Source organism: Passer domesticus, chromosome 12 (genome assembly GCF_036417665.1).
Source record: "Passer domesticus isolate bPasDom1 chromosome 12, bPasDom1.hap1, whole genome shotgun sequence".
Lineage (NCBI taxonomy): Eukaryota > Metazoa > Chordata > Aves > Passeriformes > Passeridae > Passer > Passer domesticus.
The window spans coordinates 20372179-20429088 of NC_087485.1; the positions used below are offsets into that span (position 1 = coordinate 20372179).

The 56910-nt window shown below is 42.5% G+C and overlaps 3 long non-coding RNA genes across 5 annotated transcripts; 2 read left to right on the forward strand and 1 right to left on the reverse strand.

Moving 5' to 3' along the window:
* Nucleotides 1-12684: 12684 nt before the first annotated feature.
* On the forward strand, nucleotides 12685-23770 carry LOC135279600 (uncharacterized). Of its 2 annotated transcripts, XR_010346819.1 has the most exons (4): nucleotides 12685-16208; nucleotides 20351-20598; nucleotides 21262-21676; nucleotides 23348-23770. It is a non-coding gene; the product is annotated as an uncharacterized LOC135279600 (long non-coding RNA). The 2 variants fall into 2 exon arrangements; XR_010346818.1 differs by having other exon boundaries at nucleotides 12691-16208; nucleotides 21262-23770.
* Nucleotides 22914-29767, reverse strand: LOC135279601 (uncharacterized). Its single transcript, XR_010346820.1, has 2 exons — nucleotides 28971-29767; nucleotides 22914-23591 (listed from the first exon to the last, which is right to left on the reverse strand). It is a non-coding gene; the product is annotated as an uncharacterized LOC135279601 (long non-coding RNA).
* Nucleotides 29768-36448: 6681 nt separating this feature from the next.
* LOC135279366 (uncharacterized) lies at nucleotides 36449-44243 on the forward strand. Of its 2 annotated transcripts, XR_010346630.1 has the most exons (4): nucleotides 36449-36639; nucleotides 38798-39822; nucleotides 40428-40589; nucleotides 44073-44243. It is a non-coding gene; the product is annotated as an uncharacterized LOC135279366 (long non-coding RNA). The 2 variants fall into 2 exon arrangements; XR_010346629.1 differs by lacking the exon at nucleotides 44073-44243 and having other exon boundaries at nucleotides 40428-43726.
* Nucleotides 44244-56910: the final 12667 nt, after the last annotated feature.

A 56910-nucleotide genomic window follows, 5' to 3' on the forward strand; every position in this document is an offset into this window, starting at 1 on the left:
TGATTCTTAGTGTCTTTGAAATAAAGAAATTTGCCATCCATTGGTAATTTGGCAACATAAAGGATTTATGTTTTATTTTCTTTCATTCTCTTTCCTGCTTCTCTATGTTTTGGAAGCTAAACAGAGCTGATGGCAGAGTGGCATTAAATGAACAGATATGGATTATTAAAAAATGTTCTTTGCATGAAAGGACCAAAGCACTGGGGGCTGCCTGGAGAAGCAGAACTCCCAGTGTCTCCACACACTGCTAAGTACAGGCATTACCTTCAGCACCCCTTTTATCTGTTGTCACTGCGGGGCTGTCACTGAGGTGGCAGCGCTGACATGCCGCAGTGGCAGCTGTCACATGGGCAGGACACGCCACCTGCTCTGAAATGCAGCCTCCACAGAGCCCACCGTGCACTGGGGAGCCTCCCACTTTGCTGCCTGGGATCACCAGCAAATCCACATCATCTGGTGGGACTGACATATTTTGAGGTTACACCTTGTGTGTAATCTAGTGTGTTCTGGGTATGTCATTGTGACTTTTCTGAAGAGTGACTTTTCACTAGGAAATCCTAAGCAAATGGCTGAAATCCTGACATTCTGGCAGGACAAAACCTCCGGCTAGGACAGACCACCTGCCTCAGCGGTGTGTTACACTAAAGCTGCCACGAGGCAGCATTCTTTTGTGCAGAGCTATATCATGGGGTGGAACTGATGGGAAACGACAGATATGGGATGGTGTGGTTATCAGACAGATTTCTCAGTGGTGCCCATGATGAAACAACAAGGAGCTGAGATTTCTCAGTGAGTGCTGCTCACACAGAACCTGCACAGCTGTCATTTATCCCTGCTGCTGCCCCGGGGCAGGGATGCTGCAGCAGGTACCAGGGAAGAGCTGCAGTGCATTAATTGCAGCCCTTATCAGGCCCCTTGGTGCTGGGAGCACATGGGGAGGCCCTGAGAGGCAGCTGTGTGCCTGCAGCTGTGTCCTGTAGCTCTGTCCTGCAGCTCTGTTCCTGCAGCTCTGCTCCTGCAGCACTGTCCTGTAGCTCTGTCCTGCAGCTCTGTCCTGCAGCTCGTGCAGAACAGCTCAGCAGCAGCTGATGCCCCTCTGAGCCCCCTGCAAGACCCACCCAGGCTTTGGAGACTGGCGAGGGACCTGGTAAAAGCAGCTTGGACCTCGAGAAGCTTTAATGAATTAACTCAGCACCAAGAAGTCCAGGGGAGCTCCCCTGAATACCTGCACTGATGGGTTTGCCAGGGGCCAGACCGGTTTTTCCAAAGTCAGGTTCTGGGCACTGGGAATGTCAGAAAACAGTAAAAATCACCAAGATAAGCTCAGTGAGACTTGAACTGAATTCAGTACCAATCCAAAGAAACACAGCTGCCATCATCTTCCTTTGCCACACTTCAAGAAGTTAATTTGTCAGGAGGAGACAGGATTTTTCTTAGCAAACATGAAATTATTATATAGCAGCATACACACTCCTGCTGCTTGGTTTTTAAATTTTAGGAGTTCAGCATCTTTGCTTGATTTTCTTTGAAGGGACAATTGGATACCATATCTGGGTTGAAGGTATTTTCTATCAATGGATTCATATTTCTGCATAATTTATTGCTTGGAAAAAAGTAATTTTTTGGTGCATACTTGCATATATCTGAAGTATTCATCCCAATACTGCAGAAGAATAATTTTTGAGCATTTCTGAGGGGTTTGTAGAAAATTTCTGATTTCTTAATTAGTTTCTCAGACTTAGGTGGCATTTGGTAGAACTGATGTCAGCTCCTGTTCCAACCACTGTGAGCACACTGCTCTCTCGAGATTTCCCTGATCTCTTATCCCGTGTCTGCTCTCAAAGCCCAGGGATGTTTTTTCAGTGGGTTGAAGTGGTGGTCTGTAATTTCAGAGTGATTAAATTAATTGTGATTTCTTGGAGAACAAGAGCTCTGGGGAATTGTGGCCATGAAAATGTGTAATGTGAATTACAAAACACAATACTAAAATAACTAATTAGAATTGTGATGGCTTTTTCTTTCACAGGTTCATGGAAAGAACAGAAAGTGTGACTGATTAAAAACAGTTTAAAAAGGATAGAAATAGTACAAAATCAATCCTTTCTCACTATATTCTTAATGCTGTGATCATTTCAAGAGCTTTTAAACCCTTCCTAATGTTCCAAACCTGTGCCGTAATACAGAGCTGGCAGTCAAAACACTGCAGCAGCCTTAGTTCTGTTGGTGGTTTTTTTTAATAGAAAAAGGTAAAAAAAAATTGTGTGAGAAATTTACTGAAAGCAAACTGGGTAAACAATGTGTAAGTTTTTATTATTTGTATTTTATTGTTTTATTTTACGTATTTTGGGAGCTGTGGATTGGTGATTTGTTGCCTGTACTCCCAAAAGCTCTGGATGTGTGAATTCCATACACACTCGGAGTCTAGAGAAACCCAGAATCGTTCAGGCTGGGAAAGAGCCCCAAGACTGACTCCAGCCCGTGACCAAGTACCACCAAGGCCACTAAACCTTGCAGTGAAAAGGTGAAACCATTCCATTATCTATCAATATAATCATTCCTTTGTAACAGTTAAATAATTTATCAAATGAGGGATTTGTCTTTAGTGTCTCTCTGTCATTTTGGGAGGAAGTGGAATCGTCTCACTCCCAGAGGGGTCCCCAGGAAAAGGGGTGCGGAAAGGGCACAATGAGCTGCTCCTAGCACCTGGAAAGGTCTGTGGTGGGAGCTCCAGCTCCACCCCAAAACCAGAGAAGACTCTGCTGCTTTAGATACAAATCCAGAAAGGAGGAATTTACACATTACTCTTATCTAACTTAAAATTGGTTTGATTTCCAAAGGCAGCCTTAGGACATGAGGCTGCTTCTGCACTCTGGGCTGCTTAATTTGCTTTTACTAGTTTTGTTTTTATTTTTTTTCTTTCTCCCCTTTATCAGACAATAATCCTCTGTGTCATCACATGCTGGGTTTTTTTTCTCTACCAACTTAATTTAGTGACAGGTTGTCAGCTAAACTTCTATTTGGTTGTAAGCAATAAAATCATGCATGAGATGTCCTTGGTATCTTCATCTAATTTAACTAATAACTGTGTCTGTCATTAGGATTCTCTCAAACAGGTAAGACGTTGTCAGGCTGTTCACAGTGGTTCTAACTCTTTATTTTCCATCTTAATCTATTTAGTAAAATTATTTAAGGCTGCAGAATATCCTCATTTCTTTTGTACAAACACATTCTGATCCCTGGCTGCTGGTCACATTTTCATCTCTTTGAAATCTTCAATGAAAAAGTTTGCTGGGAGAAACAATAAGCTAAATTTTAGCTAGGAATGTTTAATTTCTGTCTGTTTAATGATGCAGAATTGTGCCCACTGGCAAAAGAAAACTCGGTTATATTTCAGTGGGCTGTTTGATTCTTGAGAAATTTTGCTATGAAAAGATTTCCCCTTTTTCTGTTCTTCTAACTGCACTGACATATTTTTACCTGTTTGACCATACAGGAGGTATTTTATGAAATAAACTAGATCAGCTACAATCACCTGGAACATATCTGATCACACCTCGGAGGAGTTATCCCAAGCCCTCCCTTGGCTCAGGCCGGTGATGGCAGTGTTCCCTTGCAATGCTGAGGCAGACAGCAATTATTAAATTATCCATGATCCAACATTAATATTCAGGGTTGCAGAATATTGGTTGGTTCTTGTTGGCTCAAGGCCTGTGACCTGTGGGACAGCAGTGATAAGGCACAAAGGTAGATTTTCATTTTAATGGGATGTGGGAGTTGATAACACACCAGATTTCCAGGTTTGCTGTACAAAGTGTGGCTGTACTTGAGGAGAACACTCAGTAGTTTATTAAAACTCTGCTGTGTGGTCCCAGGTGAGACCTTGTGGTGCTTCTGGAGGTTAAACCCAGCCTGGTGCTGAAGGGGAATGGAAACCCCTTTAAAGCATTCTCAGAGCTGAGTGCTGCAAGGCAGCTCCTGTCTCAGCTGCTAGAGCCAGAAGACATTCCCTGCTTGCTCAGCCCAGATTTCCCACCCTGCAGAGGAAGGGCACAGGGGTCTGCAGCAGAGTGACCCTTGCTTCCTGCACCAGTGGCACTGGGTGTTCTGCAGCCTCCCAGGCTGCTCTAAGGCTGGGATGGACACAACAGTGGCAAGAGCATTAATTTAAAGAAAACTTTTGGAGCTACCCTCATCTCAAGGGGCTTTTGTGTGTGTTGTGGTTTGTTTATTTGGGTTTTTTTTGGTAAAAAGTTGCTTGAAGGAGCTGTAGACCCATCACTGTTGAGTCAGGAACAGGAGTGAAGTGACACATAGAGTCTAACTCTCTTCAGCAGGCTGAATCCAAGTTTATTAGAAACCCTTTCTTTTATACATCATTCCAATACAGGTAGACCTGATTGGTCATTTAATCAACACCCTATTACACAACTGGCTAATTAAGAAGACACCTTTTGGTAAACATCTTATGAGAAAACAACCGTTCAAAGCACCAGCTGCAAGATTGTTTTAATTCTTTCTTTCAGCCTTCTCAAAACTCCCCAGAACAATTCCTGGGAAAATTTATCTGGCTTTCGCTCTATGACCAGACTGTCACATCCACATAGATCTTTTCCAGTTTCCTGAGAAGGATGGGAAATGAAAATGGGTTGTCACTAGAAAAATAACTGCAGGAAAACCCCAACCTAACAACAAAACCAACAAAGTATCAGTGCTTTAGTCCATTGTAAAATGACATTTTTTCCTTACAAATGGAAGAACAAAAGGAAGAAACTTTGCTTCTTTTATTTCAATGTACTTTAGATTTTTCCATGTGCTTTCAACTGGCTCTTCTTTCTGGTGAGCATCCTTAAATTAATCTTTATTAACCATGATTAAACATTTTTAGGATGGCTGTAACAATTACCATTTAACTCCTCTTGGTAAAACCATCTTCAGTAGGGCTTTCCTGCCTAATGAGAGCTGGTTTCAGAGAGGTGCAGAAAGACCTTGTGAGATCTTCAGTGATTTGGCTTTGAGATATCACACAAAATTAAATGTAGATGAGACCATTATGGTTAGCAGCGGTGAAAACATGAAGTGAAAACATCATACATGAAGTGAAAATATTGCCCAATACCTCTCAGTAACAAGGTAAATCTATGGAAATTCTGGACAGTTTTATAAAAGAATTAATTTAGAGCAATAGATAAAAAGGATGTCAGATATTAGATATTAAGGAAGGCATAGGGAGTAGAGTAGAGGAGCCTCATGACACAGCTCTATAAATCTGGGACTCATCAGCATCTTGAATTCTGTGTGTGGCTCTGCCACATCAGAAATGATCCCACACAGCTGGAAAAGTGTCAGGAAAAGGAAACAGGGATGATCAAAAGCAGGAGATGGCTCATGGGCTGTGAACAATTAAGTTGACTGGGGCACTTCAGCCTAAGGAGAGATGAGTGGGACTGGGGAGGGAGATAGCAACATGTCCCAAGGATTGATCACTGTGGAGATTGACTGTTCAGTGCTTTTTATGAGCAGAAAAAAGGAACAAAGGGATTAAAAACACATCAGAGCAAACCAGCAACTTGTTCACACCATATGTGGGTGAGCTGTGCAGAGCTGCAGCACAGGATGTCCTGGGTGCTGAGAGCTTGGGCTCAAGAGAAGCTCATGGCTGGTACAAACACAGAGACTCACCAAATACAGAGGAAACAGCTGCTTGCTGGTGAAAATGTAAATGAAGTTGGGTACTGAGAAAATATCATTGGGAAAATAGAGAAAATGTCCCATCATGTGTCTGCTGTACACAGGTCTAGGTGCTTGTTTTTGCTGGTGCTACAGACAGGATGATAGAGCAGATGATCCTCTGGTTTGAGCCTCTGTCCTTATAGCCCATTCCCTTCCAAGTTCAGCTCTTGCAGTACTGAGTGACTTAGGAATTTGAGAATTAAAACCTTTTCTGCTGAGAATTTATATTCCAAAATCTTTCCCACATATTTTTTTCCCTGTGTATACCTGCCCCTAGTGTTTGTTTAGATCGGGTTAGTGTGCTGCTGCTGCTTTTTTCGTGGTGTGCAAGCATTTATTAAAAGTGTAAGTAAATATATATATAAAACAAGAATTTATTTTCCCTCCTTTTAACAACAGTGAAGGAACATGATGTCATCAGAGAGGTGCTTCTGACCATCCAGAATATCTTTTAAAAACTGGAGGCAGGACATCTCTTTATGGCATCATAAAAATAATAAATCCAGCTCTCTTGTTGATTGTGTGTTGTTTGGTCCGACTCCAGCACTGGGATGGAGCTGACATTCAAACAACTGATGCACCCATGTACCTCAAAATTAGTCCTGTCTTGGCACTGAGTTCTACACTGGGAAACTCTCCTATTCAGGAGTTTTTATGGCAACCAGAAAGTTTCTGTGCAAAGTTTGGGTTTTGATGAGTTGTTGCTTTCCTGCTATTTCCATGAGCAGCCCTATGAGGGAAGTCATCAACAGTAGTTGATAGCTCAGAATGGCTTGTCCTGCTTTCTGCTGGAGAAAGTGTGTTTAAGTCTGCACAGCACCAGCTGATTTGGGTTCTCATTAATCTCTTTAATAACTGGATCATAGCCAGGAAAATTTGCAATGACAGTGGCAAGATGCTGGCTAACACCTTCATCACTAAAATATTGGTTCTCAAGCATTTCCAGGCCTGTTCTCTCCGAATCCTGCATGATCTCTAACCCACTTCAGAATTCCTGAAACAATAAAGGTTTGGACAGGTAAGTGTTACATATCTTGAGGTAGCCAATTCTGTGGTTTTTTTTTAAAATAATACTCCTGAATATGAAACATTTGGATGTGTCCTTTATACATCAGGCCAGAGGCAGATTTATCATACAGTGACTGCAATTATTTTGATATTTTGATAGTCCTGGCTGATTTTCTTGCATGGTCTGTTTTTCTAATGCTGAATGTATCTGCTATCAAACAGCCAACAAAAAAGCATTACAGACTTTGTATTCGAATATTTTTCTGGGACAAAAAAAAATAGTAACTATTTACAAGAAAAATAAACCACACATTAATATCACAAACAAACTTTGTGGTTCCATTTGGAAACCTTCAAGGCCTGGGCTTTGTGAGCTGTTTAGAAACCAACACAAACATCTCTCAAATATTTGGTTCTGGGAAATGAAACTGCAAAACAAACAGAATTTTTATATATGTCTCTGTAGCAGGAATGTCTGCCCTATGCTCCTCTGCTGGGGGCTGATGTGATCTCACCCACCAGCAGCTGTCAACTCCTGGAGAGAAAAGTACCTGAGTTTGTTTTAACTTCCATTAAAAAAAAAAAAAAAAACTTGGTTGAAGTAAGTTTTCCTCAATTATTGAAAGAACAATATGAATAGTTAAAGCTATTTAAGTACTTTTAATAGTTAGTTAAGGAAAAAGGGCAAAATTCACTGGGTTTTGGCTTGTCTGTTCCTAGTTCCATAATGAATTTTGTTATTTTTTTTCATTTTAGACTGTACCTCATACTTTTCTAAGTTTAATTACTGAAAAAGCAATAATAAAAAATACCAGCTTTTGTAAGGTATTTTTTATGTTTTGCAGATTCTCAAAAGTCACCTGACTGTTTGGGTACTTTTGATTTTCAGAAAAACTTTCAGAATTCTTTCAGCTGCCTGACTTTCAATGCCTAGATGATGAATATTTTGAGAAAATCAGGCTTTGTGATAAGTCACAAATTCAGTTCCTTGAATAACAGTAAATTTTTAAGTTAGAAAGTTGGCCTTTTCTAGGGATCATCAATTTTACTTTGGCTATCCCAGCATGGATTTTGCAGAATATTGTCAGAAATTATTGTCCTGAGACCTCTAAAGGAAAAATTGTTATACTTGAATTTTTCTGTTTTGTTTTATGCTTTTCATGTACATCTTGCAGGAGTCTTATATAACCAATTCACCCATAATTTAAAGGGATTTTACACAATACACAATTGTTTTTATGCAGAAAGGGGGAGAAATATAGGAAAACACTTGAGGATGTAAAATGTCTTTAATATTCATCTTATTCTCTGCTTCTCAAAGTCTTCACTTCACCAGCCGGGGCCCACATTAGGGATGAAGGTGGTTGCACTCCTTGCTCAAGAATTTGAAAGGAACTATCTCGGATAGCACAACAATCCTTGTCATCTCTCTATCTTAGCTGCTGACATAAATTTGCATTCCTGCACTGAAGCTATTAAAGATTTGCATAAACTAACATTTTTGTAGGACTCAGAATAGCTGAGGCTTTGGCTATTGTCCAAATTGTCATTTTAATACCGATGTATTGCTCTCTGAAGAACAGTATTTGGAAAATTGACTTCTGAAACTTGATCCCTGACCCAGCCACTTTGATTTTCAGTCACTCACTGAGGGCCAGGGGCCTACTAATGAAGTTTGAAGTTAAATACACTTTCAAGCTTTAAATACCTAATTTGGACTTCAAATTCTACCTCTGCTGAATATTGCCAGTGTGAAAATAATGGCCATATGTTGTAGGTAGTGACTGAAGGGAAAATTAACACAAGCAATGTTATATTAATGCTGTAGTGCTCATAAAATCAGATTAAGAATCTCAGGATGCGACAGGAAGCTGGAATAATGGAACTCAGCACTTTGCAAGGGATGGGTGAGACCATGGTCAAGCAAAGAAGGGCCAAACCTTCAAATGACTGAATCATTTATATTGCTTTTCCTTCTTCAACGCTTCCCTAAGGACTTTCATAAGGAAATCCACAATCCTTTCATAAGGAAAGTCACAAGCATTAGGAATTCTGTTTAGTCCTGTTATTTAGGAAGCAATAATAAAAGAAAATTTATTTAAAAATAAATTTACTTTAAATTTATTTAAAAGAAAATAATTGAAGAAAACAAAGGACCTTTAAATGCTGTGGGTTTATTGCTGGTCTGACCCAGCCATGCAGGAGATGCAGCCCAAGGTGAAGCCAGCAAAGGGCTGCAAAGCTGGGGAAGTGTTTGGAGTGCCACAGAAACTCAGGATGTGACCATCTGCAACAAAACCTCTGGAAATGTCCACTCTGTCACTTCAGAATTTTGTACAGTGGTATGTTTCAAGTGATTTATTGAGGTGCGGTGGAATATGCTGGATGAGGGCAAAATGATTTATTTTACAGAATACTGTTTATCATAATTCTTAAAAGTCTGTAATGCTGCAATTAGATGTCTTCAATTCTCCAAAATTATTCTATCTGCCCATGACAGTCTTGTGTGTTTATTGCTGTCAGACAGGGCACCCCACATCCCTGATTTTCTCACATGGCCTCTGGCATGGGTCACACTGGCAATGCTGAGGGAATGGGGTTCCATCCCATGATGTGACAGGGGGGCACAGCAGGTGGCATTGCCTCATTGCCTGCCACGTGCCTTTCCTCCCAGTGGTTCTAATTCTAAAAGCAGCTCAAATGAACTACAGAATTCCCTAGAAGGGACACAGGACATGCAGTGTGAAACTGGACAGGACATGTGTGACCAGCATCTTTCTGGGGAGAGGATGGGGCTTTCCTCTGCCAGGCTCTCCTAAATCCTCTAGGCTCACTGAGGGACCTCAACATGAATAATTAAAAAATGTAAAATGAATGACATGGCTAATCCCAATATTTGCTTGACACACTTTTAAACCTTCACCTTAAAATCACTGATGAATTTAGAAGAATTTGGCCCCACTAAATTTGACGGCTTTTCAAATTCCAGATGTGCAGGGGGACTCTGGCAATGTCAGAACCAGGGGCAGGAATGGCTCCCAGCTGCTTCTTGGTGGGATTCTTACTGCTCACTGACCCCAGGAATTTAGCTGAAATGATTTTTTTCTATGTTTGTGAGAGCCATGTTAAATTGTGACATGACACCACAGAGCAAGGAGAAAAAGAAACACAAAACCCCTCAATGTTTTCAATGTGAGGTTCATATTTTTTCAGGAACAGAACAGACTCTCTGCCTCTGTTTATATACATCTGTGTGCCACCCTTTTAAAGTTTTTACAATGTGTGGAGTGAATGCCCCAGTGTCCTTGGCTGTCTTTAAAATAACAAAAACCATGTGTCATGAATTAAGAGAGGAAACTTGAAGGATCCTGTTGCAAATGACACACACCACTAAATTAGAAACAACTTGGTCCTGACAAAATATTTTTTAAAAAAGAAGAAAAAAAAAGTAGAATATTGAGTGGATTTGATACCAAATTATGGCAGAGGCAACTGACAAAGTATTTTCATGGGGTAAGTGTCACAACAAAGCAATTAATAAAAGGAATTTAAATATGCAGCCTGCTTTTGGCTCCAGACTGAGCGCTCCAGACTTTGCATCCTTTCTCATTCATATGTGGGAAAAGCCACTGCTGATTAATTGTTTAAGCAGGCAGAGAGATTTGTGTAAGCAGATTTAATGAGTAAATTCCTTAGTTTGCCTCAGTTTATTTTCCACAGAAATGTAACCATGTATCAGTATCTAAAGCCTATAAAAGAGATTCCTCTGATCACAGATGTCAAATTTCATAAAAATTAATTATTTCCATAGCACACAAATCCTCCCAAAATGCTAATGGAGAACACATTAAAATGCAGAAAGTTTGTAGGAAATGTGTCTGTCTGACCTCTTTGCACTAGAAACACAAGATTCTCCTGCTGAGGTGCTGCCTTTGTCCATGGGACATCTTGCCCATCTACAGGCATGCTCTTTGTGCCCTTCCTTGGGGAAACACTGGAATTCTGGATCCCAAATCAGTCTCTCGTGTTGCTCTGCTTTTTAAAAAATGTATTGGTGGTTTTTACTTTTATAAAAAACTGTTTCCTGCGGTAATGCCTGCTTGTATGCATATTTGAGCCACTGATTTTGGTTTTGTTTTAAAAGGGGAAAAAAGTTCCCCCTCTACACATTAAGGGGAGAAGGGCAAGTCTTTGTGGGAAGGTTCTCAAAGGAGCTACTCAGGGGTATTATCAGGGGCAGGTTTTTTGTTGTTCATCATATGCTGGTTAATTTTATCACCAGGATATTCACCTTCTGAAACATTTTGCAGGAACAGAGCTAATGTGCATTTTTGATGTTGCAAACATCTTTATTATCATCCAGCCCTATTTTTTTTTTAAATAAAAGGCTGCAGCTCACAGAATTAAGAGAATTAAGAGGCTCAGGAGGCTGTTTCATGTATATTTTTATAAAAGCTCTGACCTGGGAGCTCAGACCTCTCGTATTTTAGTGATTGATGTGTTTTTGGGAAGGGATCACTGCAACAGGCACTTAAAGTTCTTACGCTGGCAGCAATGTTGAGATCCTCAAGCAAAGCTGCTGCTGTCAGGGAAACAGGAGCATAATTTACAGATGTTAATAACTTCCCTGAGCTATTTTGGGAACATTGCTAGCCCCATCCCTTCCTGAGTGCCTCCCCACGGCAGGGCCGCTCGGATCCATCTGCATGGGGCCACGGCTTTTTCTGGCTGACACACAGACAGCAGAATGAGTTGGAAATCCTGCTCCTTCTGTGCCACACTTCATAATGGAAAACCAAATAAATTGGAGCAAGCTTATTTCAGTCCTTCACTCACGGATCACATTTCTCAGGAATGAGCCAGAAATAGTGAAATAAATTACACCAGGGCCTTCAAAGGAGAAGTTTTTTCCTTCCACTGGAATCCAGTCAGTGTCTTCCAGGGCTAAACAAATACCAGGTGTGAGCTGCAATGAGAAACACGCAGTCCAAGAGTTTGTCTCTGGTTCACACGCCAGGGCTGGGGTTGACAGGGAGCTTTGAGCTAGGGCTGCTCTGCTGACAGGGAGCTCTGGGCTGGGATAGACAGGGAGCTCTGGGCTGGGGCTGACAGGGAGCTCTGGGCTGGGATTGACAGGGAGCTCTGGGCTGGGATAGACAGGGAGCTCTGGGCTGGGATAGACAGGGAGCTCTGGGCTGGGGCTCACAGGGAGCTCTGGGCTGGGGCTCACAGGGAGCTCTGGGCTGGGGCTCACAGGGAGCTCTGGGCTGGGGCTCACAGGGAGCTCTGGGCTGGGGCTGACAGGGAGCTCTGGGCTGGGGCTGACAGGGAGCTCTGGGCTGGGATTGACAGGGAGCTCTGGGCTGGGGCTCACAGGGAGCTCTGGGCTGGGGCTCACAGGGAGCTCTGGGCTGGGATTGACAGGGAGCTCTGGGCTGGGATTGACAGGGAGCTCTGGGCTGGGGCTCACAGGGAGCTCTGGGCTGGGGCTCACAGGGAGCTCTGGGCTGGGGTTCACAGGGAGCTCTGGGCTGGGGCTCACAGGGAGCTTTGGGCTGGGGTTCACAGGGAGCTCTGGGCTGGGGCTGACAGGGAGCTCTGGGCTGATCAGAGCCATCTGAGGAGTTTCCTGGTCCCGGCCTCAGACGGAGGAGGCGGCTCTGCAGCCAGGAATGCGTCGGGATTAGAGCCCGCTGTAATGAGAACCACATTTCCCTCATGTGCTGGGGGATGGGGCTGGGCAAGAGCTGCAATATTCCCCTTCCTGAGCACTCCAGTGTCCAGCAGCGCTGCAGGAAGTGAGAAATCCCGAGCCTGAGGGGCTCTGGCAGTGCTGGTCCTGGAACAGGCCTGCAGGGAGCCCGGGGGAGGTCCAGCGAGCCCGGCATGGTTCAGAGCCCGGCCAGGTTCAGAAAACAGCCACCAAAGCAGCCACGCTCCATCACCCTGCCTGTCTCACCTCCCACTCCTTCCCTAAAAGCGACCAAAGATTCCCAGCACCTCTTTTTCCCGGGCTGGGAGACCAAAAGCCAAAGGGAGGACCAAGGAAAGGCCAAAATTCCGCATGGAGGCTCCCGCCTGGCCTCCCATCAGTGGGAGCTGCTGTGACAAGGGAGGCTCCTGGCACAGCCTGGCAGTGGCAACACCTCCGTGGGGCATTTGCCTGGAAAAATACATGGGTTTAGTGCTTGTTTACATGGACTTGCCGGGAAAAGCAGGTTTTGTTATGTTAACATCAGTATGTTGTTAGGAGACAGAATTTTTCACCCATCTTAAGGCTTTTTATTGCTCCCTATCTGGAGTTTCTGAATACATTCCCTACATGATGGATTGGCAGGAGATTTTTGTGGAGTTTCTGGCTCTATTATCCAGCAGTGAACTCTCACAGAAAGTAATTTGAAATTCATGATGCTGACTATCATATCAGGATGTGGCTCTGTGAGCTATGTTTCTTCAGATCACTTTTCTTCTGTTATGAATAAAAAAACTTACCAGCGGAAAGAAAATGTTTGTAGGAATAAATATTCTTGGAATGGACTAAATTAATGACTAAAAGTGATCAGTGCAGTTCAACTGTAAGCTGCTCACAAATAAGTTGCCACAAAGTGAAATAGTTATCGTTGTTTCTGTGAAATATATCTAATTGGGCTCTTGTTAGAATAGGAATGCCTAAATTGTATAGCTCATTGGAATGAAATCCAAATCCCATCTTCATCACATTCTGCATTATCTTGCATTTCATATGCTCTGTATTTTTACTACAAAACTATCTAAATATTCTAAATATCTAAAAAGACTTAATAATAAAGTAAAAATCTTTTCATTTGAAAACAGGCCACAGAAAATCCTCACCTCACAAATATTTGCTTCTGTTCTCGCTCATAAGCAATGCCATTTGTTTTAAATCTTTGTGGTAAGTGCTGAAAGCTGAGCAGGTCTATGCAATCCATTTGCAAACTTGAGCCCTAAAGAAAGAAGTACAGAAGCAGAAGTTTTTTTACTGATAAACTTTAGATTCCTCTAAACCAACTTCAGAACTCTTTTGTTAATGTAAATGAAAATTTCAGTTGTTTTATTACATTGTATAAGGGGCTTTATATGATATCTGGATAGGTTTTGGAGTCAAGAAACTACAAAATGGTACAGAAAAATACATCAAAAACATCTGAAGCCTGAGAAATTGTGGAACACCTTTGAAATACCCAAAAGATAAGGGCTGCTCCGACTTCTTTCTGGACTCTCATTACGTCACTGCTGGAAAGAGCTCAGTGAATAATCTGATCAGGTTTTCCATTGAATTCCACTTCCTTGCTTTGCTGGCTCAAAAGGATGGGCAGCAAGTGGGGATTCATGCCAAGGCAGGATGGGGCACAGGAATGCCGCTGAATGCATGTGGGATCATCCTTAGCCCACTCCAAATCCTTGGAACACATTCTTAAGGCACCGACCAACAAAATGCCAATGTGAAAATGTGGGAAGTGGCTGATGAAGAGCACCTGTGCAGAATGCCTGGATTTGGAGCTGAGGAGGCTGAAATGGGCTCCTGTGCACTGGGAAGCAGGACTGGAGCTGCTGCATCCATGGGATTGTTCTGGCAGCTCCTCTGGGTCGGGCTGGTCCACGCAGGGTGTCCTTTGTGCCCATCCCTGCCACAGTAAGTGATATTTAATCTGTGCACACTGGGGAGCAGGGCTGTGCCCAAGGGTACTGAAGCAGTTGCACAGCATTGCAAACATCCCCAAATGTTTTCCCTCTCTCTTTTGAGCCTGTGGGATCAGCCCATGAAGAACAGACAGCAGAAAGGAACACACCTCTCCCTTTACTCTCCATCTGGGTGCTCACTCTCAGTTTGTGTCCATCACAACACATCACCCTGACACATGCAAAGGAAAACATGACGTGCTTTTCCCACATTTATAAAGTTTTCTTTATGAACATGGAGCTATTTCTATCCATGGACATGCAGCAAGGTTTAGAGGCTCAGGTTATTTTCCTGGATTTACCTCAGTCCTGCACAAGGCCCTGACCAGAGTTACAACTCCATGGCTCCTCAATTACAGTGGGATGGAGAATGTGTCCTTATCAATCTTCTGAGATTTCAGCATTTATTTGTACTTGTTCACTCAGAATCTGCCTGTTCTGAAGTTCAGACTAACGAGTTCAGTTCTCTGAAAAGGAGCAGATTCCATCCTATTGATTTCAGTTCTTTGTGGCAACTAGCCCTGTAACATTGATTTCTGACAAAGCACTGAGCTGAATAATGGATGTTGGCACCCTCAGTTCTGGCTGAAGTCTTGGGCTTACTGATAGAAATCTCTCCAAGTCAGGAGACCTTTTTTTCCTTTCCAAATGGATGGATATGTGTAGGTAGGGACTTCAAATATTTAATCCAAATAGGCTGTTTAGAACTAGCCAGGAGGAGTCACTGAGCACCTGCCAGGCTCAGAACATGCAGAGCTGAACTGGCAACATTTAAGATGAATCTAAGGGAGATTCAGGCACCAGAAGGGATGATGAAAATAAATATCTGTATTTCTTTAGAAGAGCCATGTATTTTAAAAAATCCTCCAACAAGTGATGCCATGTTAGAAATGCTGCTGCAATGAGATTTTATGTCCTATCCTAGTGGTTACAATCTTCACTCTGTGGAATGGGACATTTGTATTTAATTCTCCTTACTGCAGCAATGAAAGTTTCTCCATGGGAAGAGCTCCTCAAGCTTTGTTGCTGTGCAGAATTAGGGCAAAATGTGTAAAGAGGAGGACAGTGCTGATGCAACCCAAGGGTGTCTTCCTGGGAGGCAGTTTCTATGGTTCTACCACACCTGATTGCCATACAGCCCTGGCTGTACCCTGCTGTAGAGCTTTTTATATTAGAGTTGAAAACTCAAGTTTCACATTTCACAGAACACAGTAACCACAAGGCTACAAAGCCACACTTCTTTTAATCTCTCAAGTGTGTGTAGCTTTCTTTTTCATTAAAATAAAGTAGATTTAAGAGATGGAGTGTCTGCCTCTTCCTTCCAATCCATCCAGGGATGGAGCATTGATTATGATGATAGTGAAAGACACAATTTCCATGTAGAGAAACCATATGTGGTTCTCTGCTGGTTTGTGAAATTTGAGTATTGCACAAGAACTCAGAAATTCCTTGCACAATCTGGGCTGGTAACAGCATTGCAGAGAACTTGTAGTTTAAATCTTCTGAATATTGGAAGGCTTTGAGATAGAAATGTCTTGTCACAAATCGTTTGCCTTGGGTTTTGAGTTTAGTCCAGGTGAGATCAGTAGAGATGCATAACCCTGTTGCCATCCCCTGCCCTTCACCATGGAAAGCAGAGTGGGAGCAGCTGGTGGCGTTTGGAGTGTCACCTGTGTGGGACAGGGCTGAGCTTTCCTTTTAGAAAGCTGAGGGAGCAAAGCATGTGGTCTCTTGTGGAGGTCTGTCCATGAAGAAAGGATCTCCCTCAGGTAAGTTGGTCAAAGAGTTTTTATCTCTTAAATAAAACAGTCTATCCTTGCTCTCTGACATAGCAAATGTGTATTATATGTATCTTTTATTTATGTATATATTCATTTATGTTTGCCTCTTTTAGAAAGGGTCCCAGGGATAGATAAGGGGTGCTAGGGAATGGAGAAAAACTCAAAGTGAATTTTCTTTGCTGTTGAGCTTGAGACACTTGCATTTATTGCTTTGAGGGTTGGATACTAAAATTTGAGCTTTTTATTCCCTAATATAGACCCAGTACATAGAAAAAAAGAGTGGAATGATATTTTCCTGAAGTTAAGATTGTTGTTTGTTCTGTTGGAGGCAATTAGGGTGGAAACATGCCTGCCCTGGTACCAAAAAATGTGCCTGTTATTGGCATCCTCAGAGCCATAAGACTATTAGTGCATTGTGTGCTTTCTTCCTCAAAATCCTAGCCTTAAAAACTGTGCTTGAAATTGGACCATTGGGGGTGATGTAAATGAGTCTTTTTATTTTTAAAGCAGAAAGGAAAGATTACTTAACACAGTTCCAGTAAACAAGCTTGCAGTGCTCTGTAATGAGCAAGTTTAATTGTTCCTCAGTCCCACTACTCATATACCTTTGTTCATAAAATAGCATTAATTGAAAGCATTAAATGGCAGCTAATTGTTGTGCTTTTAATCTTAAAATAATTGTGTGAGTTGGTGTGCAAAGGACATGGCAGTTAAAGATGGGAATGGTGTGATCTGGTGGGTCATTACTTGAAGGTCTAGTGCTGGTTTGTGATGGGGGTTTTAAGTCAGAATTCACTGATGAGGGGGGCTTGGAGTATCTGAGCTCTCTTTTCTCATTTGTTTGCATCTCATAGAGTGATGAGATGGCTGAAAGTGAGGAGTTCCACGAGGAAGGGTGGGGTGACTGTGGGTGCAGGGCCGGAGCTGAGGGCTCTGAACTCAGCTGTGGTGGCAGCTGGAAAGAGTGCCCGTATATTCTATATAAACACAGGAACTTAATGCGCTGTGAAACCAGATAAAATCCCCACTCCTGAAGGCCACTGAGGCACTGCCTGGGGTTTGACACCCAGCACTGGCAGCTGAGCTGTTCCCTGCAGCACAGCAACACCCTCAATGCTGGGGGAAACTGCTGTTTCAGGCTGAACTGTTGATGAATTCTCTGTTTATCCTATTTTCCATGCTCAAAGGATGCCTGTTCTTGTCTTGTACTCAGTTCCTGGGAACATACCCAAACCTAGCCAGACACTGGGAGCTGTGTGGGATGATCAGGGGTGTCCTGGCTGTAGCCAGCCTGGTGCTGCATTACCAGATAAACCAGAGAGTTATGGAACTGGAACCAGGTCCAAAACTGGGGTTTTCCACTGCCAGCAGCAAAGGGAGGTGCTGACTCCCAACCTGCCTGAGTCACCCGTCTGGAAAACAAGGTGAATAGGAGTGCTTGAAGAATGAATATTATTTTGAAGGTTAGAGGTCAGAAGATGATGATTTATCCCCAGGATGGCAGTCATCACCAGCCTGGTGTTAGCACGGCAGCTTTTTATGGAGTTACAGTTTACAGCTGGGACTTGATCTGGGGTTTTCTTTACCTTTGCTTTTAAGCAGCTGAAGTGTTTCTGAGATGCTGAGCTACGCTGCACCTCTGGCACAGGCAGATGTGGCAGGATCATTGACTTTTTTGCTGACTTCTGCATGATATAAATAGAAATCTGCTAGAGCAGACCCTGGAATGGAACCAGTACTGAAACCTAGAGCCAGTGTTACTGCTCCAGTTTGAACTTAGCTCATCCCTGTAGGTGAAGGCGTTCCTACAAAGAACATAAAATATGAATTATGTAGCACAGATATTTGTGTAAGAGAAAACTTGGTGTTTTCAGAAAGTTTATCTGGACTTTTGGAGTTCAAGGAAAGTTTTATATGTCTGGCTCATAGTCCATAAATTTCAAAGCTGGAAAAACCACACTTTCTCCTTTTTTTTCAGTGTAATGAAGATATTCTCCTCTCTTTGGTATAATTGTATTGTCAAATGGAGGACTGCTCAAGTAATCAGCAACATAATTAGGAAAGCTTTTTTACTCACTCTGTCTTCAGCTGAAATACAATCTTTATTTCCAATGCCCTTTGCAGTAGGGCAGTTTTCTTAGAGGAGAGGGAGGAAAAAAATCCCAACCTTTAATGAACAAGAGAGCCCAGGGATACTGATACATTATACTTTTATAACTGTCTCAGAGGCAGCTTCAGCTTTCCATTTTTAGCAAATAGAAACCAGGTTACGAGACTTTGAAGACATGTTGGATGAAACTGATCTTTTCTTTCCCTTCCACCTCCTGTTTTATTCCCCCTTTGGGAATTGCAGATTTCTGTGCTCTAGGACATCTTATTTATTAAGAGAAGTTAAACTGAGTAGCTGGAGAAAAGTCTGCCTTGGAATGAGGCTGGCACGAGTGGCAGGGTTGGGAATGAGCAGACACGCTCCAAAGACTGTTTGATTCCCCCCACCAGGGATTTCTGCTGCATTTTAGGAAGAATTTCTCAGCTTTAGCATGCCATGATTTATTTATTTATATGCACTGTTAGCTCTGTTTTCCTGCATCTAAGACACACTCAGAGCTGTTGGTGACTGCGTGGGAACAGGAGTCTAGAAGGGAAGAGGCAATTTTGGAGAGCAGGATGTTGCCAGCGAAATGGGTTTGCTGTTTTGCATCCTATGGCAGAAAAGTGGTGACGGAGACCAACCTATTTACCCCCAGCCAGTTGTGAAACACCCTGCCTGCCCTGGAGCCTGTGGCTTTCCAGAGGTGCCTTGAAGAACCGCACACCTTTAGATTTTTCTAATAAGGGCAGTAGATTTTTGTTTCTGCTTTCCTCATGATCACTTTGGTCTGCAATGTTTTTTTTATATTTCAACAGCTGATAAACTTTTGTCTTGCTTCCGCTCATCACCTCCTCTAATCTGTTTAAAATACATCAAATATATTCATGTGCAGAAAAATAGGTGCTGCTGCAAAAGTGAAAAGCAGTGACCCTCATTGTGCTTTTCATAATATCCTGCAGAACCTTTTATTTAATAGCCCACTCTAAATTTTCATTGTAGCCTTTCTTCATCAGATAAAACCAGATTCTTCTCTTCGTGGTTGCTTTTTTAATTTAAATTTCATTTCATCTTTCCATAATTTCTGTGGTAGACACACAGGGTGGGTGCAAATCCATAGCTGGTTTTGCCAACATTGCAACCTCATCCTGTGTAGAAATTCTATGGAATTTTATTTGGAAGAAGAATCATTTGACCAAAACATACACATTATTTTAATGAATTTCAAATTAGGACCTGTTGATTATAGCTGAGAAAGATACTGAAAATCCTTCTATGGAAGGATGAAGGGTGTTTTTATTTTGACTAGAACAAAAAAAAAGACATATTTCAGAATTGATGCAAATTTTTAAATAAAACTTTAAAATTGTATAAAGCCACAAAATATTGATAAAGTCTTAGTATAATTTTGGTACAGTTTTTTTATCATATGGTCATTTTGAAATGTGTACGTAGAGAAACTGGAAATCTTTCCTTGTGTTTATCCAGAAGAAATTAAAAATAACTTTTGGTCAAAGCCAATTTTTGAATTAAGTCTGGATTCAAACCAAGCCAGTTTTGTGGTTTAGATCTTCTGCCTTTATAGCTGTTGAGTTCAATGTTATGATGCTCAAGGTTTTTTGTCAGACTTGGTCTTGAGCCCCTATTATTGATATTCCAGATTTTTCTTCAAATCAAGCTAATTTTACCTTGACAATTTCTGAAAAAATTAGCACAATACATTTTAAACCTATTATAATATTTGGCATTAGTTTTTACCAAATATTTTGATGAAATAATATGTAAATATGTAAAATGAAGTTTAATAAATGCTGAGTATTTTCTATTATAAGATTATTTTTCTACAGTATAAGTAGTAAAATTGGGGTTTTTTCCCTGTTTTTTGTGGGTTTGGGTTTTTTTCTGTTTTGTGGTGGGTTTTTTTTTTTTTTTTTTTTTTTGTTTTTTTGTGGTTTTGTTTTGTTTGGTTATGTTTGGTTTTTTGGGGTTTTGTTTTGTTTTTGTTTTTGTTTTTTTTTTTAACTGGATTTTTCCACTATAGGGAAATAAATAACAAAGCAAGGAGTTAAAGTCCCTTAACAAGGGAAAGCAGTCTCTTGTGCAATCTTTATGAAGACCAGATACAACCTGAGGAAGGTCAGATTTTACCCACACTTCAGCACAATTTGGCAAATCAGATACTGGAGTCATCCCCCAGAATAAACTGAAATACCTGAAGAGATCCAAGATTTTCTACAAGTGTGAAGTATAATGATTCCAAAAGCATTGATTCTCTGCACATCAGTACAGGTAATTTACAGTATTTTATCTGAAAAACATCTCATTTTCTCCTCCAAGGTCTGAAAACCCAACTTATTCCTGGTGCCACATTAATAACAGGGCAAGGAGGAATGGCTCCCACTGCCAGAGGGCAGGGCTGGATGGGATATTGGGAATGAGGAATTGCTCCCTGGCAGGGTGGGCAGGCCCTGGCACAGGGTGCCCAGAGCAGCTGTGGCTGCCCCTGGATCCCTGGCAGTGCCCAAGGCCAGGCTGGACACTGGGGCTGGGAGCAGCCTGGGACAGTGCAAGGTGTCCCTGCCATGGCAGGGATGGGATGGGATGATCTCTGTCTTCCAAACCCAGACTTCCTGGGATTGAAGGTGTGTATCTCCAGGATGTGCCAGAGCCACTCTCCTGTGTCCCTGGAAGCTCCTGTGATCCCCAGGGAGGATGGACACAGCTCCACCTGCACGTCCCTGCCCCTCTCTGAACACTGCTCCTGAGTTCTTGTGCTAAACTCTTCTAGGCCATTTATTGGAATGAATTTCCTTCTTGGGGCATTGGAAATGGAAGAGGGAACTCTGAATATAGGCAGGAACACACTTGGGTGAGAATTTGAACTGCAGGTTGTGTTGGTATTGGATGCTCAAACATCTTTCAGCCTGTATTGGAAATTTTTTCTCTTTCCAGGTTAAATACCGATGTGACCCCAGGACATCCTATTTTCACTAGTTCTATCCATTTTAATTTCATGTATCTGCTCCCAGATTATGCCTTTGACAGGTAAAGGAGCTGTGGAACACAGATTAACTTGGCATGTGTGATGTTTCTGGAAGCTGCAGCACCACCAGGAGAGAGGGAAGGGGCTGTGCCCAGGCTGCAGCTCCATCCGGAACATGGTTGGGATGGATCCCTGTGGCATGGTGTCCTAGGTTGGGGCAAACCAGAGCACACCAAGTTTAGGTCATAATGTCCTGAGGAAGAGCTCTTGGTACAACAAGGGAATGTTAAAATGTGTGAATCCTCCTGTGAGAGAGCCCAGTGTGGCAACAGGAATGCTGGCTCAGGACATTTGGGATCTTTAACAACTCTTCCCTTGAGTGCTGTGAGTTTTAAAAAATAATTAAAAGCCAGCTTTGATCTGTGCATCCTTAATGACTAAAGGATAGAAAAGATATCAAACAATGTTACTTGACTCACAGAGCAGGGAAGATTTTCCTGTAGCTGGAGCTGGGTAACTTGGAAAGATCTTTGTTTTTAATGGTAACAGCAGCAATTCATTTAAGCTGCTTATTGTGCTCTGGTGTTATTCCTGTAAATATAGCAGGGAGAATGTGTTAAATGTTGAAAAGTCTCATCAGGAAAGGAATCCTGTGGGATCTGAAGCCTTCCTTGCCTGTTGCACACTCGAAGCACACATTGAAATGGGGTTTCCAGCCTGAACACGCGTTCCAGACACTCAGAGTTCTGGAAATGCCGCAGCGCACTTCCTGCTCCCAAACATACCTCACTAAAGTTGGCTCAAGATGTTTTGGCAGGATTGCTTTAACCTCAGAGAAGTCTGAATTTGGCTTTGAAGGATGAAAGAGATGGAAATGGAAAGGTTTCAGAAAATGGTGAGGGCTTCTTATGTTCTTAATCAGCTGAATGCTGCATGTGGTGGTTAATGCTTTTGATTTTTTGGCTTTCCCCTTTTGTCCCTGTTCCTTACAGAATGACAGACAACTCATTCTGACAGGGAAAAGAATGTTTCTAAAAATCACTGTTCTATGTAATTTTAGCCACTGTTTGAAAATTGCATTCTGAAAATTTTTAAAGTTCTTTTACAAACTTTTATTTCCTAAACTGTGCTTTTTAACCATTAAGAAGTGTTGAAGCAAAGAATTCCTTGGAATGCAATAGTTTTGGAGTAGGCAGGAGATGGAAACATGTGAAGCATTTTCAGATTAAATTCTCTGTTGACAGCTCCAAATATTTTCTTAATTTGTGTGTTTTTGTGTGTTTAAACCGGAATATTTTATATATTATTTGGTTGTGATTGTGTTGCTTTTGTTTGTGGCACCTAATAGTGATTAAAAAAAAACAAAAAACAAACCCTAAACCCTATTTTTCTCAGTTTCTGTGAAGATAAAGGTGATTTAAATATAATCTACCTTCTAAGTCATGGTTAAGTGATGAATGTGTCTCAAGAGTGTGAGTAGCTCATTATTAGTAATGGTTTGAAATCTTTGTTCCAACTCATAGATCATAACCCATCCTGTTCCCCACCTTATCTGACACCCCACTCCTGCCACAGGTTAGAAACTCTATATTAACAAAGATAGGTCCTTCCGGCTCAGAAATTCCTTTTACTTGTTGTATTTCTGAATTGGTTTCATTTAGTTTTATGTTATTTTTCAATTTATGACCTTCTGTTCTGTTTCCTTCTATGGCTGTGTCCCTGTAAGGCTTTGTCAGAACTTGCGTAGTGCTGGGTACACAGTGAGCACATGTGGGCAGCACAGGAAGGAAAGGAAAATATAAAGATAGTTGTAATTTGAGGCATAGTCTCTCATAAAGAACTCTTGCAGCAAAGTTGAGAGGGGGACTGTAAATATCCCATAGTTCTTTATCCTGGTCTTGTCTTGCTTCTCATACTCCTTTGCCTTGCCCCCACTCATGTCTCAGCCTCACTAAAACTTCTTGTAAATCAAACCCACAACAAAAGTTAATTCCTCTGTCCATGTTTCCTGCCTGAGGGCAGTGGCACCAAACATGATCTGTGAAATATCGTCAGCTTTTAGCTCCATGGTAGGTCCATGAGATCATCCTGGGGAGAAGCCAGGGAATATCTGTGAAGAGTCAGGGAGGTACTGACGAGTGAAAGAACACCCAGACGTGACAGAACTGCAATATGTGAGCCTGGATTCCTCCTCCTTGGCTCGTGGATGACTCCAAGCTGACAGAAGTTTCATGGCAAAAGCTTTCAAGGAGAAACCAGCACAAGAGACAGCTCAGCTGCTGAGAAGCTGCAAGGGCACCTGGTGCAAAGGACAGAGAATGGTCCAAATGTAAGGATCTGGTAAATTTTCAAAATATTTTTATTGTCTCCAGGCTCATTAACTGTCAGCTATTGTAAACAAGAGCTGTTGATTGCTGAGTATTTTCAAAATCTGTCCAACATGGTTTAGGTGCTCCAATAAAGCCCTTTGAAAATCCACACTTGCCTGTGGGATCTAAAGAACCACCCATGGTTTTCAGATGGGAAAAAGTATCCCACTCACAGGAGTAAGAACTGGCATGGCTCTGGTTATCAATGTGCCACTGGGTCTGCATGTGAGGAAGTTAAGGGAGAATGTTTCTTCTTTGTTTAAAAAAGTAAATTGAAAATGATGAAAAATATAGTCAAGTGCATCTGTGAGCTCTCTGAAAAACAAATGCTATCTTCTGTCACGTTTCAGGAGAGCAATGGAAATGTGCTCCAATGTTTGCATTTTAAATTGCTACCTTTCACAATGATTAGTGTGAGATAAAAATGGCTCTTGTTTCTAGGAATTAAAAAAGGTTTTTTTCCTTTTTAAAGTAAAGAAATTCTAGGAATTCAAGCATTTCCAGCTGAGCTCAGAAATCCTTGTTTTGCACAGTGTCTCATGTGTGTTCCAGGTGGGACACACCTGCTGTGTGGAGGTTCAGGTCAGATTTGCATTTGTGCAATTTGCGTTTGTGGAATCGAGGGCCTCAGCTGCAGCTGAATTCTCAGAAATGTCATGAATCACTGCAGAAAATTACATGAGTCATTGCACTGCTGTTCTACCTCTGCCCGATGCTCCATTGCTATTTCCAGAAAGAAACAATTTATAATACTTTTAAGAGTATAGGAATAATACTTATTTTGTGAATAGCTCTTTCTCATATTTGACTTGGAGGCCTTCCAATGAGGTCCATTGGATATTTACTTTCCCTTTCTGCTTTGAAATAGAAATGTTTTAATTGTTTCATTGTTCAAATTCTGAGATGCTGGGCTGTGCAAATGGAACTTCAAAAGCTCGAAAATTATTTGGTTTATTTTCCCTTTTCAAACCACACACCCAAACCCCAAAGTGAGTCTGAAATGTAAGAGTTAAGTCTCTCTGGAGAGGCAGCAATAGCCTCCAGTAACTCTGTGGTTTTTTTTATGTAAGCCATCCCAAATTCCCTGCCTGTTGCATGAAGGAGCCCAAACCTCCTGCCATGCTGGGATAACACTAAACAGAACATAAAATATAATATGGTTGATTTAAGAGTTAAAAATACACCAGAAAGGGTGAGTAGCTCAAAGAGGCAGAGCATGGATAACTTTGGAGCAGTGATGGGAGGCCTGAAAGGAGCCTGGAGTGGCTGAGAGCCATCAGGGAGGTGACAGTCGTGTCCACAGCTTGGAGGGTGGTGCCAAAAAGCTGTGCTGCCTGCAAGTCTGCGAGCTCCCCTGAGGCTACCAGTTGTCTATCACTTCTGCTAGGACTCTGAAATAATATTGTCACTTGTGCTGTAAACAAGTGGCAGAATCATTTTATCTGGCTCAGTGTGTGTCAAAACACACTCGAGGTTTCCCCGGAACATTTCCCAACGTCTAAGGAGCCTGTTGCTAAAACAGAGCAGTCTTATGGTGCTTTAAGGATGCTTAAATGTTAAGAAGATAATAAGGAAAAGAGAGATTGGAGCAGAATGTTAAGGGAAATAATTAGAATTGTTTTTTCCCATACACCCCATGCTTCTGTTTGGTGTGGGGGTGTTTGGTTTGTTTTAAATACCTCTTTTAGGAATACATCCCTCAGATAGGGGAACAGTTATCAAATAAATTATGCCTTGAATGCATTTGTTAGAGGTGGAGAAGTATTTAAATCGATTGCTCTCTCTATGGAACTAATAGAAGCTGAAGTTCAACCCAACTGGGATTGGATTGCTGTTCAGTGTCTGAATATACTACAGATCATCATTTTCTCTTTCATTTCCAGGAGTTTTAAAGAACTAGAGGACAAGAAAGAAAAATTTGGGTCTTTTTTGGCTTTGGGATTTCTTAGTTTCCATTGGTGTGAAACTATGGTTGAAGATGGGTCTGTTTTACTTCATTTTGCAAGTAAAGATGAGATGATTGGTGGATTTTATCTCAGTGTAGCATGATAACTGCAGTCCTTGACTGTTTCCATTTAGTTGCAGCCCATATCATTGCCCAGCCCACAGATGAGTGCCTGTGCTGCCTTCCCTGGAGGAGAGCAGCCTTTTGCTGCTGTTCCCCAGCAGGTCCCTGTGCTTGCCCAGCCTTGCTCCTGTTCCTGCAGCCCGCTCTGCAACATGCTGGATACGAGAGCAGTTGCAAAGGACACAGCTACAAATGGTCACTAATGAGGCAATTAAATGTGTACCCCAAAGGAAATCAAGAGGCAGAGCTGGCAGAATGCATCTTGCTTACATGGCACAAAGGGGTTATACCTGGGCATTCCTGAGAAACAGAAATATCCATCTTGTGGGCAATCTGTAGAGTGAGGGGTATGAGCCTTCCAGCCTCAGTCCTGGGCACTCTCAATTAATTCTTGGCTAACCATCTGTAGTTTGTTTTTTGCTTTGTTTTCATCTCAGAAGGTTTTTATCTCAGAAAACATTTAATTTGTGCCATCCACCACCCTTTGCAGCTGGGGCAGCCATTATAAATAATGACAGTGGCTTTTCAGGACACCACTTAAACTTTCCAGCAGCGTGCTTGGATTTTAACCTTTAGATGTAGCACTGTAATGATATGTGATCCCTAAAGAATAAAAAGCTGTTTCCTGAAAGTAACATAAACTTATTTTCAGCCTGAAAATTGTAATTAGTCCTCAGAGTAGCTGAACTTTCTCTGCAGATGTGGTTCAGCCTAATGTTCTGGTGGTGAGCGGGACAGCAGTGGTGGGAGGAACAGTGTCCTTATAATCAAACTGAAACAACAAACAAACCAAACAAACAAAACCAAAAAACCCTGAACCTGCCTCATTAAGGATTTCTTAATTGAAAACAAGACTTGGTTATAGACACTTGAAAAGTTTGTTGTTGCTAATTGTTAGCTTCCAAACATGCTGTGGCTCCCTAGTGGCTTTTATTTTCAGGCAGAAAATGCAGAGTAAAGATGTTTTAATTGAACAATGAGTCAATAATAAAATAATTCTAAAATCTACATCAGTAGTAGCAACTTCTGGGTGTTTCAAGTACCTGCATGTAATCAATCCACCTTCTAAAAATTGTCAGCACATTTTAAGCTGTTTTCAAGTTCCTCTAAGGGATTTTCTTTAGGGAAAATAGGTTTTAAACCCCAGCTTCTTCCCACTATGAGCTTCATCTTGAAGTAAGTTAAACAAAAGATACTGGAATAATTACATCCTCACTTAATTTTACTGTAGAATCTGTCCCTTTTTCTAGGAACCACTTTTGTGTCACTTGCTGTTGCTTGGGGCAGATTAAATATTGTGGATTCCTATGTTTACATGTGGGAAGTGATTTTGCAATTAATATGTGAGGTGGAACCCTTGTATACCTTTTCCTACAGTGAAACAACTTTCTTGTGCCCTCAGACCAATCTGGACACTGCAATCTCAAATACATAGTTGTAAATGTAAAATTTAATCTTTAGAGCACAGAAAAGCTTTATTAAAATCTTTAGATTTATAGGAGAAAATGAATTTACAGTACACTTAGGCTATGTTTTTAGACCTGAACAACAGCTGCATCTTGCTATTCTGAGAAATTTTTTCATTTTCAAGTCTCTCTAATACTTGTCTTACTCTTGGTGGATCCAATAATCAGATGATGGACTAACAGGATGTGTGTTTAGGTTCCACTGGGGCTGTGCAGCACTGGCAGGATCATTAGCACACTCAGAGTCCTCATGATTTTATTTACATGTGAAGTCGGTGCTTCACATGTAAATAAAGTCTGACTGTGGTGTGCCCTGCCACTGGCTCCTGTGAGAAATGAGGAGTTATTGATCTTGTTTACCACCGTGTGTCTTTAGGACAGGCCTGCATTTCCCTGCCAAGGCTGCTGGATAAAGTAGGATTAAGTGGATATATCTAGGAGTCACTGCTATAGCCAGGAGTTATTAGGGAGATAGTAGTTGAATGGTGTTATCTTAAAAAGGGTAAAGTCTTTATCCCCTAACTGGCTGGGCTATGTTTGCTTCAAGAAAAATCATTATATTGACTTTTTTGGGGGGGAAATAAAAGTAGGTTGAAAAATTGGATTTATGTAGCATTTTTTTCAGCATTTCAGTTTCTCAGAGCAGTGTGTTAAATTTTGCACCCCCTTTTGGGAGCGAGAATAAGCAGATGCAGATACTTCCTGCAGCCTCTTGATGTGCTCAGCTGAAGAATAACACCACAGGAGAATTAAAAATGGATGGAGGACTGAGCAAGTGGACTGAACTTAGCCAGTATGTGAAAACCTCTCCTGAACTTCATTGTAGTGCCTGAAGGAGCCCCAAGGGAGGAGGAAGAGAAACTTTCTGTAAGGGCCTGGAGCAACAGGACAAGGGGGAATGGGTTCAAACTGACAGAGAGTACATCTAGAGTGGATATTTGGGAGAAATTCCTCCCTGGGAAGGTGGGCAGGCCCTGGCACAGGGTGCCCAGAGCAGCTGTGGCTGCCCCTGGATCCCTGGCAGTGCCCAAGGCCTGGTTGCTCACTGGGGCTCGGAGTAGCCTGGGACAGTGGAAGGTGTCCCTCCCCATGGGCTCCCCCTGTTTAGCGGTGGATTATTTAGATTTATTATTCTTAAAAGTGATAATTTCATTCTCCCTTGAAGCAAAAGGACTGCTTGAAGGGACTGGATGATTTTTTTCATTAAATATATCCTGATAGCTTTAGAAAATTCATTGGTCCTGAAATTTTTGTGCAATACCTGATGTTCCCTTTGTAGTGACCTCCTAGTGTTCCCTGATGCACAAAAGTTTTCCTACAAGCATGATCCCCCCTTGCCAAGAGGAAGAACATGGATTGTTATCAGAAGATCCTCAGAGGTTGCCTCAAAGTATTTCAGAATTAAGATGGGTTGACTTTCATGTACATTTGCTTGATTTTAAAGCTTGTACCACAGTTTTAAAGTAATCCTTTTAGGTATAGACAGCAGGCACAAATATCAATTCTCAGTCTCACTCCCATCTCTCTTATTTGTCAATTATGTGGACCCCTTGTGTCAGAAGGAGTTATTCAATTAAATGTTTCTCAGAAAGTGCTTGGGATCTGTTCCAAGGCTTGTTCTCCTCAGTGAGCAGTGGGAAGAGAAACCTTCTGGTGAGTAGGAAGTCAACCTGCTGCTGACTTCAGCTCTCGTTTCAGTCTCAGGAAAAGAGCTTCCTTCCCCTTTATTGACATTGGGTATCACATCACTTCTATTGCATGTCCCCAAAGGTTACCTGGGCTTTCTCCATGATTTTCAGGTGCCTGCTCCACACTGCATCCAACCTGCACTGAAAGTCAATGTTGTTCCTTCTGGTTTGGCAGTTCCAGTGGGGGTTGTAGAAAAGTTTCTGGGTTTGAGCATTTTCTGAAAAATCAAGACTGTTATGATAATAGCTTTAAAATGTTTTATAACAGCCAGAAAGAGACTTTATAGATCTAATTTACACAGGTCAATCTAGTTAGACAACACTGGTGTGTTATACAGTAAATTATATATGGGCTATAATTTATTGCTGTAAATGTAAGCCAGGATGCCTAAAGCAGAGTAAGGCAAATGTTCTGCTCAAATATCTCTAACACAGGCAAATTGTGTGAAGCTGATGAGACCAGGAGGGGTTAAAATAAAGTCATCATAGGATGTGAACAGAAAACCACCCAATGGAGGGATGGTTGGCAGTGCAAAGTGTTTCTTTGTTTCCTGCTAAGTGGAATCAGAGTTCTAAGTTCTTTATCAGATTTCTTCATAAAGTAGATAATTAACTTGAGCTCGAGCCTGAAAATTTCATAACTACTGACTCCAGTTAGAAACTGCAGTGGTTGAATGTGGTGTTGCATTTTAGTTAAATGGCATGCTCTGTCTCCCCACCTCCGAAAATGTACGGTTTATCCCAAGCCTGTGGTCCTGCCCTGCAGTCTCATGTATCTGTAACCCCATTGGCACAAGTCTTATTCTGCACCCACTTTCAATCTCCCTCTTAAGCTGTGCGAGGAAGACCAGACTCCCTCTTGGCCCTTCTCTCCCTAGGCTCTCCCTCTCCCCCTCCCTCCCCTTCCCCCCTTTTCCCTCAGTAACCATGTTGTTCCCGGGGACGGGACCCCCAATAAACCCCCATCTAATCAGCACCCTCAGAAGCCGTGTGGAGTCTCCTTGCCTGCCTGCTGCTGCCAGGGAACACTCAGCTTAGGGGGGACTCCCCAGGGAGCCCTCCCAAATGAACCTTACATCAGTTGAACCCCAGCACCTGGCCGAGCATCCTCATGGCAGTGCCAGCTGTGTCAGGCACAGGTGAGGGGGCAGCAGGTTGTCACCTGTGACTTTTGGAAATGAAATTGTCGGTATTGGATCCTGAAAGTTTATCAAGATGAAAGGGCTTATTGTCATGTTCTTAAAAAATTCAGCCTTTTGAGAAAATGGGTTACTAATTACTGCAGTAATATGCAGAATTCTGTTGTTAGCTGAGCCTGATAATAACTTCATAAGTTAAAAATGACAGGTGTTTAAAATGTTTTCATAGTAAAAAGTCACAAATTAACTGTACCTATAAAAGCTGTATGGTTCAAACTTTTAAACTGTTCTGTTGCCTCTTGAGAATGAAATCTGTGTGGATCAGTCACGACCACATGAAACTTTCATTTTTATTTGGTGGGCTGATTAAATCCCCCATTGCACCCACTGGCACAGGCCTAAAGAATGACACCAGGTTTTTAACTTTGTTTCAGCATCACTCTCTATCTTTGCATAAAACATCTCATGTGATAGCATCAGGTGGCACAAGTTATGATAGAGCCAGGCTATCAGGACGATGGATTATTGATTGTTATTTGAAGCTCTTGATCACTTACTAGCACATCTGTACAAAAAGATTTAACAAAGACTGGAAAATCTAAATGCCATAAAGCAGCCAAAATACAGCTGTTCCCACTGTGCACTGCAGTGGAGCTTTCAGTGGTGGCATAAACACCCTGGTTCTGGTGGTAATGGGTGACAAGAGACAGCGACCATTGATCAGGTTGTCACGGTTTGAGGCTGGCACAATGCCAGTGCCCCCATGAAAATACACTTTCCCTAGTGGCTCCTGTGAGATGTGATCAGGAACAGACACAGAATTAAGAATGAAAACCCTCCAAATACATTCCTCCTCCTCCCCCCCATTTCCTCCACAGCATGAAATGACATCATAGATTTCCACCCCATCACCATCTCTCAGATAATCAACTTTCAGTTCACCACCACCCCTTAGATAATAGACTCTCAAATCCGTCAGGGAGAGAGGAGTCCCCCCTTTGCACCACAGGCTTCCCCTGGAAACACAATTGAAGCCTCTTGTGTTTCCGTGTCACTCGTGGCACCGCCCAGAGAACATCTGCCCTCGTCACTTCTTCCCTCCATGTCCAGTGCTCTCACCACTGCACATGGACTAGGACTGCTTTTAGGGCTCCCCGTTTAAGGATGCTCCACCCAGTTCCAAAAGCAGCAGTCTCTCAACTTCGGGACACCAGTCCCCCCCAGATTTACCCCCTGGGGCCGAGGGGCCTCGTGAACAGAGATCTTCCACGGAGACAGAGGGCATCCCACACCCTCCTCTGTTCATGCTACTGCTTCACTCTTGGCTCCAAGGCATTGCCTCCCGCTAAAGGCAGTCTCTGTGTCACAGGAAGAACATGGGTCTGTCCATGGCCATACAAGAAAGAGTCCAGCTCAAGGCCACTCCATTGTCTCCTCCCACCTAGGATTCTTCTCACCTCTTCTGACATGTCTCACATGCATCAACTTTCATCACATTTGCTCATTTCCTACTGCTTCATCTCTCTCTCCTCATTCAGATTCAGGAGGATCAGTATTTGTAAGGTTCCCATTATTCTAGAAAGGGGTTAAAATCTTCACCTCTGTCTGCCCAGAACTCCCACAGCAGCCGGGCACCTTCTCTTGCCGCATCCCCCGCTTCTCCTTCTGGCCGGCCGTGCTGCCAGTCCATGATATCGAATTCCAAGGCAGCACAGGCACTGGCTCTCTCTCTCTCTCTATCTATCTCCCGGGGGGTAGGAGGGGGGGCCCGATGCTTCTCAGGCTCCTCCACCCTTCCATCTTGCCAGGCCTTTACCCCCCTGCTCTGCCCGAGGCTCCGGCCTACCTCACCCGGCCGCGTGGCTTCCCCTTCCCCACCCAGCCCCGGCCGGGCAGGGGAGCTCTGAGCTCCTTCACGGACCAGAACCAAGAGAGAGTTCTCCTGGGAGTTCTTGCTTTTAACCCCTGTGTTCTCAGAGGTGGTCCATACCTTCAGTGGCCAAACCAGGTGCCAATATTCAAATCCAAGCACTGACTGGTTTGACCACAACCTCTCAAAAAACTCACTTCCCTCTTAACCTACGACACAGGTGAGGTGTTGCCACTACCTCAGTGCCAGCTTTGCCACACGTTGTATAAAATCTGTTTCCTATCTGAGGGATAATGTTGCTCTCCTGGAGCCTCTAAGGCTGGCACAGCTGGGATTGTTCACCTGGACAGGAGAAGTTTTGGGCTGAGCTCAGGGTGGCCTTGCAGGGCCTGAAGGAGCTGCAGGAAAGATGGAGAGAGACAATTGCCAAGGGCTGGAGGGACAGGACACAGGGAATGGCTCCCAGTGCCAGAGGGCAGGGCTGGATAGGATCTTGGGAATTAGGAATTGTTCCCTGGCAGGGTGGGCAGGCCCTGGCACAGGGTGCCCAGAGCAGCTGTGGCTGCCCCTGGATCCCTGGCAGTGCCCAAGGCCAGGCTGGACACTGGGGCTTGGAGCAGCCTGGGACAGTGCAGGGTGTCCCTGTCACCTGAAGGGGTGACACTGGATGAGCTTTAAGGTCTCTTTCCACCCAAACCATTCATTGACTGTACAAACTGTATCTTTGATGGATAACAGGGCTCTCCCCCCGTGTTTTAGGTGTTTCCAGGGTTGTCTCTCATTCTCTCCCTTGCTGCTGGGCAGTGCTGTGGTAGGGCTGTGGTGGCACTGGCAGTGTGCTGTCAGAGATCAGACAGCTACAGAAGCTGAGCTGGGCAGCATCGCAGACCTTGCAGCCCTGGTACAGTGAAAGCCAAGGAAAGGATAAACTCAAGGCAAGAAGTGAAGACACCATGTCTGGTCACTCTGCCCCTCTAACACTGACCACTTTGATGAAGGAAGATGCAACAAGGACTTCTCTGGTGGAAGAGTTAACAAAGGACATTGCTAGCGTAAGAAGAATAACCAGAGGATTGTGTTTCTAAAGGGGACTGGTACAAAGGGGTCAGAGTGAAAAATTTTATATGAATGCAGTGACCTATAAATGCTGGTAAACTGTGTCATAAACAGCTTGGCTCTGCTGGCACAGTGGGGTCTGTGTTCTCAATCCCTGCAATGGTGCCCGTGTAAGGAGGTGAGGATTCACCTTCTGTTGTCTGTGGGAATGCCCTGGACCCAGGCAGTGCTGCTGGAAGGGAGGAGGAGCTGGCCAGCATTCACTCCCTCAGGGGCTGGGTGAGCCAAGGAGAACTGGGACAGAACTCGGAAGAGAAACCTGTGAGCTTATGTCTAACCTATAAATGTGTGATGTGGGACAGCTCCATTCCCTCCTCACAGAGGTCCCTGCAGCCCCCAGGTCACCCCTGGGAACAGCACAGTATGGTGTCACCATCACATTTTCTGGAAAAATCCCTTGCCCAGGATTTCTCTCCTGGGAAGCTGAGAAGCCTCAGAGAAAAAGGAAAACAATATTATCTCATTTACTTCTCCTGTGTTTTGCTGCTTCGGAATGTGGTAGGTGATTGTTTCATTGGTTTAATGTGAATTATTTTTACTTATTGAGCAATCAGCGGCCAAACTGTGTCGGACTCTGGAGGAGAGAGTCACGAGTTTTTCAGTAGTATTTTTTAGCCTTCTGTCTGTATCCTTTCTGTAGTCTTTAGTATAGTTTAGTATAGTTTTAGTATAGCATTCTTTAATATAATAAATTAATAAAATAATAAATTAGCCTTCTAAGAACATGGAGTCAGATTCATCATTCCTTCCAGCGTCGAGGCACCCCGAAAATACAAGAGTCTGGGGTGTGGTAGGTCAGGGCTGAGCTCCCCTGGAGCCTGCAGCAGGGACTCCTGGGGACACAGAAGCACTGAGCACATTTTTCTGGGAATCATCTAATTGCTTAGGTTGGAAAAGGGCTTTAAGGTCTGCCCATGAAGAAGTGGCATAATGGAGTTTTGGTGTTCGTACCTATAGATAAGGGTACTTGTGCCTTTCCTTGCCTTATGCTAAAAGCATGCTACAAATTGAAAAAAAACCCAAACAAACAAACAAAACAAATTTAAAAAAACCCAAAAACCAAAAAATTCCCAAACCAAACAAACAAAAATGAAAACCACAAAAAACCCCAAACCAAACAACAACAACAACCAACCAACCAAACAAACAAACAAAAAAAACCCACAAACAAAAAACCCCAAACCAAAAAACAAAACAAAATTAAAAAAAACTCAGCAACAACAAAAAAACCACAAACCCAAATCCCCACTCATGGTACAAAAATTTTCATTAGGTCAGTTGTGTGCAAATTAATTTTTCTGGGTTTGGTTTTTTTTTTTTTTGCCTTAACAATTTCTTCAGTAACAAAATGTGAAGCTTCTTCCTTATGTATCTGAACCTTTCCTTTGCCATGCAAACCCCTCTGAGCTCATCCCCTCTCCTGTGCCAGCTTTTCTGCCTGGGCTCGGAGGGGCTGAGTGACAGCAGCAGTGAAGGAAATTGGAGTGGTAGGGCTTGTCTGCCCCTGTTCTGGGCTCATCCCTGCTGCAGCTCAGCTTTTCTGCTTGGCTGCCTTTCTCCATCTTAGCTCCTGACGTTCTGCATGCAATGTGTTGCAAAAGCCAGACAGCCCAGGCTACTCCTCCACTGTATAACTGTGCTTGACATTTAATTTAAAACCAAAGATACCATTCTGTAATAGTTTGTTAAGCTGTGCCTCAGTCCCAAGCGATGAAAGTCACCTATTTTCAGAGGAAGAGGCAATTCACTGCTCTGGCTGTATTTTCAAGATGATTCTGCCTTGGAATAGGAACATAGAAAGGTTAGGTGCCATTCTCTGTCATCCAAACTCAAAGTGAAGGCCTGTAATTTATGAGTTGTCAGCACAAAACTAATTTCACTTCAAATATTTTCATTTCTTACTGGTCTGTAAGCTCTGAAAAAGCAAATGTGTGAATAAACCTAATTATTATTCTGTAATTGTGTAGAGAGGAGATTTTTGTGTGAATAATTAACTGCATGGCCTTGTATTTCTAAAGGGAACAAGGAAGCAAGGTGAAAATAATGAAATCCATATTTATACAAAAGAATTTTTTTTAGCATGAACTAAAGGCTGGGTCTTGAAATGTTCACTTCAGTTGCTGGCTGGAAAATTTGTTGGAAATGAAGTCTTTTGTGCAGTTTGAGTATTTTTAGTGAAACAGAAGAACCAAAAAATATCTCAATTCCATGAAAAATGTGGTTGTATCAAACATACTTACAAACTGGTCAGTGTTTTGTAGCCAAATGCCTACATTTATAATAGAGAATGTTGCACGCTCACAGTTCAGTTGTTTCTTCCAGAACAGACAAAAAGCTGAGGAATTTCATGTTCCCCACAGTGGAGCACTTTGCCTGTAGTGATTTTGTCGCTGATCCCTGTGTAAGTTCCGCTGTGACCCCAAGAAACTTTTCTGGGACATGCTTCACTCAAAATTATGAAAAATGGACATGAAATTTTGGTTCTGTCAAAACAATGCTGAACATGGGAGGAAAACTGGGCAAGCTGGGACAAAATTTCTGGAGGTATTCAGGATAACAGATTGTAAAACTGTTTCCAGGTTTCATTATTTAAAACATTCTCTGCAACAATATCTAATCCAAAACACAGCCTGTCCTGTCACATGAGTGTCTGTGAAGAGACTTGACAGCATAAGGGGCACCACAAAGCTGTACCCTAAAGAGAAGATAGATACCTACTGATACGTGACCTGCTGGGATCTGGACAGCTGAGGAGGGTTGTTGTGCTGCTGATCGCAGTGCAGATTTCTTTCTGCCTGTGCAGGTGACACTGCCAGCGGGTTGCTCTGCCTGCAGCAGGGGCTCTGGCTGCCTGAGGCACTGAGGGAATTTCTTTGGGAGTCATAGAATTGCTTTGGTTGGAAAAGGACTTTAGAATCTTAAATTAACCCAGCACCGCCAAGGCTACCACTAACCCACATCCCAAGTGCTACATCTGTATGGATTTAAAATCCTTTCAGGGATGGGGACTCCAACCCTGCCCTGGGCAGCTGTGCCAGGCTGGAGAACCCTTTCTGTGAGGAAATTGTTCCCAGTGTCCACCCTGAGGCTGCCCTGGCCCAGCCTGAGGCCGTTCCCTCTGCTCCTGTGCCTGTTCCTGGGAGCACAGCCTGGCCCCCGGCTGTCCCCTCCTGTCAGGAGCTGTGCAGAGCCACAAGGGCCCCCCTGAGCCTCCTCTTCTCCAGGCTGAGCCCCTTCCCAGCTCCCTCAGCCCCTCCTGGGGCTCCAGCCCCTTCCCAGCTCCATTCCCTGCTCTGGCCACCCCCAGCCCCTCCGTGTCCCTCTTTGTGAGGGCCCAGGGCTGGACACAGCCCCGAGGTCCCCAGCAGGGCCAGCACAGGGGACAGGCCCTGCCCTGGGGCTGTGTCACCCCAGGCTGGCTCAGCCCAGGGGCCATCAGCCTCTGGCCCACCTGAGTTTGTGCCACAGCACCCCCAGGCCTTTTTCCTCTGGGTGCCTTTCCAGCCCTTCTGCCCCAGCCTGGAGCAATTCAGGGGACATTCTGGAAGAATGTCCAGCTTTCCTGCGCAGTTGAAGCCTGTCCCAGCATTTGCACATTAATTGTTAATTGTGAAGCAGTTGATGCATCCTGGTAATACCTCAGAGCAGTCTCAGCCACTGGGTGTTTAAACCATAACCTGTATTTTAGAAGTACAGTGTCTATTTTGGAGCTAATGGTGAATCTTAAAGTGTGTACCATTTGCAAACCGTGCTGGAGTAAGTGAAACTTAAGTTCACGTATTTCAGGCTCTCTGGCACTCCTGTGAACGATCCATTGTGCCTTGGAGGTGACAAACAGCAATTAAGAGCCAGAAGATGCCATTATGATTCTCTCTGAGGGGGTAGTCACTGTTGAAACTGTTGCCATTTAACCACTGAACCAGTGGTTAAAGCCTAAACTGGCCCATTTTTAAGGCTGTAGTATTTAGTGGCAGGAGTAGCTGTGGAGCTTTAGGGGCAGGTATTGCTGTGCTCAGAGGTCAGCACGTGCCAAAACACAAATTGTGGTGTTTCTGGAAGGATGGGTTTGGGTTGCAGTGACCAGTGATTTATGTGAGGTGTTGCACTGGGGATAATGGTGGGATCTGGGGAGTGAGGAGAGGCTTTAGGGCTCATTAGAGTTGCTTCTCTCCTTCCCCTGACATAGGTGCAGTGTTAAAGGGTTGGATGCCACCTCTTTGGCCTTGTGTTTGTTGGTATTTGTGGGTTTGCGGTTTTTTACCCCTGTCTCTGCTGGGAATTATCAGGACAATTGACAGTGTTTGAGAAGCTTTCTCCTGTGGGTCATAGGGCTGCAGCAGAACCTCAGGTTGCCCTGGAGAGGTCTGTGCTCCCACTGGGGAAATGTGCTGGAAGTAAAATTTGAACAAAAGCATAGCAGAAGAGCAGTGTTCTTTTTGCCACCTCAACTGACTATCAGGGCCAAAGTTATCTGTAACTTGTATTTTCAGATTTTTGAGGGTTTTTTGCTTGTGGGGTTTGTTGGTTGGTTGTTTATTTGTGGATTTTTTTTGGCTTTTTGTGGAAATTTTTTGTGTGTGTGGTTACTTTTTTTTGGAGGGGGTGGTTTTAGTTAGTATTTTTGGTGGCTTTGGTGTTTTTCTGTTTTTTTGGGTTTTTTGTTGGCTGGGTTTTGGTTTGGTTTTGGGTTTTTTTTTTTGTTTTTTGTGGGTTGGTTTGTTTTTGTGGGGTGGTGTGTTTTGGTTTGGTTTTTTGTTTGTTTTGATTTTTTGCTTGGGTTTTGTTGGTGTTTCTTTTCTTGGAAGAGGAGCATTTTGTTAGAAACCAGAAATTCTGGCTGACTGATGAGGTCCAAGTAAGAGAAACTGTAGCTCTGTGGAACATTTCCAGGAGTTCTTGTTGTGCTTTACCTTGATTTGAGGCTTTATTAGAAGCTGAATTTCTGGTTTGCCAGAAATTATGTAGAGATCTCAGCTTTGGTGGGCAGCCATTTAAAGCTAATGTTATATGCTGTGTTGGTTTGAAACATAGGGAAATATCTGGGTGAGAAATGGTGAAAGTTCAAGATGCTGGAGGAAAAAGAGACTGAAACTTCCCACAGGAGTACCTATTCAAATAATATTATTTAAATAATTTGACATGAACTTGAGGAGATAGTACTAAAAAGTCCAGATTTTAGGCTTAAAGGTCAAACATGCTGCATTAAACCAAGGAAACAAATTTATATGAGAACAGATGAAATATCTCCTTCCAGCTTTCTAGAGCAGGCCACTTAATATTTTTTAATTGTGGCTGGTCAATAGTTACTTAATCTGATTAATCACTGCCAGCCTTCAGCAGCTTCCTGCTGATGAATGGAGGCTGTTAATGCTCCTTTCTCTCCCTTCTCTTGCCCTGCCCTGCTCCCTAAGAATGACTGCTTTTGTATTGCCATAGGAAACCTTCAGAGGCTTTCAGGAAATTATCCCTGACAGCCAGCTCATGCTTACAGTAACAAAGCCATCTCATGGCCATGCATGGGAAAAATAATGTTATTTTTCATAGCAATTAACTTACAACTGTAGTGATTTATTGAAAATCACTATGAATAAACCTGCCCAGGATATTTGCTTCAGTTCAGATCATAATCCTCATTTTCTCCTGAATCAACAGCTCAAAGTCTTTCAATTCCTCCTTGTTTGATGGAGCTATTCCTCCTCCCACTTCCTCCCCTCTCCAATTCTGCATTAGTGGCTTTTGTCCTTTTCCTCCTCTCAAAAGGACAGTGGCTGAATTCTCTTTTATTTCAGGAGGTGTGGAAAGACAGAAACTCCAGGTTCTCCATATCCAACAGATCCAATGGCTGCAAACCTCATTTCTGTTAATGAAAACATCCACATTTGGGTTTTAGAAGGCTTTGAAAATGTGGCTCTGACATCAGCTCAGCTATTTCAGACCTCAGGATACTGGAGGGTTCTTCAGAAGATTTTCCTGTCACCAGCTTTGACTTGTTTCAGGCTTTGCTGACTTGAGGCTGGCTCAATGCATTGATATATACATTGAATTAATATTTTTTGTAATTGCTTTGGAATTCTATTGCATTTTCTTAAATGAATACTTCAGAATTCCACAAGAGTATATTAAAAATGTCTGTTACACCAGTAACTGCTCTGTTTGTTGGCATATAGAGCAAGCCAGAAGATTTAACTGCTGTGTGCAGAATGTTAGATACATAATGAAATACTAAAAAACTAGTTTTTTTCCTGGCTGTTCTTCCACTTGGAAGTGCTAGTGGACACTCATGCTTAATTGGAACTGGAAAGCATCTTGCAAATTGGGTTTTGGGTGTAGTTTGGTTGTTAAGTCAAGTTTGCCAAATTATTTAGTTGCATTTTTTGCTAAAATCTGGTGGTTTAGAATGGGTTGGTTTGACTAAGTAAAAAAGTGTCCTAAAAAAAGAACAAAAGCAAACACAACCAAAGCTCAACATTTCGTTGTTTTGGGGCAAAATTGTCTAAATGAGGGGCTTTTAGTGCCGCTGTCCTGAAGGATCCCAGCACAGAGCTCCAGTTCCAGTACATGTGGGACATTTCCTCTCCCCACCAGCACTGCTGCAGGAGTGACACAATGATTGTTTGGCAGGAAAAAATTGATAACACTTTGTCAGCTCCTTGTTTTCTCTTTGGTAATTCTTACTAGAACTTCTGGAGACAAAGAACTCAGTTTTTTTGTGATCTGTTTTCCAGGAGCTTTACCAAGTGAGAGCTTTGTGTGCATGAAGAAAGAACATTGTGTATCACTAAATAAAGATGCCAATGACGCTGTTTTTGAGAGGGTAATACCCTGTTGGTACACATTATTTTGGAGGTAGCTCTTCTAGGATGGGAGCTTTTTTCCAAGGGCTGCTCCTGTCCCAGCAATGTGGAAATCTTCAAAGGCGTTCCTTCATCAGTATGCAAATCTTCAAAAGGGGAATTACACAATAACAAGAAAACTCTCAAAGGAAAAGCAGTTACCCAAAGATGTAAAAATCTTTGTCTGGGGACAGCTCCTCAGTGATTTAAAAGTTTTTCAAAATGGAAATCACCTCAAGCAATGCAAATTGTCTCCATGCATGGGAAAGCTCCCTGTGTCATCTTTAAAGTGACAGGAAGTGTTCTCTTGAAAACACAGTTTTAAATGGCATTTTTCAGAATTGGTGCTGTATGTGCAATCCCACCACTGTGGGATACCTTGAGGGTGGTGAAGCTTTTGAGTTTACCAGAGGAGTTCTGGTTATGTCTTTATCAGGCAGAGATGAGGCTGTGAAGCCACTTTGAGATAAGTGGTTTTTATTAGGCTCTTAATGGGGAATTATGAACTGCTGGATGTGGTTCATTAAGCAGCTATTTGTCAACTCTTTTATATTTGCAGCAGATATATTATTTATGTTTATTTTAGAGCAACAAGTCCAACTTTGCAAGGACCAGAAGCGTTGCTGCTATGACAACAAAAGGGACAACAACTGGGGTGGGAATTTGTGTTGTCTCCTGCTCGTCCTGAATGTTTGGTGATGGGAGGCTCCAGTGTCCTGAGGGACAGGGAGGCACCACTGGCTGTCAGGTACCTTATTCTTTGTATCTTTGCACCTGACAGCTTTTTTATTTCCTAGAGATCAAGATGTGTTCCTAATAGCTGTAATCCAAAATTTGTTCTGTAGGTTTTGTGCAGCGGAACTGCACTAAAGTATTTTTTTTCTGGAAAAGCAGAACAACTCTCATCCTTACTTCAGCCATGTGCTCAGTACTAAGCCTGTTTTGGAGATTTCAGGTCCCAGTCCTTAAAGGAAATAAGAGATGCCCTGCTCTGTCCAGTCCCTAGAGATGTCAGGTGTTGACTGCGAGTTTGTCAGAAGAAAATCATCATGTTGTCCCAAATAAAAGGGAGATATTTTAAATCTATCCAAATTAGTCAGACAATTCTGGCAGCCACCAGAGGTCTGGTTTAGTAGCTGTCATCTCCTGAGTTCTAGAGCATTGTTTGCTGTGCCTGCCCTGAAACCTGGTGCCTTTTCTGAGCTGTGGGCAGAGAAATGGCAATTCTAATCCAAGGTGAAAATAGCCCAGCTGAGCAAGCAGAACTTGCAGGGAAAACTTTATTTATTTAACTGGCTCTTTGCTCACTTGTTGAACTGGGTTAATCATATTTTCAGAGAACAGCCCCAGCCTCTCTATATATGATGGCTGCAACATATAGCCTGTATTTCAGCTTGATTTTGAAATATCACCCAGATGATTGCTGTTTGCTCTTAAAGCTGTGCTGAAGGAATATAAAGGAAGTCATTATTCTCGTTCTGTTTAAGCTGGAGATTTACTCCATTTCCATAAACCTAAGATGACAGCCTCTTTTCAAGATAATTCACATACTGTGCCTTGCAAGCTTCCTGCTTATGATATCTGAAAGGGGAACAGTTAGAAAAAGAAAGGAAAAAGCAAATATTTTTCACACAGTAAGTAGATTTTCCCCCAAATATCTGGAAGGGGTGATGCTGCTCTGAAATGACTGCTTAGGTTTTGGGGATTGCTGCCATAAAGTGAAATACTAAATATTTAATTAATAATTATTAATAATGAGGAGAAATAGTCCATTTTAAGTAGCAGTTATTTTATATCAGAGCACTGATGTGTTGAGTACACATCCTGTTCAAGCATGATTTTGTTATTTTAGAAAGCAGTTTATGGATTCTGTGCTTGGAAGGTGACCTGGGAGTTAACAACTATTCCAGTTCCCTAGTAAAAACAGGCTTGTGTTAAAGGAAGCTGTCGTTCTGCCCAGGAAATGTGGGCTCTGCCAGTGGGAAAAGACAGAAATAGACCTTGCTATGTGCCACGCTCCTGTCATATTTTACCTGGCAAATTTCTTCTGCAAACACAGTTATTGTGGCCATGGTATAAACCACGATCCACACAAACACAGAGAACTTTCTGAAGTGGGTTCAGAAGTGGGATAGAGGTCTTGGGGAGAAAAGCTGGCAGCTTCCAGCAGAGGAATATTCTCTATCAGGTTATAATATTTGCAAGGTACAAACACTCATGTTGTTTTGCTCTGTAAACCTGAAAAAAAGCAAAACAGAAATCCTGTGGCACTGCACTGAAAGTGCAGTGTGTGGGTGGGCATCCCAGTGCTGAGAGTTGGCAGATAATTGAGTCAGTCCCTTGATGACCTTAGCCCCAAAAGCAGGCATGGAAAATGGTGAAAAACTGGGAGGGGCAGAGGAGCTTCATAAGGTGATGCTAAATGCACACAATTCTCAGCAAAAGAGCTTCTAATAAGATGCTAGTTTGTTCTTGAGCAGCTGTACAAGCTCTGCCCATAGCTCAGAGTCATTCTGGTGCTCCCAGGCAGAGAAGGCAAGGAGCACATCCACAGGGAGAGCCTCGGGAGAGGCATGGCAATGCTCTCCTTCCCAAAAGGGGGAATCTGGGACCTTCCAGTTACTGCACAGGGACTTGTCTTGTGGGCTTCAGAAGAGGTCTGGAAGGTGAGGGGTGGATGAGGGCTGACACAAATATTCTAGGGGGTAAAAGAGCTCTTGTATTGCTTTGATTTATAGCATAACTACATTAGGGAAATTCTGGGATTTTCCCTTTCTTTCTCAATACAGATGTGTTGCAGTGAGTTTAAAAAGAACACAAAACATCCAGGTTTCCAAGCTGAGAGAAATTGGACTTCATAACATCTAAGCATTCTGACTTTAATGACTTCTTTTATTAAATATATATATGTCTATGTGTATATTTTTATATATGTGTATATGTGAATCCTACATATGTCTGTCTGTCTATCTATCTATCTATCTATCTATCTATCTATCTATCTATCTATCTATCTCTTTGTCTATCTGTCTGTCTGTCTCCAGTCCCGATGACATGAGAAACATTAATTTTTCTTCCCACTGGATTTTGCACTCCAGGCTGACTTTGTGGAACGGACTTGTTGGAGTGTAGTAGAACTGTCAGAATTGGGGGGGTACAGGTTCCAATGCATAAAACTGGTTTTTCATCCTACTTTTTGCATATTTTTCATGCATTCTTTTCATAGACAGTGGCAAGATGTTTAGAGATGTTATTTTTATATGAGGAAATGAACATGAATTGTTGTCTTATTTTTTCAAATTGTTTCAAAGTTCTTTGCATGTTATTGGAAATGAGAGCAAACATGTTCTGCAGTGCACAGGTGGTGTGAGGGGAAGCTCGCCTCCTCCAGTGTGAAAATAGACCCTTTTTGTCTCTGTATCAGACCTGTTGTGGATGTCAGAATGGTCTGGCTAATTGAGATAGAATATATTTAAAATATCTTCCTTGAATTGGGGACAACATGCTAATTTTCTTCTAACAAACTCATAGTTAACATCTGACAGGTATAAAATTTTCTTTTATTTGCATGAGTATAAGTGATGGGGCCGTGATAACCACAGGTTCACATCTGCCCACAGATATGGGCACAGGAGGGATTCTAAATTACACCTTAAAAGACATATTCACCCCCAGCCTGGGCCAGGACTCTCAGGGATGAGTGCATTAAGTGGATTTTCTGTGCAACAAGAACACATTATTGGGTCTTCCTTGTGCAGAGGTGACCAAAAATGTGACAGAAAAGGTCTCTGGACATTCTGGGTGCAACCCCACCTCAGAAGCATTTCTTAGAGCAGCAAGTGATGCAGCTCCACTTGGAGGTTCTAATCCAGGCTGGTGGAGCAGTTGGGATTCCAGCTGGAATGGAATCCCAGGTGGAATTCCAGCTGGATCTGCCTGGGTTGGCAGCTGGGTTGGGAGAAGGCAGCGAGCCCTGGGTATGTGTTTGGGTTCTCAGGGCACTCAGTGACCCACAGCACAGCCAGTGCTGCCCTTGGGGCTGTGTTGGGGTTTGGCCTCTCACTCCCCTCTGTGCAGTGAGAATTGAGTCGTCACTCTCTGCTCTCCAAACCTGACCTCAGCCTCAGCTGGAGCTCTCATTTCTGTTTGGAATTGGGGCTTTTGGAACCCTCCACCAGGGCGCAGCTGGGCCAGTTGGTGCCTCTGTTTCCCTTTCCTGCTCTGCTCTCAGGTCTCATCTTTGTGGAAGGGAAGAATTTCCTGCAATGCAAATGCAGTGGTGAAGGAGGCTGCAGAGTTTCTGACCTGGAAATACATTCTGTTTGCTGCCCAGGGCTCAGCCAAGTGTCAGTGCTGGATTTAAGGCTTGCAGTAACTCTCTCATCCTTCCAGTCCATCTTCAGCACCCTAAGATCCACTCCTGGTAGGACTGATCTGAGGCCCTACAAGGATGATCAAAAATGTTTGAAAACTACCTTTGAATAAACAATAAATGCAGCTTTTATTCACAGTGAGTTATAAAACATTACTGATACAAATACTAATGTTTAGAAAATGGGTTTGAAAGTGAATGAATAAAATGCTTTCCACTTAAGCATTGTTTTTCTATTTTTCTTCTGTGTGAGAGAGTATTTGTTATGTATTTAATGTAGAATTTTCTTTGAGGGCACTGATTTAACATGAATCGTAGTCTCTGGAGTATCTCATTAATGTGTTTCTGCAGAAATGTCAGATGTTTTCAATGTTCTAATAACATTTATAGAATGTAAATTTGGTATACTTTAAAGTCTGTCAAAGAAATACTCAAATATCTAGGGTACTATATTCAACGCCTTGGAAAAGGATCTTCTCTAATGCATGTGTATGCACATGAATGTTGTCACTAAATAGATAAATAAAATTTGGGATCTAGGCAGGGATTTTGAACCACTGCTTCTGAGGTGGGTGATTTGGGGGCTTAGTTTTTGCTTTGTTAAAATCAGTGTTTCATAGAAGTTTGAATAAAAACTTTGTAGAAATTCTGCAGAGAAGAGTCAACAAAGGGGAAATAATATTCATGTAGGTGATCCTCATTTCCTTCCAAGATCTGCATTTCACCAGCACTTGCACAGTAAAAATCATATTTAGATTTTAAACCTGAGTTTGTTTCCTCTTGGTATTTGAACACCAGGGTGTTAAGTCTGATTGTTGCTTATACAATGTGTTTTAAAATACTAAATGTCCCAGTAGAGAAGGAACCTATTAATGAGATATTCTCATAGCTACATTTTTTTTCAAGCTGTTGTTTCCTGTTGCACAAAAGCCTGGTGTGCCAGTGAATTTGGGAGTGCTCGGACATTTGCTTGCATGCCTTCCTTCCTCCCCACGCTGGCAGGGTAGTTCATGGCATTGATGGGTCTGGCTCTTTATTCTGCATCTGAGCTTCTTGCAGCAGAGCCTAATGATGTATTCTGAGTTTACTTAAACATGGAACCTCATCTAGAAGGGCTCGTTCTGGAGGGCTGCTTTGCTTCAAGCACTGGCATGACTTGGTTTGTGGCAGGGCTGCTGTTTGAACATGAGAATCTGAATTTGGGAATAGTGCATTGTTCCTTTGGAGCAGTGAAGCTGGGGAATTTTACAGCAACATAAAATACCCCCAAAACACAAAAAATAATGACAGCTTTATGAAAAACAGATCTGTCTCTCAATTGACTTAAAAATTCAGCCCTTGAAGGAAAAGAAGAAAGGCTGTAAGAAGAAAATCTCAGTATTTTTTTAGCTTTTCAATTTTTATTTTGCAAAGTACCTGAATCTCCCTTTCTGCTGGGATAGGCAGGTGAAGAGAAGCTGTGACTCGCTTGACACTTCTGTTAATTCAAGTAAGCACTGAGTGATCTGAGCTATAACACTGATTGCACTTTGGCTTTCCCAAGTGCTCAGCATTGGCTCTGCTCTGCTCCTGATGCTTTTGTTGCAGCTATTGGAGTTTTGGGTGCAAGGAGCAGCAAAGCTGCTAATAGGATTCTCACTATTTTTGTGTTTCTGGAAGCATTTGTTTGCAAGGTTGGGAAAGTGAATTGATTTGCATAGTGAAGGTTATTTCTCCAGTGGAGAGAGCTGGTTTCATTTTTGAATGAAGGTTTGTTTTGACAGAAGACAGTTATATGAGGAAAATGTGAGTTTTAAAAGACCTTGGCAAGCATTTGATTCTTATTCTCCTTCTCCCTTCTACTATGAAATGAAATAACTTTCCAGGTATGGCCATCCTGGTTCTCTTGGCAACTGATGCAAAAGAAAGTCAATTTCCCATGTGCTGTGATCAACTGATCTTAGTGTTTGCTGAAAGATAAATACAAGTATCAGAGGCTGTGCAAAAGCTTCATTAATCATCCCTCTTGCTGAAGTGGGGAACACTGTGAGCACAGGGTTGGAAATATGGTGGCAGCAATTATTGACTTATTGTGTTAATGATATGACAGCTTGTTATAAATTACCAGAGGTTAATGGGATAAGGGGTTGCTATAAAACCTCTTGAAAACTGATGATGGATTATTTTCTTTACTTTCCTTCATAAATATGTATTTGAGGCCATAGCAATAACTTTGCAGTACATTATTTGCAGTTGCAGTGTAGGGATTTATCAGTGATTGGACACCCCGTGGTGACAGTTTTGGGGTGCTGGGTGGAAATGGAGCTGGTCCCTCTTTGCCTTGGGACAAAGCTGTGCCTTGGCTCTGCCCCGAGCCCTGACAGCAGAAGCACAGAGTCATTTGCTTCTCCTGAGCCTCCTGACAAGGGATTGTTGTTCTGTGTCCTGGATATGGATGTGCTGTTTTCTGATCACGCTGTGCTCTGCTCTGGGATTTGAGGTTTCCCTTGTTCCCTGACTTCTCCTAAGAGTTTTGCCTATAAACCCCACCAATTCTTGTTCTTGGAGATTTGAGAGCTGGTTATTTGTGCTCTCTGTGCAGGGAATGGGCATTACCAGGATATAAATATGTACTTTTGTTACAGTCTAAGCCCTCCTGTTTCAGGGAGGGAGATGCCTTGATCAATACAACATGTTAAAGACACATTTCAAGGAGTAAATAAACATGGGTTTTGTCCCCAGCATGATCTGTACCTGTAAACCAGCAATTACTGAGTGTAAGGTGGAAGTGACCTAGTACTGGGTGCTCCAGCCTAAATGTCTTTTTAAAAATTTTTAATTCAGTTTTGTGTCAAGTTTATGCTCTAGAAATATTCACTGTAAGATTTATGGGGTTTTTTGTGACAGACAGATGATCTGCTGGTGGTGACAGATTCAGATTTGGCAAATACATTTAATTCTGAAGCATGCTTTTTGCTGATAAAACAGGATCAAGACATGGCATAAGGATTAGCTCAGGATTTGGGAACACAGGCACAGGACATAAAGCACTATTATCCCTGGCAATATGGGCCAAATCGTAACTTTAATAATCACCATTCTAGAATGTGTTAAACCAGGTTTAAAGCCATATATTTTGCTGGGCTGAAGTTTTTAAATTCTGTTCAGCCACTTTTAGTCCAGGGACTTGGTTATTCCTTATTTCTCTCTGGATTTTAGACCTGCTAACAACAATCTTGGTTAGAGCAGTTGTCCAAAACAAGGTTTTGTAACCAAATCCACCCCTCAGGAAACTTCAGTTCACAGGTTCTCAGCCTTGCTGCTGGATCCAGCATTTGATCCTTCAAAACCATGAACAATTCCTTTATGATGGTTGAAGAGACCTTGCCTCCACAAGTTCCTTTCTCTTTCACTTATCTGTATATCCTTAAAAAATTTTAAGCCTTTTTATTTTTGCCAAATTCAGACAAAAGTGATCCTTCAGCAGCAGGATGCCATTTTACATCTGGTCACCATCACCAGATCTGCTTTTGGGGTGGTTTCTTTTAAGCTCTTCCTCCTTTCAAAGGGTCACATCTGCCACAACATATTTTGCTCCATGTGTTGGCCAGGAAGTTGTGTCCCAGATCTGTGTGTTTGTGACAGTGGGGAAAGCCTCTTTGTCCTCAAAAGGCTGCCTAGAATATATCTGAGGGAGGGAATCTTTTAAACAGGCAGCTACAACAGAGAGTCATTTATAAAAGCATCTCCTATAAACTTTACACAGTCCTGTTGTTGCTAACTGGTTTTATAGATGTCTGCTCAACACCTAAGGATGATTGCTGTCACCCTCTGTGAGAAATGAATCCCTTCTCTTCATTAGTCTCCAAAATGCATCCATTAGAAAAAAACCATTTATAATTAACCAATGCAGAATGGAGCAAAAAACTTTCAGTGTTACAGTGCGTGACATTGTTGGCTGAGTCACATTCCTGGGGAGATAATTTCGTGCCTTTATTGAAATGCATTAAATGTGGTTGAGTAGAAGGGAATGCATCAGGTACTGAAGAACAATCAGAGCACATCTTGTAAATCATTTACAGAAACAAGACAGCCTTACATCAATGCTAATTAGTTGAGAGCTTCCAGAGTTTTCAGGAGAAAAACTTGGTATAAGCAAAACCTGAAGACTTTGATTTCTGGAAGAATGGATAAGGAGGATTGAAAATATATATTGGTAAGCTAGATTGCTATTGATTGTGTAAATAAACTGAAAGATTGCCATCAGAAACCTTTCAGACTGTGTCAGTAAACAGTAAATTTATTATGAATAAACTTTAAAGCCCTGTGAAACCCTCATATGTCCCTCAGGAACTGTAGTGCAAGGAAAGATGTCACACACTTGCATGGAAATCCTGTTCTTTCAGCTTGAATTGGTATTTCAAACCTAAAGCATCCCTTTCTCACCTGTCTCCTTACATCTCTCTTTAATCATGTATTTAGAATTTATTGGGTTTTATTTTCTCAACCACAACCAATGAACTCAGGTACTCATCCTGCCTTTCTATCTTCACAAGGACAACTCCGTAAGTTTGTGGGATGGGAAAAAAACCCAAATCACAAACTTGTAAAATATTAGGGAGAAACAACTACAGTGGCTGTGTTCATAATTGGTTTTCAGTGTTAATAGCAAGGAAGGGATTACTGTAGGAACACCTCAGCAATTAGGAAGGGAGCCCCAGCAAAATCAGTTTTTAGTAGTTTGTGTGCCCTCTGGGGTTTTCTTGCATAGATTTACCTTGATAATAAATTCAGCAGATTAATTTCTGGTTGAGTCCCTCTTAGAGACCATGGCATTACAGCAGGGGAAATGAGCTTTTAATGCCCTCTAAGTGCTGATCTCCCAGGTGTGAGAGGAAAGCATCCCTGAAAGGCTGCACAGGCTGGGCCGAGCTATCCTTGTACATGCTTTGATTTTTTCAAGAGATTGAAGCACCCATTTGCTCTGTCCCAAGCAGAGGAGTGAAGCAGAATTTTCTCACAGGGAAGGCAGGTGCCAGATGAAACCATGGGTTTCAGGAGACTCGTGGTTTGGCTGTAATGCTCCTTAACCCCCACTCCAGGGCCTGCCATGGCAAGGGAATGTTCTTTTCCAGCAGGAATGAGTGGTGAACCATGGGGGATATGGCCCTTTATTATGGTTGCAGAGAGTTGTTCATAAATTTGGTTTTTGTGATTTTGTCAGGGTTCAAAATCCAGCTCAGTGCTGAAGAACCTGGGCATTCCCCACATCACTTCTCTTAAACATGTTTTATTAGTGCTCATTATCCCCATTGATGAGTGCTTCCTCAGCTTGGAGCCAGAGGAGCAGGCAGGAGTGACTCTGCCTGAGGGAGGATGAGGTGACAGTGTTGTGATTTCTCCTGCTCTTGGTCACGATGAGCCCTCGTGGGTCCTCACAGCCATGGGATACTCTGGATAGCAATTTCCAGAAGTTCAGCTCCCTAAACCATAAAAGATACTCGTTCTGAAATCTGAACTTATCCAAGGGCTTTATCCCTTCCTCCCTTAATTTAGTTTAGGAGACATTTCACTCAAACTGGAAGGGAAGATGGCTTTTCCCCTACTTTTTTATAATTTCTCACCTCATCTTGCACTGGGATACAGCTGGTGCCACTCTATTTAAATATATTTCTATATCCAGGATAAATTCTTGAGATGCCACAGACTGATCTGTATTATTCCCTCTCTTGATGCCTTTTAAGAAAATAATATTTTGGTGTATTTCTTTCTAACTCACTGTCACAAACCAAAATTCAACTACCCAAAGTGCATTGCTGTGTTCAGCAGATAACGGTGATATTTGCTGCAAGGATTTTTTTTGCAAGCTCTCTTAGCAATCTTTTCTTTCTATTCCAATCTTTCTAATCCTGACCTTATTACTAATGTGTTCCATCCCTCTTCCTAACTTGGGAAATTGTTCTTGCCTTTGGATTGCCTCAGGCCAGCAGAGGGGAACAAAGGGCCAACACACACAATCAGCCCTGCAAATGTTAATTGATATTTTACCACTTCTGAACAGTTAAATCCCAGGATTACAAACCACAATTCATTAGGCTATTTCCACATTTTTCAAGATTACCCAAAGCTGTGTCTGAGGATAAAAGCAGACACTTTTTGTGTGCAGACATGTTCCTCACACCCTGCCTGTCCCGGTTTTTGAGGATTCCATGGAGCTGGAAGCATTGGTGGACATTCCTCCACTGGAGCTGCCTCCCCAGCATGGATTTTCACTCCAGGTGAGTAACTCCCATAGAAATGGAATTGAGCAGCTGCAACTCTGATATTGGAGTTGCTAATTTAGGCCTCTAATCCTGAAAGAAGCCCTGGAAAAGGGACAAACCTCATGCTTGCAGAATTCTCTGACATCACTGCCTGATACAGAATTGAAGCTTAAGCAAATGCTTTATTTTAAGAAAATTTCAGTCAAAGAGAATTTAAAACTGAGAATTTATATTTGTAGGGATGTTATCTGAAAGCCTTTCTGTAGTAATTTGATGTCACTTATTTACAGGCCCAGAGTGTAACTAAACTCTGTTCATTTAAATAATGTGAGCTGAGAAACAAATTTAGAATCTTTTACAATTCTTAGAAAAAAAGATTAATTAAAAACAATCAGAAATAAAATCTAAAGCAAAACAAAAACAAATTAAAAGGTCTCAAAATGAAAACCCAAACCAACATGGGGGCAGAGAGATGAGAAAAACTCAAGATTTGCTGAATGGCTTGATGCTGCTCTAGTGATTGCATATATTCTACATTCCTGACCAGAATTTTGATCATTATAGCATTATTGAAGATGCTTTTTTAGTTTTGTTACTTGCCCACACTCACAATGTTAGCTGGCAGACTTTTTAATGCCCTACTGCACTGCATTACAGGAATAAAAAGTGTGGGCTAATAATGGTCATGGACCTTGGGTCTGGAATTTGCATAATGGAAAGAGATCCTGAAAGCAAAAATCATCTTTCTGTGAGTGACCTCTTACCACTCTGATTCCATTTCACACAGAAATTTAAATGAATTCCGGGAGGGTTTTGGGGTGTGAAGGGAGAAAATGCTTATTGTTCATAGGAGTCATTGGAAAGGGAGCCCAGGCAGGGCCAGGTTGGGTTTGGGGCACAGCTGGGATCACCCAGATGTTAAAAGCACTCTGTGTGTGGCACTGGCAAAGCTTTGAGACACCGTGGCATTTTGGTACCAGGAGGGCTTGAGTTGTGCTGATAATAAATTTTTAGTGGTGTTTGGGGCAGGGAGCACATATGGGCACTGACCCAGGGCTGAGGCTGCTCTCAGCCTGCAGGACGCCTTCATCCTGAGCAAGGTGGCTGCTGGGCTTCACAGAGTTGTCCTAACTAAAATTCCTTTTTGCATTCAAAATATTTCCCTGGTTGCCACAATTTATATCTGAGTAGTGTGAAAAATTTCAATTAACAAGTTTCTCTGATTATCCATGAGCAGAGGTAACTATATAAAGATAAGAATAATCTTAAGGATCCAGTAATCTTTTCAAAAATTCAGATAAATCCAGCTAAAATTCTTGCACAGAAGTTGCATAAAAAACCAAGCTTTTAGGATTTTTCAACATCTATTGATCTTTCACACTGTTTTTAAAAGAATATGCAGTTCTATCATGGGGAAGAATGAGATAAACGAGAAAAGTGATGGAAATAGCCATGAAAGTACACGCTGTAATAATATTGAACTGCAACCTAAAGAACCCTTTCTATTTTGGAAGCATTAGGAGGTAATGATCACGGTGCTGTTGTCAGCACTGCTGTGCCCTCACCTGGAGCACTCTGGGCAGTTCTGGGCCCCTCGGCTTCAGAGGATGTGAAGGTTCTTGGGTGCAGCCACAGGGCAGCAGCAGAGGTGCAAAGGCTGCCAGGAATGTCCTGCCAGAAGTCTCTAGAGGATGTTCTGTACCCTCTGCTGGCTGTGGAGGCTACCACCAGATTCCTCTGAATCCAACACCTTTTCTTTAATTAATCCTCCCACAAACATTGGAGAAACAGGGCTGGACCAATTTGTGGACCAATTTTGCTCTTATATACATTTATATTTATATTCATATTTCTGGGTTTTCTTTATGAATCTAATTTTATTTTGATGTTTTATTTGTATAATTTCTATTTATGTATATTTATATTTAGATTATTTATATTTATATTGGAAAAAAGCCTAATTTCATTAACCACAATGCCAAATGTTTCCTAAGAACAAGGGTTGTGTTTGAAATGAAGTGTTCATTACATCAAGGTAAGGGGAATATGTTGAGACATCCATCTTGCTCTTCTGTGGAGATGTTGCAGTGATTGCTGGGGTTTTTTCCCCATGTAAATGTTCCAAAATTATGTCATATTAAGATGAGCTGCATTTATAAACCAAAAATATGTTTTGCCTTGTAAACAACATTCACTGTGGAACAGCCAAGAAATTGAAGAACCAGCTGTAAAACTCAGTGAGGTCAGCAGATACCTTTGCATTGATCTCACAGGACATCCAGGCCCGCAGTTAATTGATGTTATGTGTTCTTGGGGTATGAAAGCCTGTGGAAAATAAATTGGTAGTTGAGCTGCCATCCAGGCAGCTGACATCACTCTGACTGCTCCAAGGAAAACCAAAGAAAACCTCTGTCTCATCCTTAGTATTATCTCTTGGAAAGAAATTGCTGGGAACAATTCATTTTCTTGTGCCCTGGGTTGATGATGTATTTCAGCTCTTTGTCATGCTGAAGGCCAATCCTTCAAATCTTTCCCACTGAACTCAGAAAAAGCTCATCTCTAATTAAATCTGTTAGTCCTTTTACCCACAGCCTTGGAAGCCCATCGCTGTGTAAGTGGGGTAATCTTGGCTTATGATGTTCCCCAGATTCTGCTGGGTGGTAGCTGCTGTTGATTCTTGGATCAGACATCACTTCCTCCAGTTTTACTCTATTTGAAGTCAATTCATTCCTTTGGAGGATGCAATATTCTGCATAAATTATAACTCATGCTGGACACCTGCAACCAGGTTTTGGGGCATTGTTTTAACTCCCAGGAGAAATGCGGATTTCTTTTTCTGCCTAGGGGCACACCCAAATGTGCACATTTCCTTCTTGTTTGGCGCTGTGTTGGGGATTTTTTTAACCCATGCAGAATTTCCATAGTTTAATTGTGTGAGTAGTAAAAAAGTAAATTTAAAATCTGGGGGTTGAGCTTAAAACGTGCTCAGCTATGACTGAAGAGAGAGGAAAGAAGAGCTCAGCACACATCTGTGTAAGACTTTGAAGCACGTGCATCCCTTGGGGCTGTTTTGACATCCCAAAACACAAGCTCTGAGCTCCTCCTTGGGCAGGGAGCTGGGGCTGCAGTTCAGGCCAGCCCTGCTCTCAGGGGGGGCAGTCCAGCATCTCTGCCTGCCCCACCGTGCTCCACGGGCTGTGCACTGTGTGCCCCTTCCAAAGGTCCCCACCCCAGAACTTCATGCCTGGCAGATTCCAGGCTGGAAAAGAGAACTTTCCAACCATAAGGAGAGGGCTTGTAGGTGCTCAGGGCAATTTCCTGACCCATTCAATAATTCTCAGGAAGAACAAGCAATGCAAAATAACTCAAGATCATGAACCTAAAGCCAGGGGCAGCAGTGGCTGGTACACCTGGCTGACTATGTTATGGGGCTCTGCTAGAGAGTGGAGCAGAGGAAGAGAGCATTCCCCTATAACCTGGTCAAATCTAATAAAAAAAATCTGTGCCACTTTGCCTGCTGGCTGTAGTGGAGAGGATAGGAATGAGTACTGAAGAATATTCAAAATCAATGGAATACTACAGTGTAAGAATTGAAAAAGTCCTGCTAGACTCAGCCAGCTTTCCTTATTTGTCACAGGAGGAGTCTGCAAACTTAGCAAATGTAACTTGCTGTTTGTTTGCCACTGTTTTCTCAAAATAGTTTGTAAATTATTACAGTAACAAGAGTGGGCCTAAACTTTTAGAGACATTGGGCCACATGAGGTCTGCTTGGTAAAAATACATCATTTGAGAAGCTTTACTTATGAATATGGAAAGAGATGGCGGAGGAACAACTGAATCACACTGAACCTCTTGTTCCTTCCCATCTGGAGATAGCTGTGGAGGTTATGCTGGAGGAGCTGAGTCTCCAAGTGTCCTTGTCCCCCTGAATGTTGCCACCTGCTGCTGGGGGCAGTCACTTGTGCTGAACATTTCACAGAGCAACCTGCACTTACCTAAGATAAGGAGCACTGGGGCTTCTAACCTCACACTGGGGCCACTTAAACCCTGAGTGTCTGAGCGGCGCTTGGTCCTGGTGACAAACACGGCGTGCTGGTGGCAGTGAGGCGGCACTGGAGGCTCTGTCCTGCGGCTCAGCTGCAGCTCCCCTGCAGGTGCAGCAGTGCATGTGAGCATTCCTCCTCTCCCACCTCCCTTTGCCGTGGCCATCAGCAGCAGCACGTTTCAATTACAGCCAAACCTTCGTGCCTCCTCCTGGCTGTGCTCACAGTTCAGCCAAGTGGCAGGGAGCAGTTCGAGCAGTGATATTATTCCCTGTTAAGGTTTGTAAGAATCAACAGGAGAGAAGTACTGCTGGCAAGAAATCTTCTGTTTTTCTGAAAGAATCCTAAGCAACTATTGGTATTTGTCTGCAAGGAATAGCTTAAAATCCAAAGGAATGAAAACCTGTCAAGGCAGCCTTTTATTTTGTTGGGGGAGAAGAGAGAGAAATAAAAGAATTCACTTTTTTTTTTTTGCTTTCTTCCAGTTCCCATGTTTTAATATCAAAATCTCTACATTATGTGTGGAGCTTTTTAAGGGTTGTCTAAATGGTTTTGGATAAGCATCTGCTGACTTAGCTCTTGCAATTTGAACCTTTCATTAGCTCTGATGCTGTGGAAGGCAGAGAGAGCAGAAGTTTCACTTCCAAGGTTTGGGAGCTCTGTGGTGGAGGTGCAGCTGCTCAGCTCTCAGTTCCACAGCGCTGTCCCAACAGCCCACAACAGGTTAATCTCCACAAAGCCATTCCCATACGTCCAAGACTAAACAAGGAGCAGACTTTAAAGGCTTTAGGTTGGGCTGCAGCTAACTGCAAGCAGCTGTTGGGAGAGAAGAGTTTCCATTGGAGCAGGAGCCCCTCTGCCCCTGCACAATGGGACCATTCTCCAAATGCTGCTTGGAAGGAGTCAGTTCTGTCTGGCAATAATCAGAATTAAGTGGTGGGGGTAGGGGAGCCAGTTGTTGGATCTTGCTGCCCAAACTGACATTTATAGAGCAATTCTGCTTCTGCTACCGAAAGCCAAAACATACAAATCCATCTTATCCACACTATTAAGAAATAGAGAGTGATTTTTCCCCCTTCCATTCTCTTTTTTTTGCTGCCTCTGTTCTGCATCAACATTTGCTTGAATAATCAGGAAAGAATATTAGCAAACCTTCATCTATCTTGTAGAATCTAGGAACATGACATTGGAGTTAAATCCAAACAAGTACCTGGTGTAAATGTACATCTTTAGAAATTCTTCTAGCTCGTTGAAGCCATACTGTAAACCATTAAAAGTTCTTTTGTTTTAAAACTTTCAATAGACTGAAATGTTAGCAGAAGTATCTTTTTGAGGAGACATCTCAAAGCCAATTGGCTCTGTTCCAAATCAAAAGTAAGAAGGCTATGAAAAGATCTAATTTGAACACTTCTTGGCAGTTAGTGATTTGTTAAATAGTTTGTTTTTAATTGCTTTCAAAAGTGAAGGAGATGGAGAAATCTTTTGTAATTCATGCTTCTAGAATGAAAAAAAACCCCAGCAACTTGGGAAATCAGGCTGTTAATATTAGAAGTTACACTGTGACTCACACAGTGCATAATCTCTGCAATAGTACAAGCAGCAGAAATGGAGACAAAGAACCAGATGTGCAAACTTCCTACCAGTTCAATTCCAGCTCTTTAATCAGCAGCAGGTCTGGTCCTTTGTTCCACATTTTGCAGCTCAGACTTAGCTCAGGAGGAGGACACGAGGAGGCACTTCAGGAAAAGGGCTTTTGCCATCTGCAGTCAGTGAGTGCCTGGGTGCAGCAGCCCCCAAAGCTGGCATAGGGACATGAGAGGGGTACCCAGAGAGATTCCAAACCCTGCAGCCTGGTTAGGAACTGCTCCAGAGCTGAGCCAGGCACAAACCTGGTGTCTGACTTCGGAATCACACAAAGAGCTTTCTGGCTGCTGGCAATAAAGGAGAGTTGTGCTCCTCAGAGCAAAGACAACTTCTAGGTTATTAATGTAATCAGAGACTGGGATAATTGTTCGGTGACTCCTTCCATCCTGGGAGAAGTCCCTTATGCTCTGTGAGTGTGGAGATGCTTCTCCCTCTGCCAGAAGCAAAACTCTTTTGTAGCCAGCAAGTCAGGATCCCCACAGGTGGGGCAAAAGTGTCACCAGACCCTGCCCTGTTTGCTGGTGTGGCAAACACCTTCTCAGAGCTGCTATCCAGCATCTCCTGCAGCAGAACTGGAGGCTGCTGATCCAGTGCTGCTTTTTACACCTTTCATGTGAGCCTGGACTCGTTGGTGCTTCCCATTCAACACTCAGGGGCTGAAGGATGCTGAGTAAAGCCAAGAGCTGGGCCTTTTCCTTGCTGTCTTGTCAGGCTGGGATCCTGCACGAGGCTAACCCTTGCCAAACCTGCTTTGTCCTTCAGCCTTCA